This window comes from Nicotiana attenuata, chromosome 11 (genome assembly GCF_001879085.1).
Source record: "Nicotiana attenuata strain UT chromosome 11, NIATTr2, whole genome shotgun sequence".
Lineage (NCBI taxonomy): Eukaryota > Viridiplantae > Streptophyta > Magnoliopsida > Solanales > Solanaceae > Nicotiana > Nicotiana attenuata.
Genome location: NC_031999.1, coordinates 31497188 through 31559990, shown reverse-complemented (window position 1 = coordinate 31559990; position 62803 = coordinate 31497188). Strand labels below are relative to the sequence as shown.

The following is a 62803-nucleotide window of genomic DNA, read 5'->3' as shown; positions in this document are numbered from 1 at the left end:
TAAAAGGTCAAAATCACATGAAAACAAGGAAGCCCCAAACTCAATTCAGAGTCTTGAAGTTGGTCTGAAAGAATTAGAGGTTTTGAAATAAAACCCTAGTTCAATCCAATCCCACAATCAAACTTGCCGGAATCCCCAAATTCTAGGGTTTCCACCTTGAATTAAGTACAGAGATGAGAAGGCAAGTAGTAGAAACAGGCTCAGAGGTTTCAGAACTGAAACCTCTTGCATGTTCCTTTTAGCAGCAGAAACTCATAAGAGAACATGATAACAAAGTAACATGCAAACACTATATAAGCATTCAAGGAAAAATACTGATTGGAACAGTAGAAGAAACATGCTTAAAGAGGTTTTTTGGAAGAACTTTAAACAGGGCTCAGTAGAAGGAAAATAGTAAAACACTTAAGAACACAATAGCAAAAATATAGTAGGCGAGACATAACAGAACATGGTAGAAAAGCATACACGAACATAGTATAGAAAACATAGTAGAAGAACATACGAGAACATGGTAGAAGAAAAAGCACAAGAGCATAGTAAAAGCATACGAGATAATAATATAGGAAAGCACAGTAAGAGAAGCATATAAGAGCATGATACAAGAACACAGTAGAGACAAATACACACGAATGACAAAGAAAAATCATAAAACACTTAAACACTTTTCAGAAAACCCTAAATCAGAAAAGAAAGGTTTTGAAAGTGATTTTGAAAGAAAAGTTTAGGGAAATCGTTTGAAAACTCAGTGAAAGCATAGATACACCACAGATCTAAAGAAATCAGAGAAAACCTCGAAAGGTTAGAGTTTCAGAAGAACCCTAGAAATAAGAAAGGCTTTGAGAGGTCACTGATCTGCGTCGGAGAGGTCAGAACCATGCTCAAACAACCATGGTACGCCGGAGCAAGGCGGGAGATGACCCTAAGACCTCGAATCGACGGTGGTCTGGGTTCAACCCTTCATAGTCGGGCCTTGAATCTTCAGAGATCATGCACGTAGGATCCATAGGAGGTAGGTGTAAGACTCTCGTAGCCTTGGAGGCCATAGATTCCGATGGATTTCAGGGCGGAGATGGCTAGGGTTAGAGAAGGTTCGAGAGTGTTTGAGAGAGGGGAGGGTTTCAGAGGCGGCGGATAATTCAAAATGATTTAGGGTTGGGGGGTTTGGTAAATTAAAAAAGGAAAGAATGCGTGTGAGCCGTTAGATCAACGGCTGGGATTAAAAGAAGGGGTCCGGGCAGGTTATTTGAGTGGATTGGGTAATTTGGGATTGGGATTGATTGGGGAGTTGTTTTAGGCTAAAATTGAAATGGTTAGGGCTAGTATTTAAATAGCCATTTTTCCCTTTTTATTTTATAAAAGTAGCAAAATCATTTTTGGAAACAAATTAAAGGTACTAAATTAATTAATAATGTATAATATTGAATTAAAAATGCTGGAATCAATTTTACAATTATAAATGCAATTAATTCTTAAAATAGGCTAATATTGCAATTATATGCAATTTAGCTTTAAAATACAAAATAAATTTGTAAAAAATGTGCAAAATATTACCTTAGCTATATTTTGGTATAAATATGAAAATACAATAAGTGAATCATGAAAATGATCATTTGGGGAATAATTATTGATTTTTTACTGGTAAAATAGGGCAATAAAATTGTTTTAAAAATCTTTAAAAATTAAAGAAAAAATAGGGAAATTCTTGGACATAGTTATATATGCATTCCTATGCTATTTGAAAGGTATTTTGTATATAAAAATATACAGGGAAAAATTGGGTATCAACAGCTGCCCCTCTTTACCCGGGAAGGATGAAAGAGTTGTCGGGTAAAGACATGATGACCAATTTTGACCGAACGAAATATTTTGAAGAAAATCTGGCCGTGCTCCGGCTTCTGAGCTGCCTACATATCCCTGGTCTTACAGGAATCAGGCCGTATGTAGTTCAGGATCCGTCGGCGGAGTATGCCGATGGAGACCTTTCAAGAACGGACGCAATATTCAGGTTGGGATGAATGGTCAAGGTTTAGTAGGGCTGCGGGAACTGGAGCGGAATGCTCTTGCCGAGATGGCCGTTGCTCACCGGTTTACCTGCCAATAAACAATACAAGCGATAGTGTGCATAAATTTAAACGTGATGCAAGTTCCCGTTGGACCATGAATATTGTCGTTGGACGGTTAGGATGACGTCTTTAGACCATGATGTCCTGGGCCATGAAGCATGTAATAAAGGATTCACAGGCTATGAAATGATTCTCTCGGGCTATGAGAATGATGCCTCCGAACCATGATGCCTTTGAATAATGATATGCAAAATATTAAAAGAGAAGGGTCCTCAGGCCATGGCATGGAGCTCCCGGGCTATGAAAATGGTGCCTTCGAACAATGACGCCTTTGGACAGTTTGGCGATCTTTTAGCCCATGAGATGCAGTAGGTGGCGATCTTTCAGCTGATGCAAGATGTAAGGTCGGTGATCTTTCAGCAATGCAGAAGGTAAATAAGGTGGCGATCTTTCAGCCATGCAGAATGTAAATAAAGGTGGCGATCTTTCAGCCATGCAGAATGCAAAGGTGGCGATCTTTCAGCCATGCAAAATGTAAATAAGGTGGCAATTTTTCAGCCATGCGGAATGCAAAGGTGGCGATCTTTCAGCCATGCAAAATGTAAATAAGGTGGCGATCTTTCAGCCATGCAGAATGTAAATAAGGTGGCGATCTTTCAGCCATGCAAAATGCAAAGGTGGCGATCTTTCAGCCATGCAGATGCAGATGGAGACAGTGTTAAGTTTCGGAAGGCAGAATGACAGCCTTATGAAATGCAGAGAATGCAGAGGGAGACAGTGCTTAGTCTCGAAAGGCAGAATGGTAGCCTTATGCAATGCAAGAATGCAGATGGAGACAGTGCTTAGTCTCGGAAGGCAGAATGGTAGCCTTATGCAATGCAAGAATGCAGATGGAGACAGTGCTTAGTCTCGGAAGGCAGAATGGTAGCCTTATGCAATGCAGAGAATGCAGATGGAGGTAGAGCTTAACCTCGGAAGGTATAATGGTAGCCTTATGCAATGCAAGAATGCAGATGGAGGTAGAGCTTAACCTCGGAAGGCAGAATGGTAGCCTTATGCAAGAGATGAAAGGCGAATAGTAATAAAATTTTCTTAGCTGATAACTGATAGTTGATTGTGATATTGTGGCTGCTGGGGATATTGTGTGCGGATAGCAACTGTGAATAGGTGTGATGGTTCTGAGAGTTGTATTCCTGAACAGTATGAGTGTATAATATATTCTATGATTTTGCGACTTGGGGTGCCTGCATCCAAAGAAAAATCGTGAGTTTTGTAAAGGGGAAAGGTTAGTTCGTATCCCCAATGACTTTGCTTGACCTGATTGGCTCTGTTTCGGTGATACTGTGCGTATCATTGGGGTAGCGTTGCTAAACAAAGCAGTTTTGGTAACAGACATGCATGAGTTTGTAAAAAATATGACATGAGTATATATTTAAGAAATAGTTTTTAGATGAACCGACGACTGTGACGTGGTTCAGGACATTGCAACCTCTCTCGCTTCGGAATTTTGAGGGTCTTCCTCAAAATTCTGCCCCAGTATACTGGGCTACTACTTCTGACGGTTGCTTGCGATGATCGGCTGAAATTACTTCGGAATTTTGAGAGTCCTCCTCAAAATTCTGGCCCAGTTTCCAATTGCGGGGGGAAATGAAAATTTTATTGAATTGTGATCGAACCCATAAGGCTGCCTACGTATCCCCTCTTAAACGGGAATCAGGTCCGACGTAGTTATAATTACATCACATAGGAAAGCATAAAATTACACATAGTAGCGCTTGACTGCATCTGAATTGATTGGTTTTGTCCAAACTTCTCCGTCCATTTCTGCAAGTATAAGGGCTCCTCCTATTAGAACTCGGTGAACCATATATGGACCTTGCTAGTTGGGAGAGAATTTCCCTTTGGCTTCATCTTGATGCGAGAAAATTTTCTTTAACACCAGCTGCCCCGGTGTGAACTGTCTTGGCCTAACTCTTTTGTTGAAGGCTCTGGACATTCTGTTCTGGTAAAGCTGACCGTGGCAAACTACGTTCATTCTCTTTCAATCTATAAGAGCTAGCTGCTCGTAATGACTTTTCTCCCACTCTGCGTCGTCGAGCTCAGCTTCTTGTACGATCCTTAGGGATGGAATTTCTACTTCGACGGGAATGACTGCCTCTGTACCGTAAACCAGCATATAGGGAGTTGCCCCGGTTGATGTGCGAACTGTGGTGCGGTACCCCAATAAAGCAAATGGTAGCTTCTCGTGCTACTGCTTATGCTTCTCTATCATTTTCCTTAGTAACTTCTTGATATTCTTTTTGGCGGCCTCTACGGCTCCGTTCATTTGAGGTCTGTAGGCTGTAGAATTCTTCTGTTTGATCTTGAAGGTTTCACACATGGCCTTCATCAGGTCACTGTTGAGGTTGGAGCCATTATCAATAATGATTGACTCTGGAATTCCGAATCGACAAACGATGCGATCGCGGACAAAGTCTGCCACGACTTTCTTGGTTACTGCTTTGTAAGATGCTGCTTCAACCCATTTGGTGAAATAATCAATTGCCACTAGGATAAACCTGTGCACGTTGGAAGCGGCAGGTTCGATTGGTCCCATAACATCCATTCCCCAAGCGGCGAACGACCATGGTGAGCTTGTTGCGTTAAGCTCATTGGGAGGTACCTTTATCATGTCTGCATGTACCTGATAGCGGTGGCATTTCCTGACATACTGGATGCAATCCGTCTCCATAGTCATCCAGAAGTAACCAGCACGGAGTATTTTCTTTGCCAAAACAAAGCCGTTCATATGTGGACCGCAGGTCCCAGTATGGACTTCTTCTAGCAGTTTAGATGCTTCTTTTGCGTCGACACACCTTAATAGTCCCAAATCAAGAGTCCTCCTATATAGGATTCCTCCACTATGAAAGAAGTTGTTGGACAACCTTCGAAGTGTGCGCTTCTGAGTAGCGTTTGCAAGTTCAGGGTATTCTCCTTTTGCCAAGTAATCCTTGATATCATGAAACCAAGGTTTTCCGTCTGCTTCTTCCTCGACATGAGCACAGTAAGCTGGCTGATCATGGATCTTTACTGGAATGGGATCAATGAAGTTTTTGTCCGTATGTTGTATCATGGATGACAAGGTAGCCAACGCATCGGCGAACTCATTCTGGATTCTGGGAACATGTCGGAATTCTGTCTTTGTGAACCTCTTTCTCATCTCCTGTACATGATGCAGATAAGAGAGTATCTTGGAATTCTTGGTTGCCAATTCTTCTCGGACCTGGTGTATGAGCAAATCTGAATCCCCAATTACTAGCAACTCTTGAATGTTCATGTCAATAGCCATCTTGAGCCCTAAGATGCAGGCTTCGTACTCGGCCATATTGTTGGTGCATGGGAACCTGAGTTTGGCAGACACCGGATAATGTTGACCGATTTCTGATACTAGGACTGCTCCTATGCCGACTCTTTTGAAATTTGCTGCTCCATCGAAAAACATTCTCCACCGGTCACAGGATTCTGCAATATCTTCTCCTATGAATGCTACCTCTTCGTCAGGAAAATACGTTTCCAGGGGTTCGTATTCTCCATCCATGGGGTTTTCGGCAAGGTGATCTTCTAGTGCCTGTACCTTGACTGCTTTCTGAGTTACGTAGACAATGTTGAATTCACTCAACAGGATCTGCCACTTGGCTAGCTTGCAGGTGGGCATGGGCTTCTGAAAGATGTATTTCAAAGGATCCATCCTTGATATGAGATATGTAGTATAGGCACAGAAGTAGTGCCTCAGCTTCTGAGCCACCCAAGTTAGAGGGCAACAGGTGCGTTCTAGCAGAGAATACCGGGCCTCGTACGGAGTGAACTTCTTGCTGAGATAATAGATGGCCTGCTCTTTCCTCCCCGTTTCATCATGTTGCCCCAGGACGCACCCGAAGGCATCATCTAACACTGTGATATAGAGTAACAGAGGTCTTCCTGGCTCAGGCGGGACTAAGACTGGTGGTGTTGACAGGCATTCCTTGATTCTGTCGAAAGCTTTCTGGCAATCATCAATCCATTTGGTGGTGGCATCCTTCTTCAACATCTTGAAGATCGGCTCACAGATAATTGTAGATTGTGCTATGAACCGGCTGATGTAGTTAAGTCTCCCCAAGAAACTCATTACGTCCTTCTTGTTCTTTGGCGGTGGCAATTCTTGAATGGCTTTGATCTTCGAGGGATCCAGTTCTGTTCCCCGGCAACTCACAATAAACCCAAGCAATTTTCCAGCTGGAACCCCAAATGCACACTTCGCGGGATTCAGCTTTAGGTTGTACCTTCACAGTCTATTGAAAAACTTTCTCAAATCTTCCATGTGATCAGGGGCCTTCTTTGACTTAATGATGACGTCGTCTACGTACACCTCGATCTCCTTGTGTATCATATCATGGAAAATGGTAGTCATGGCTCTCATGTAGGTGGCCCCTACATTCTTTAACCCAAACGATATCATCTTGTAACAGTACATCCCCCATGGCGTAATGAAAGCCGTTTTCTCAGCATCTTCTTCATCCATCCAGATCTAATGATATCCCGCGAAACAATCTACAAATGATTGCAACTCGTGCTTGGCACAATTTTCAATGAGGATGTGTATGTTTGGCAAGGGGAAGTCATCTTTTGGACTGGCCCGGTTGAGGTCCCGGTAGTCGACACAGACGCTAACCTTCCCATCCTTCTTCGGTACTGGCACAATATTGGCTAACCATGTTGGATATTCTACTACCCTGAGAACCTTAGCTTTGACCTGCTTAGTGACTTCTTCCTTGATTTTCAGACTCATATTAGGCTTGAACTTTCTGAGCTTCTGCTTTACCGGTGGACACGTCAGATGAGTTGGTAGTTTGTGTGCCACAATAGATGTACTTAGACNGACCAGGCGAATATGTCCTCGTACTCCTTTAGGAGTTCTGTGTATTCTTCCTTTTCTGATGGTGACAAATGAACGCTGATTCGTGTTTCTTTGACATTTTCTGCATCTCCCAAGTTAACAATCTCAGTCTCGTCCAAATTGGACTTAGGTCTGTTCTCAAAATTCTCAACTTCTTTAACGATCTCTTCCGGTATATCATCTTCCTCTGAATCTATGTCCGTTTGTTGCGTTGTCTCGTTGCTTGTCACAGTCATTGGTTCATCAAGATAAGTAATAGTGATGCTGTATAAATAAAGTAATGAGATAAAATAATAAGAGTAAGATTTATAAGGAAACCGAAATGCTTTGATAAATTCCATAACTGTTTTTGAACATTGGAGCTCTTTTGCGAAATTAAAATGCGAAAGAATAAAAGATAGTGTATGATGCTTGTTCAGCCTTGCTACCCCGAGGCTCGCCAAGCTCTGGTGGTTCTGATAGTTCAGTTATTAAGGCATGCTAGAAGAACATACGAGAACATGGTAGAAGAAAAAGCACAAGAGCATAGTAAAAGCATACGAGATAATAATATAGGAAAGCACAGTAAGAGAAGCATATAAGAGCATGATACAAGAACACAGTAGAGACAAATACACACGAATGACAAAGAAAAATCATAAAACACTTAAACACTTTTCAGAAAACCCTAAATCGGAAAAGAAAGGTTTTGAAAGTGATTTTGAAAGAAAAGTTTAGGGAAATCGTTTGAAAACTCAATGAAAGCATAGATACACCACAGATCTAAAGAAATCGGAGAAAACCTCGAAAGGTTAGAGTTTCAGAAGAACCCTAGAAATGAGAAAGGGTTTGAGAGGTCACTGATCTGCGTCGGAGAGGTCAGAACCATGCTCAAACAACCATGGTACGCCAGAGCAAGGCGGGATATGACCCTAAGACCTCGAATCGACGGTGGTCTGGGTTCAACCCTTCATAGTCAGGCCTTGAATCTTCAGAGATCATGCATGTAGGAGCCATAGGAGGTAGGTGTAAGACTCTCGTAGCCTTGGAGGCCATAGATTCCGGTGGATTTCAGGGCGGAGATGGCTAGGGTTAGAGAAGGTTCGAGAGTGTTTGAGAGAGGGGAGGGTTTCAGAGGCGGCGGATAATTGAAAATGATTTAGGGTTGGGGGATTTGGTAAATTAAAAAAGGAAAGAATGCGTGTGAGCCGTTGATCTGTTGATCAACGGCTGGGATTAAAAGAAGGGGTCCGGGCGGGTTATTTGAGTGGGTCGGACAGATCAATGGCTGGGATTAAATGAAGGGGTCCGGGCGGGTTATTTGAGTAGGTCGGGTAATTTGGGATTGGGATTGATTGGGGGGTTGTTTTAGGCTAAAATTGAAATGGTTAGGGCTAGTATTTAAATAGCCATTTTTTCCCTTTTTATTTTATAAAAATAGCAAAATCATTTCTGAAAACAAATTAAAGGTACTAAATTAATTAATAATGTATAAATGTTGAATTAAAAATACTGGAATCAATTTTACAATTATAAACGCAATTAATTCTTAAAATAGGCTAATATTGCAATTATATGCAATTTAGCTTTAAAATACTAAATTTGTAAAAAATGTGCAAAAAATTACCTTAGCTATATTTTGGTATAAATATGAGAATACAATAAGTGAATCACAAAAATGATCATTTGGGGAATAATTATTAATTTTTTACTGGTAAAATAGGGCAATAAAATTGGTTTAAAAATCTTTAAAAATTAAAAAAAAAGTAGGGAAATTCTTGGACATACTTATATATGCATTCCTATGCTATTTGAAAGGTATTTTGTATATAAAACTATACAGGAAAAAATTGGGTATCAACACCCCCCCCCCCAATCAATTGCATTTTGGATTGTGACTTATTCGATTTAGGATTTTTGGGGCACAAATTCACGTGGTGTAATGATTGGGCACCAGATAGAAGGATATGGAAAAGACTGGATAGAGCTATGGTGAATCACATTTGGGTTAATAAACTCTCCAAATCATCAATCATTCACTTATCGAGGATTAACTCTAACCATGCTCCTTTACTTCTTAAAGTTGCAGCCCATAAGACACCCCCGCTAAAGTACTTTAAGTTTTGGAACATATGGACTAAGCAAGATAGTTTCAGAGAACTTATAAAAGAAGCTTGGGATACTCATATGAGGGTAATCTTTATTGGAAATTCCATCAGAAAACTAAGATTTCAAGTTCTAAACTATCTGCTTGGTCTAGAAAAGTGCTAGGGGATATATTTGCAAAAACTAAAGATATTGAGAAGAAAATTGACAACTTAGAAGAACAGTCCATAGTGAACAACACTGAGCAACACATAGCTATTCTTAATCAGAAAAAGGCAGAACTTACAAGACACTTGAAAATTCAGCAGGCCTATTGGAAACAAAAAGCCAGCATTCAATGGGCTAAAGAAGGAGATATGAATACCGGTTTCTTCCATGCTTTTGTCACCAGGAAAAGAAGAAGAATGGCTATACAAAGGATCAAGAATGAAGATGACCAATGGATGGATGATGAAGATCAAATAGCTAATGAAGTTGTTAGATTTTTTGAAAACCTATGCAAGAAACCTCAAGAACAAACTGATTTGAGTTGCCTGGATTGCTTGCTCAACATGATCACGGATCAAGACAATGAAAACCTCATTAAAGTTCCCACAAAGGAAGAAATTAGGGAAATTATCTTCTCAATGAATCCAGACTCAACATCCGGACCTGATGGACTCACAACTTCTTTCTTCCAAGAAGCATGGGAGATCATTGCACGAGATCTAACTAATTAGTTTCTTTCTTTTTTGCAAGAAATAAGCTATCCAAATACATTACACATACTTGTTTGGTCCTCATTCCAAAGATAGACCAAGTTGAAGCTATGACAGATCTCAGACCAATAAGCTTGGCAAATGTGAGTTCTAAAATTATCTCCAAGCTCTTGAATAACAGATTAGCAGAGATACTACCAAGAATTATATATCCTAATCAATCTGGTTTTGTTAAAGGCAGGGCTATCACTAAAAATATAATGCCTACTCAGGAGCTTGCATATAATATGAGCAGAGACAACAATGGAGACGATATCATAATCAAAATAGATATGCAAATGCATATGATAGAGTCTCATAGTCTTTCCTATGCCTTATGCTAAGGAAATTAGGATTCGCTAAAACTTGGATAGACCTAGTATTCAGATTAATCTCCAAGATTTGGTACTCTATTGCCATGAATGGCTCGAGGAAAGGTTTTTTCAAATCGTCAAGGGGCCTCAGACAAGGAGATCCAATTTCCCCTTCTCTTTTTGTGATATCATCTGAGCTTCTTTCTAGAATGTTGAATGGAATTACAACATGCCAAGATTTCATTGGTCCCTGCATTACTCACTTAACTTTTGCAAATGACATCATTTTATTCAGTTCAACTGATAATACATCTATCCATATTATCAACCAGCGTCTTCAAGATTATAGCAACATCTCTAGGCAAGTTATCAACTATAACAAGTCCTATTTCTACATGAATCCAAATGTTGGGTAAATACAAATTGACTCCATCAATCAACTGACTGGTTTCTCCAAGAAACAATTTCCTTTTACCTATTTGGGTGCTCCTATTTACATAGGGAGAAAAAAAGTAGAATACTTTAATGATCTTACAGCCAAAGTTGGGAAAAGAGTTGAAGGATGGAATGGCAAACTCATGTCCTTTGGAGGCAAAGCAGTTCTAGTTAAAGCAGTACTTTACTCTATTCCTATGCATATCCTTGCTGCTACCAATCCACCTAAGACAACTTTGGAGATAATTGAGAAACAATGCTCTAACTTCTTCTGGGGTAACTTTGAGGGAGATAACAAACACCATTGGTTCTCATGGGCTTCATTATGGTGGGACAAGAATGAGGGTGGTGTAGCTTTTAGATTAATTCATGACATCAACAAATCTCTTGCTTCAAAATCTTGGTGGAGTTTAAGGACTAGAGACTCACTATGGAGAGAATTTATGGAAGCCAAGTATTGTAACAAGCTCCACCCTGTTGTAGCTACATGGAAATCTTGTCACTCACAAATCTGGAGGAGGTTGATAGACATAAAAGAGGATACACAGAAACATATCACGTGGAGATTGAGAATGGGGATGCTTCATTTTGGTGGGATAAATGGTTGGATCAAGGCCCATTGGCCAATTTGATTAATGACCATAGCAAAGGAAATGAGAATGTATCATCCTTTATCTAGGAGGAATCCGGGAATATGATTGAACTAAGAGAAGTTCTCCCTGAAGATATCATTAGAAATATTATATCTTTACCTCCCCCTACACAAACTAAAAAAGACCAACCTATTTGGACCATCACTAATACTGGACCTTTTTCTTGCAGGTCGAAGCTAAACAGACCAGGAACCACACTTTTACAGCTGGCAAAATTTGGCACTAGAAGCTTCCCTTTAAAGTCTCATTCTTCATAAAGACTTTTAAATAGAACATTACCTACCGATGATATCACCAGCAAATTTGGTTTTATTGGACCTTTTAGTTGCTCATGTTGCAGAATCCCAAAGCTGAAACCATTAATCATATCTTTATGAGAAGTGATGGTGCTCTAGCTGCCTGGAATGTATTTGGAAATTCGTTTGGAGTTTCCTTCGTTGGTGATTTAAGGCAAACTCTTATTAAGTGGTGTCTCACTAAAAGTAACAATAAAATTCTAGAATTTATCTTGCAATGCTTACCGAGCATTATCTGTTGGGAGATCTGGAAAAGGAGGTGTGCAGGTAGATATGGTGAAGGAGTAGCTCCATTCAAAGCCTAATCTACCAGATTCAATCCTATATGATTACTCTTATCACCAGCAATTTTGCTACTCTTTCAGAAGCATCTATGCTTTATTCTGGAAAAGATTAAACCAGCTCTCAATGTTATCCCTGTCAAATGGCAAAAACCACATGATGGATATCTCAAACTCAACACAGATGGATGCAGTAAAGGAAATCCAGGCCTGGCAGGAGGAGGTGGTATTTTGAGAGATCAAAGAGGAGATTTGGTGATAGCTTTCTCTAGCTTTTTTGGTGTTTGCACAAGTAATATGGGTGAAGCGAAATCCATTCTCATGGGAATTAAATGGTGTCTAGACAAGGGTTACAAGGAGATTTTTGTTGAATCTGATTCACAGATTTTAATCAATGCTATCAACAACCTTTCTTCCTTTCTCATGGCAAATTTCTCACATCTGGAGCAAATTTTGGAGTTTGCACAGGAAGGCAAATTCTATTTTTTTCATTGCTTTAGAGAAGCCAATTGCACAGCTGATTATCTTGCTAATTGAAGCTTACAAAGAAGATCATCTACTTTCTTGATGGAGGCTAACATCCTACCCGGGAAGGTGAGAGCTACCTTGAAGACAGATAGGGACCAACTGATTAATTTTAGAATCAAGTCTAGAAAGAACCATTTTGTTGTATAGCTTCTGTAGATGGTTCTTAATCCTAACCTATATCGTGTGTTACATTCTCTTGTATGTACAACTAGGCAGTAATACCCCGTGCTAGCACGGGCCCAATAATGTAGAAATTGAAACTTTGTATTTTTGATAAACTTCTTTTGTTGTAGACCTTTTCATTCATATGAGTAATCTTTCTTTCTCTCTCTCTCTCACACAACACACACACACATATATATATATATATGCAGCCACCACATGTGGTTAGGCTCCTTTCTCGCCTGCCATTGACAAAAAAATTGGTACCTGTAAGGGGTTTATTTGTTAGTCTAGCCATCTCTTTCTTTCAAAATAAAAATAATAGAGAGAAAGAATAGAAGCAAGAGAACAAAATTAGTTGGTCGCAATTGACATACCTTTCAAAACATTGTCCGTCATGCATCCCTCATTTGTGCTTCGATGTAGCTTTCAAAAAAGCTATAAACTCAAATTTGGCATGCACCAAAACACTCGTGCCAGTAAAAAAAAGTCGTGAGTGCACAAGCATATCCCATATAGCTGCATAGGAAAAGGAGTGCAACAAGGCACAATAAACTCAAGGAATTGGCTAATCATGGTTGATCTCTTCCTTTTCATTTTTCAAAAAAAGATAAACGGTCTTTATGGAGCAAACATATAAATCCAGATCAGCTGCATTGTCTATTTGATATAGAATTTGCTTTTATGTTTATTTATACTTCTTCACCAGAACTCTAGCATTATTTCACTTTCTGCACCAAATTCTAGGACGCAAAATTTCATTTAAATTGGTAGCTAGATTTTTATGTTTTTATGTACAAGAATACCGAGGAAAAATGTGAGAGAAGAACATGAAATAAACTCATCCTTTTATGCTCGAACTGAACTTAAGACTCTAGGTATTGTTGGAGTCAAAATAACATGGTGCATGTGGAAACTAACAAAACTTGGTAGACGATAAATCAGACGACAAAAGAAAAATATACTATACTAAGCATAATAGTTTATAATTGTTTGGTAAATTGATCTACATATGATAAAACTAATATAAAAGAAGAAAAACTAGGGAGAGAAAAATCTCCCTCTAAAAAGAACTCTTTAATGACTACATTGTGGATATTTTTTTTTTTTGCTCTTGTGAGAAGTAGAGATCCTTAATTCATAGATGTGCAAAACTTGTTTTCCAAGAAAAGGATAAGACATATTAAGGAGATTTAATCCTTTTAGTAGTCTTTTTCCATTCCTTCAAGAAAGAGAGTGCTAATAGATTAGAAGTTCAGGGCAAAACCCTAACAATCTCCCCTTGGCCTGAATATTCTTGACAAAGTTGATTCACCGTCTTCACATAATCTCCATCACTGCTGCTTGCCATGATTAAAAAACGGTATAGGTTAAAAATCTTGGTATTGGTTAAAAGAAGCCCTAGTATGGGTTAAAAGGAGCCCACGTGTTAAGAATAAACATGGGGTAAAAGAAGCTCATGCATTAAAAAGAAGCGTGAGTTAAAACTGGCACTGGAACTCATGCGTTGCAAGTAGGCATGACTAAAACTGGCATTGGTTAAAAGTGACCAAAATATGGGTTAAAAAGAGAGATGCAGATGCAGGCGTTTTGAATACAATTGTGATTGTAAATTTATCTTCACATGTAGCATCATATTCAATTTTTTTTTTTTTGAATAGATCTTCATTGTCGTCTTGATCTAAACACGCATTGAATCCGTCTTCAACCTCATTCAACCGTTGACTCTGAACCATTGGCTCTGATACCACTTGTTGGTATCGAAATAACATGGTGCATGCGGAAACTAACAATAAAAAGCTTGACGGACGATAAATCAGACGACAAAAGAAAAATATACTAAACTAAGCATAATAGTTTATAATGGTTTGGTCAATTGACCTACATATGATAAAACTAATCTAAAAGAAGAAAAACTATCGAGAGAAAAATCTCCCCCTAAACAAAATTCTTTAATGACTACATTGTGGATATTTTTTGTCTTGTGATCTTGTGAGAAGTAGAGATCCTTAATTTATAGATGTGCAAAACTTGTCTTCCAAGAAAAGGATAAGACATATTAAGGAGATTTAATCCTTTTAGGAGTCTTTATCCATTCCTTCAAGAAAGAGAGTGCTAATAGATTAGAAGTTCAGGGCAAAACCCTAACAGGTATTACCTGGTATTTTTTCCGGGGAAGAAACACCCTGCACAAACAAATTCAAATTCAAGGTAGAAATTGATATCTCCATCAGGTAAGTTCTTGAAGAATCACTTGTCCAACAATTCAAATCAAAATTCAGAGGAAAAATTAGAATACATGCGATTTTACCAAGTTGAGTTGCATTATTAAGATAAAAGCAAAGAACAAATTTACTGAGGTTATAGGAGAAAGAATATACTGAAGCCGAGTGGAGGGGAATATGGATTTTAAAGAGTATACATGAGATTTTACCAAGCTGAGTTCTCTTGTTTCAATCCTTTCAGCTATGTATAAAACTTTCAGTTTCAGAATCAACTTCTCAAATCCATTGCCAAGATCTACAACAGTTCTATATCATACAATGTCAAGGTTTTTGCATAAACCAATGCAATATTAAAATGTCATATTAAATTAGAAAAAATAATAAGCACCATATTTTAAGTCCTCTTTATGGACTTTTTAGGATAGTAGCATCCCAGAGATGCATATCTAGAACTAAAATTTTTATATTCATATTTCAACTTCCCCACCATTGCCCATATTTTATCTGCACCTCTCTCTTCCTTGTTATCTATTTCCAGTCAACTAAAATATTTCTACTTCTAAAATTTCTATCAGTTATTTTTCATCTTTTATTATACTCATATTCATTATAGAGTAAGTTGTTATCGCTTATTTTGTTTTATCTTAATAACAATTCTCATGTTCCATAAGTGAAGTTCCAAATTGCATCTCAGGGCGACAAACTTTTCAAATAGATTATTAAAGGTCCAAAAAGAAACGCGAATAATAGGTATAGTTCTCGCAATTTACAATTCCATGCACATGCCCTGCTTCCGGAAAGACACTATCTTTTAAAGTTCACTCTCTTGCAACCTCCAAGTTTATGATCTCTCAAGTCTAGTGAGATACCATATTGAGCCCCTAGTGGAAAACCAACTTTAGACAAAAGTCTACAAGAATCCTTGTGCCAGAGCAGAAAAGACATAATTATAAAAAAGAAACCACATTACCTGGCCCTTTTGTTGATATCACACATCGATCATTGCCAGTATTTGCACATAAAATTTTTACAGCTTAGCTGTTTGATACTGTATAGGGTCAAATTAGTATCTCTACGCCAGTGGGTACGCCCAATGAGTGTACGCCGACCAACGTAGTACGACTCGGCCGTGAGGACAAAAGCGACAGCGTTTAGAACTCAGCGTCTACAGTAGGGAGACATTACCTATCTTTGTAACTTTTTGATTCTTTCGAGGAAGGTCTCCTATTATATAAAGAAGACCTCCACATTGTAAAAGGGGATTTGATCTAATACAACTCTCTCATTTTTTTGGCTTTCTCTCTCTATATCTCTACCTCTAACGAAAATATCTTATTGGTAAACATTATCACTTTGCAATATCAGATCTACAACAATATTATCATCTTTGCATCTTTAGGCTTATTATATTTGATTACGATTTACCCCCTTTCTATTTTTAATTGTTTTATCGCTTACAAAGTATATCGTTAACTTTTGAGCTAAACAGATACGTTTTAGATAGACGCGATGAGCTGCTTATAACAAGAGAACCTAGTTTACAACACTAAGATAATAATGTATAACAAACTCCATATACTACTCAAACTTCAATGTGCCAAACAGTTAACTTCCCTTTTCTTCTCTTAAGTAAATAAATTTGAAACGTACCAGACGATATCAAATTTCATATAATTAAACCAGTTAGTCAAGCAGTACCGGAAATGATCAGCTATCTACAATATAAGCTTTTAACTTCTTTTTTTGTTGCAGCTGCTACTTCTCTTATGTCTTCTTCTCCCTCTTATCGGTTCTGTTTCATCAAGAGCAACAGAAGAGCCATAGCGAGAGCGAACTCCCAATCCGGCTTTATCACGAATTTGCTGGAGAAATCGATAGCGTGGAGCAAGTAACCGATGAATATAACATGCTTCGGAAGTATGGGCATCCTTGAAGGTTGGACCAATATAATAAGTTCAGAATTGGAGTTTATGATTTATGAAGTTTGTACTCACAATTCTGAAGGATAGAGATATATATGATGTGCAAATAAGATATTGATATTTATGTACAAAACGCACCAAATATTATCCAAAAAAACACGCAATAAAGAAAGAAAAAATGGTGAAAACTCACAAAAACCTGAAAATATAGCAGTCACCAAAGATAAATTGAGACCAAATTTTGACGATAACGGAGAAATAAAGAGCAGAAATAAGAGGAAAAGAAAGAAAGCATAGAGAATGAAGAGGGAGAAAGCAGCTTCCATAAGTGAGAGAACTGGAGCTTCTAGCATGCATCATCAATTATTATAAATTATCAAGATGAAATTATCTAGTTTAACTTTATTTTTCTAATCTTAAAAAGAAAATTGAAGGTTCAATTGAAGGTTAGGATAGAAATTAGATTAACCATCTCAAGAATTGAGGTCCCATAAAAAAATTTGATCAAGGTAAGCTCATGAAATTGCATCACAATAGAAGAAGGGCGTAACTTTTAGCTACCATTAGCGAACAAGAAAACGGGGTGTAGAATTGAAATAGAAAAACACCTAGGGTAACACTTGCTTACCTTTCCTATGTGAGTAGGCCCTCCAATTCTCTGTACAAAGAAATGATATTGATTGTAATGTCATCTTCTTCACTTGAAAATTGACTGAAACCACTCTTCCTCGTCATCATAGTCCCTATTAAGTGTTGGAGGGCAGAACATCTCAGCAAGAATAGCGCATATTCAGGGGAACAATCCATCGAGAAGCATCGAAGAGGAATACAAGTATACAACTGATGCGGTGGCTGTTCAACTTTGGTTTGGAGGACACGTTGCGTTAGGTATTGAATAAAGTCCAAAATACCCTTAGATACAAATTTAATGCCAATAAGCTCGCACGTCGAAACCGGGAGCTCTTCTAATGTATAGAAAGAAAGAAAGCATGCTAGCTATAGAAAATGAAAGCCTCATATTTTGTATCGTGGGATGGGATGAGATTATAAGACCTCATCCCGCACTCTGCTGCTTCTTTTTCTTTTTGTTAATATACAGGTTGGGGTCAAGCCTAAGCGTCCCACCGCAATGGTGAGTATTGATTTGAAAAAAACAGTCTATTGATCAATGAATAAATATGAGTATGAGTTATTCAATTGTGGAAAAGTAACAAACTATTTTCTAAGATGTATTTGAAGCGATTTATTAAGTATGTAGCCCCCATCCCCTCCCCCGAGAAAAAATTATATCAATTCACATTCTCACTAGATAAGATATTATAGTGTAATTTTTTTTTTAATATCCGATGAAGAAAATATAAGGGTTGTACTAGTCGAAGTGCCCATAATTTTCTAATTTCTACTAATCCCTCTATGTAGAAACCATCTTTCTCAGGTTTTCCTTGTTTTAAAATAGTATCATACGAGAACACAAAGAAGAAGACAAAAAAAAAGGGAGACAAAAATAATAAATAAATACACATATACCATGCGTCCATTATTTGTGGATGGATGGCTACATTTCTCAAGAAAAGTATGAGAGGGTGGCCCAAAGGGGAATGGATCCGTATCCACAAGCTGCACGGATAACTCATGTGCTAATAATATCAACCGCAAGGACAACTCACACGTTGCGCGGATAACTCACGTGCCAATAATATCAATATTTAGATCCGCATGGACAACTCACATGCTAAATATAACAACCGCACAGACAATCACATGCTGCACGGACAACTCACGTGCTAATAGTCACAATTCGCCCAGCATGGTCACAGGAAAAATATCACAATCCGCCTGATGTGGTCACAGGCACAATATCACAATCCGTCCAGCGTGGTCACAGGCTACCAGTCCAAACCATATCATACATAAAGCAAATATGCAAGAATACATATACATGATCAAAGAAAACCAAATTTCATAATTCTGGACTGGTATAAGTGACATGCTAAGATGTATGCATGTGCAAGTGTGATATCATAGCTCAAAATATGTGAATACATCACAACATAGCAGCTATCACGCTAAATCGGGAGATTAACCTCTACGCAACCTCAAACATGGCTCAAATAGCTCACAACAGGGTGTACAAATAAGAGATACATCACAGTATGAGACTTATCAACCAATTCAAGACGTGTCATAGTCTAAGTGCTACCCGAGTGTGGATAAATACCCCAGGGCTCGCACGGGATCAAACGTCACATATATCCGCACCCATAGCACGTAGCTATCGCTAATAACTTAGACCACTAATGCCTCAACCTAGTTTAGATAGGATACTTACCTCAAGCAAGCCAAACAATACTCTAGACATACCATCCCACGCGAATCGACTTCCCAACGGCTCGAAACTAGCCAAGAGCAACTCAAAAATATCAAACAATGCGAAAGGGAACAAACCCAAACGATACGAATCTTTAATCAAAAACTCAAAGTCAACTTGTCACGACCCGAGTACGCCCTCCGTGAACAGTCGTGACGGCACCTAGTCTCTACGACTAGGTAAGCCTAACAAATGCGGAAAAAGAAACAAATTGCGGAAAGAAACTAATAAAAACCAAGATAACAAGATATAACAGTGTTTAAGATGCTGCCCAGCATATCACAATACAACATTTCCAACTAAACACTCCCAAAACCCGGAATCCCATGAATCACAAGCTAAAAGTACATAAAATGCTCTAACTCCAGAAATGTCTAACAACAACAAGATACAGAAGGGCTATACTACTACAGAGAATGGAAAAGGACTCCTCGGTCTGCGGACGCGGCAGATATACCTCGAAGTCTCTATAGAAAATGCCTCGTCTCAAGGGTGATAGGACTGAGTGGAAGTACCTGGATCTGTACACGCAAAAATATGTGCAGAAAAGGGCATGAGTACTCCACAGCGGTACCCAGTAAGTGCCAAGCTTAACCTTGGTCGAGTTGTGACGAGGAAGGTCAGGGCCCTACCGGTCATATACAGTAATATATAAGGAAGATGAGCAGTAGTAAAGAAATACAGATAATGAGAGAAACAACAACCACAACCAAGGCAATAAATACAGAAGGTATACAACTCAACTTAGAGATAATAACTGGGGATCTACCAAGATCTACTCCTGTAGCCCCAAAAATAAATAATCAGTGGATCTCCTAGGTACTGTCCCGTAATCCATATCGCTGTGCAGGGGGAATCTACCGGAATACCACATCCGTAGTCCTAAAAGTAAATAATTAGTAGATCTCTGGGGTGCTGTCCAGTAGTCCATATTATTGTGTAGGGGGATCTACCGGAATACCACATCCGTAGTCCCAAATAAATAGACAAGGGGGATCTACCGGGAACCGCCCGTAGTCCCAATGTAAACACGCATCAACAACACAAGAATAATCAACTCAATTCAATTTAACATCAAAATAGACAGGTAATTCTAACCTAGCATGCTGCACAGATTTCAGATAAGGCAGTTTGAGCAAGTAGGCAATTTAGTCATTTAGGCATGCTTTCCTACGCTAGCAGTAAGCTCAAAGTTCAAATAGTGTAAACAGTGAAGTAAAATACGAAATATAGATACTTAAATGTAAAATAGAATTTTCAACAATTAGCACAAGGACGCGCTCAGCACTCACGTACAAGGCATCTCAGATATCACAGTACCAAATCCTAAGGGGAGTTCCCCCACACAAGGTTAGACAAGCCACTTACCTCGAACCAGCTTAATCAATTCAATACCACGTTCTCGCCACGAGTATCCGACTCCAAATGGCCCAAATATATTCAAAGTAATTGCATAATGTAAATAACAATTCAAGTAACTAATTCAACTAATTAATTCTAAGCTAATACGCGAAATTAGGAAAAATGACCAAAACGCTCCCCCGGGCCCACGTCTCGGAATCGGATAAAATTTATAAATTCATGATCCTCACACTCTCACTAGTTCATTCATACCAAAAGTACAAAAATCGGACCTCAAATGGTCCCTCAAATCACCACTCAAAGCTCTCCAATTAACCATGCCCTAACCCCCAATTTACCACTGATTTTCCTTCAAATTTCATGCTTACAATGATAAAAATCACCATAATAACGAGCTTAAGGACCAAAGGCCTTACCTCAATGAATCCCTCTAAAAATCTCCCTTGAAAATGCTCTCCAAAGCTTCTTCCCGTTGAAATATTATGAAAAATAACCCAAATTCGCGAAGGAAATCTTTCTTATACTTTTTGACCCAGGTTTATTGCACCTGCGGTCCATTTCCGCTTCTGTGCTACCGCTTTTGCGGTCAAGGACACCGCTTCTGCGGTTTTCACTTAAGTCCCCTCCTCCGCACCTGCGACCTAGACTCCGCATCTGCAGTTCCGCAGGTGCGGCACACCTCCCGCTTCTGCGTCTTCTGCTGCCTTCACCTGCGGCCGCATCTGCGGCTTGATCTCGCTTCTGCGGTCATCGCACCTGCGGCCCCCTAACCACAGGTGCGGTTATGACAGAAAAACTCAGCAGCTTCAGCTGCAAATTTCCAACTCCAAACTTCCCGTTAACCATCCGAAATCACCCTGAGGCCCCCGGGACCTCAACCAAAAGCACGAACAAGTAATATACCACTATCCAAACTTATAAAAATCTTCGAAACACCTCAAACAACATCGAATCAACCAAATAACATCAGATTCAAGCCTAAGGTTCCAAGAATCTTCCGAGTTCCGCTTTTGATAAAAAAGTCTATCAAACCTCGTCTGAATGACCTGAAATTTTGCACACACGTCGCAAATTACACAACGGACCTACTCCAACTTTCGGAATTCCGTTCCGACCCGGATATCAAAATCTCACTATCAAACCGGAAACTTCAAAAATTTGATTTTCGGCATTTCAAGCCTAATTAAGCTACGGACCTCCAAAACACAATCCGAACACGCTCCTAAGCTCGAAATCACCCAACGGAGCTAACAGAACCGACGGAATTCCATTCCGAGTCCGTCTTCACACTGCTCCGACTACGGTCCAAATTCTAAAGCTTAAACTCTCATTTAGGGACTAAGTGTCCCAAATCTCTCCGGAACTCCGAATAAATCCTCCCGGCAACTCACAATAGCAGAAACAAACATGGGAAAAGCAGTTAATAGGGGATCGGGGCGTAAATTCTTAAAACGACCGGCCGGGTCGTTACATCCTCCCACACTTAAACATTCGTTCGTCCTCAAACGAGCATAGAGACATACCTGAAGTAGTGAAAAGATGAGGGCAACGGCTATGCATATCCTGCTCGGTCTCCCAAGTCGCCTCCTCGACCGGCTGACCCCGCCACTGAACCTTCACTGATGCAATGTTCTCTGACCTCAGCTTTCGAACCTGCCTGTCCAGTATAGCCACTGGCTCCTTAGCATAAGATAGATCCTTGTCCAACTGGACTGAACTGAAATCCAACACGTGCGACTGTTGACACCCAATTTTTCCCTATATATTTTCAATATGCAAAATAACTTCAAAATGGTATATGTATGCATATATGCATATATCAAAGTGCTTCATTACTTTTCCTTAATTTTTAAAAAAATTTTAAATCTATTTATTCTCCTATTTTTATCCATAAAAATCCAGTAATTGTTTCCAAAAATTACCATTTTGGTGATCCACTTATTGCACTTTTATATCTATGCTAAAATATAGCCAAGGGAATTTTTGCATATTTTTACAAATTTATTTAATATTTTTAAAGCTAAATTGCATATAATTGTAATATTAGCCTCTTTTAAGATTTAACTGCGTTTATATTCATAAAATTAAGTCCTGTATTTTTATATAGTTAATTATGCGCTATAATCATTTTAGCACCTTTAATATATTTCCAGAAATTAATTTATTATTTTTTATAAATTAAATAGGGAAAATTGGCTATTTAAATGTTAGCCCAATTTCATTTCAATTATAGCCCGATTCTGACCTCAATTGAACCCAATTTAACCCGACCCAATTTCAATTTAACCCGACCCAAACCCAGTTTCATTAAACCACCCACTTACCCGTTTTAATCCAGGCCGTTGATCATTCAGATCAACGGCCAACAATTACCCTTGCCTAATTCCAAACTACCCCCCAGACCCTTTCATTTGTCACCATACGCCGCCTCTAAATCCCTCCTCTCCCAAATCCTCTCTACAAACCCTCAAACCCTAGCCGCCGCCACCCTAATCCACCCTAATCCATGGCTTTCCGAGGTCATCGGAGACCTATACCAGCCTTCCATGGTCTCCATGTGTTTGGTTCTGTGGTCTCATGACCAGACTTTGAAGGGATTTGGTCCAGTCCTTGCTCGATGACCTTTCTCCGATCATCTCTGACTTTTCTCCGGCCAGCCATGGCCATTCGAGTCAGACCTTTGACTCTCCTGTTTAGATCGGTAACTTTCAAGGCCTTTCTCGTTGCTTTTGGGTTCTTCTGAAACCCTAATCTCTGAGACCTTTTCGACTTCTTTCAGATTTACCTTAGATCCATGCTTTCCATGAGTTTTTAAACGCCTTCTCGAAGTTTCTTTAACTTTGCTTTCAAAAAGACTCTTCATATTTTCCGATTAGGGTTTTCCTTCAAGTTCTTCTTTTCAAAATCTTTTCTCTGATTTTAATGTGTCTGTGATTCTGCTATGTTTGTTCATGTTATTCTCCTATCTGAGTTTAGCATGTTAAAAACCCTAATTTCTTTTGGGTTCATTCGAGTTTCTGAAGCTGTTTGCTAAGTGTTTGTTTAATTTATTTGTTTATCATCTTTAAACTCGATTGATATGGAAAGCCCTAATTTCTTTTGGGTTCATTCGAGTTTCTGAAGCTGTTTGCTTAGTATTTGTTTGATTTATTTGTTTGTCATCTTTAAACTCGATTGATGTGGAAAACCCTAATTTCTTTTGGGTTCATTCGAGTTTCTGAAGTTGTTTGCTAAGTATTTGTTTGATTTATTTGTTTATCATCTTTTAAGCTTGAATATTGGTGAAGAAACCTATGTCTTTGGGTTTGAAACTATTCGTTTGAATGCCTGACTCGATTCGAAAGTTCCTTGTTTTAGAACCTCTTTTCTTTGTGTGAATCCTCTGATTCTGGGTTTTACTATCTTTAAAATTGGACTATGCTTGAAACCATAACTTTTCAAAAGGTCTCTCATCTGTTACTGTGAGACCCTTTGCATGCTTCTGATACTCCATTTTTCTTTACTATTGATTCAATGAGACTTGACCTACTTGATTATCATGCTTCGAATGTTTGCTATCTACTGAACTTTATGCTACTATTGCATGCTGTTTCTTTTTCCAATAGGTTTGGCCTTGCATGTCTATTGTTTGTGCACTCTATTTATATGCTGAGGTTCCTTCTTTGATCGATTTTCAATCTTGGGACTGATTTCAAAACTTCTCTTTTTGTGAACTCTAATTTCACTCGCCTGTTAAAGAAATTGATCCCTTTCCTTATTTTGCCCTACTGAATCTTTTTTCCCAAAATAAGTGTATCTCTGTACTTGGACTCGATTGCTTACTTAATGCTTTTACTACTTCTTTTATGGAAATAATCAGGCTCTCTCTAAATTGATTTCCTTCCTTATTTTGAATCCGTTAGACATTGATTCCTTAATTAAAGGGAGTCACTTGTATAATTGATTCTGACTGATTGTTTCCATATTTGCACTGAAATTTTACTTATTACCTTTCCTTCACTCGTTTTCAAAAGGCTATAAACCCGGCACTCCTTTTCTTTCAAAGACACGTAAGACGAACACAAGGAATAAAATACTTGAGTTCAGACACACACTCCACTAAAATCTCTCTCTTTTCTCTGTTGCTACTTGTATTGCTGCCTTACCTAGCCGACTGAAAGCCCAGGCTAGGCTGTGGGAAGCTTGCTTACTTTTTCTCTGCATTTGTATCTTTACTGGTATGTTCTAACTAATTTTCAGCATCAACAACAACATGTTTCTTTACTATTTCCTGCACCCTTGTTTGTTTCCTGTTTGTATTTAACCAAGTTCCATTGTTAAGCATGCTATAATCTGCCCTTTCTATTCTGAATTGATGCTTTCTTATGAATTTTGTCAGTCACTTATTATGGCTTATGAATCCTAAACCCCCATCCCCAATGTGTTTGGTATCTGTGGTTGGTTTGGGGTATGACAGCATTGGACATTGTTGTGCATGACCCAAACCCGATCCCCCTGGGATCATAACCTCCATGTCCCCTCTATATGTTGTGTGTTCTGATTGGTTTATAGGCATGCCAACACCTTCAATTGCTGTGCATGCCCAAATCTGATCCCTGCCTAAGGATATATACTAGCTTGCAATGTATTCCCAAACCCCTGACCCCCTTTGTATGAAATTATTAACTCTGTGCTTTACTATTACTGTTTTCCCATCATCCTTTACCCCTTCCTTTCTCTCCTCAATTTTTAAATCTCTATTCCCTCACTTCCACCATATTCTTAGACTTAAGTTCTGCCCCTCTTGTGTGAGCCTTGCCTTGGGATCCATGAGCTCCCTCTGAACTTGGACAGATAAGGGTTGGCCCATCCACACTGCACTCATCTCTATCTGGTTCTATGAACCTGGGTGTAAGCACTGCCCGGGGTCCCTTAAGACCCTTACAGAACTTTGACACGCCCAGATCTGAGAAAGGCTTTGAAACAAGTGGTATTTGAGGCGTTTTGTTCTAATACTCAGAGAGGAAGTCAACATCAGGCTTCCTATGATTGTATTTTCCTATTTTACATATTTTCTTGATGTAATTCAGCAACTGGTCTGTAATAATTTATAATAAACATTTGGGGTTGGTTAGTGAAAAGGGGATGGGTAACTATGCATGTTTAATTCTGTATTTAGACCCCATGTCTATAGGACTCATTTTAAATTCTGCATGTTTAATTCTTCATTTAGACGCCATGTCTATAGGACTCATTTTAAATTCTGCATGTTCAATTCTGCATTTAGACACCATGTCTATAGGATTTACCTTAAATTCTGCATGTTTGTTACCACACTTAGACACCAAGCTTTTAGGATCTAAACGGCTATAAGCAGATATCATGTTCATAATGTTAAAATCAGTATTTTATAGAGATCATGCCTATAGGAATTCTTAAGTAAAATCCTGCTTGTTTCCATTTCGCGTAGATATCACGTCCATAGGAATTAAAAATCAGCAATAGTAGAGATCGTCTATAAAATCTGAAACCAGTTTAGCTTGTAATCAGCTTAACTCATACTGTTCTGAACCAGTTTTAAACAACTTACCCTACTTTTATTAACACGGTTTAGCAAGCATGCCTATAGGATCTCGAATCGCTCGTTTTAAATCTATTATTGCTTTGCCACACTTTAAATCAGTAATAGGTACTATGCTCATAAGATCTCACCCAAACATTTAGGCAAACCTCAGGTAATAACAACAAATAAAACTGAGCCCGCTTCTGTTAACTAGTAATTGCTACAACCAGCAGGCAGGCCTGATTCAGACTTCTTATCTGAGTTATGTAATAAATTGGTCTGCTTCAACAACTTAAACTCCCCTTTGCATTAGTATTTTTTTTAGATTCAGACCTTTGATTGTTGTTTGAGTCATGCTATTTTGGTTGCTTTGCTTGAGGAGGTATACATGAGCCTTCAGTGTTTACGTGCTTCCCTTTTAATGTGCTGTCCTATGTGTTTTGTATGTCGCCTTAGCTTATTCACCTTTGAAACCTCAAAGTCAGCCTAATATCTCTCCTCTTTAGGACTAGTAGTCTTAAGTGCCCCCGGGACTGATAGGAATGGGGCGGGTAATAGCATGCAATAGTGGTCGAGATCAATCCGCACTTTAGTACCTTGGGAAGGGTAGATATGGATATGATGACTGGTGCGCTAATACCACGTGTAGCCCCTCTTTTGAGGAGTGATTACCGGGTATTGCATTGATGTGATCCATATTATAAATAAACCTAGGACCCCCTCCCCTCTCTTTCTTTGCCTTTAAAGCATTATGACTTCTTTTCAAAAATCAGCTTTTTTAATGATTGCTCTATTTTACTTCCAAAGCGTTTGTGTATTAAAATCCCCTCTTACTTGAGCCTTTTCTGCTTACATGTTAATTGCACCAAATTCACAAAGAACAATCTAGCCGGGAACCACACTAGTGGATCCTGAGGGGTGCCTAACACCTTCCCCTTAGGATAATTTCAAGCCCTTACCCTATCTCTGATTATCAAACAAATTCAGAAGTGAACCTTGTAGGTGTCCTAATGCACCATAAATCATTAGGTGGCGACTCTTCAAAAAATGCAAAACCCAGTTCCCAAAAGGAAATGAGTTGTCCCATACCCAAATGTCATAAACCCGCTCTCCCGATGCAAAGAGGGAAAAAAGAGGGCGCGACAGCATGGCGACTTTGCTGGGGATTTTTAGGCTTTTACCATTTCAGATTATTCTTGTGAATTTGTACCTCTCTCTATGCGCAATTATCTATTTAATTTCCTCTAGCATTTAATTTCTTCTTTAAAAACAAAACTGACATGTCTCCCTTGTTTTCTTTCCTTTATTGCTTTAAATTATGAAACTGTTGTATGTATCGCTTCTTTAATGTGCAAATACATGTCAACATGATTTCTTTTTAATTATTGCATAATCATGCTCAACATCATACTCCACTTGTGCCAAAACAAATAATATAGCAACGCTTATAATGAGTGGTTGCGCTCTTCCTATATCATTACCACCTAAATTCGGAAAGGCATATTTGCGGTAAAACCAGTAGATCAATGATGTAGTCGATGGTTCCGTGTCTTCCCCCTTTGAGTTGTCCGCTCAAGGGTACCAGTCTAAAACCCCATAGAAACCTTACTTTGTTTAAATTGTGCATGCATCATGGTCAAACCTAGTCGGGTCAGTTATTTTGTCCACTTTAAGATAGCCCTGTCCAAAGTCCACTAGGTTTCCCTAAACCCAAAACGGACATCATCACGTTCTGTGCATTTATTTGGAGAAATAAATGCCTAATGTTAATTGTTGATGTTAAATAGTCGAGTCTGGTGGGGGTAGGGTCTAACCCTTCTATTTTGCAGATAATGAGGCACGAAATTCCCAAATTCGGCATGGTTACCAACATCCATCCAAGACTGCTAAGCTGGTGGGAAGATCTCCACTCTAGTGATCAAACTGTCGTCCGAAAATATCTAGGAAATCTACCTTCCCTCCTGGAGATCCAACCCAATAACAAGATCATAGAAGTTGCCACACTATTTTGGGATTGTGAAAGGGTTGTGTTCCGCTTTGGGGACATCGAAATGACACCCTTGCTAGAGGAAATAGGAGGATTGGCCGGTTTGGTGTGGGAAACTCCGGGTTTGCTCATGCCTGAGAACCGCAAAGGTAGGGGCTTCCTTAAAATGATGGGTTTGAAGAAGAATCCAGAGTTAACATGCTTGAAGGATTCATACATTCGTTTTGATTACTTGTATTAAAGGTACGGTCACAGCAAATCTTACCGTACCTACTCTGGCGAATTTGCCATCACATCTTTAGGACACATCCATTGCAGAGTTTTCGTCTTCATGTTCTGTTTCCTGGGGCTGGTCGTGTTTCCAATGAAGAAAGCAAGGATCCACACCAGGCTGGCTATGGTAACCAAAACCCTAATGGAAGGGATTGATGGGCAGGCATTCAACATTGTACCCATGATTATCGCAAACATATACCGAGCTTTGGAGAAGTGTCAGCAAGGAGCAAAACACTTTGAAGGTTGCAATCTATTACTCTAACTTTGGCTCATGGAACATCTCCAGAGAGGCGAATATCGACAAGAAATCCGGCGTAGGGACTGGGATGATCACATCGCTTTCCATCATCCAAAGCGAATGAATTACATCCCCGACATGTTTGCTCAGCCAGAGGATGCTAAAAGATGGGTCGAACTATTTGATAATTTAACCGAGGAGCAAATTCAGTGGATGTTCGAATGGTTTCCAACGGAGGAATTCATTGCCCGATCAAGAAATGCACCTTTCCTAATATTGACTGGTCTCACGGGGACACACCCTTACGTCCCGCTTCGGGTTATGAGGCAAGCTGGTAGGAAGCATGTTATACCCAGGGTCGACAAGATGAGTCATTTTCGAGCTAACTTCCAAGAGGTTGATAGTCCTTACAAGTGCCAAGCACAACATATGTGGCACTGCAAGATCATAATAGGGAGAGATACCATCGAGTCAGACAGGTATCATGCTGGTTGTGCTCCTTTCTACTCAGTTTGGTTGGAAGACAACCATGATGGTCTGGGCCAGCCAGGGTTTGCTCGAGGTCACGGGATTATAGATGAAAGGGCCGAGGCACAGGTCAAATACAACCAATTACGCAAGAGAATCCGGGAGTACGAAAGCGAGCACCGCGAGAAATAAGAATCTAACCAGAAGTTAATTGAGGAATGGAAGGACATGGCTGTCAGTGCCAACAAGCGATTGGGATACTTGGAGCGAGGCATAGTGGAGTTAGAAAGAAAGTTTCTCAAGAGGGTCGAAGACTGCCAAAATGCTGAAGGAACCGAAGGCGGATATCTGGCAAGGGCCTACCTATTGCTGGGACTTTGCGAGTTGGGGAAGTTGTTCGACGGAGCAAAGGATGCCGAATCTGGGGAGGGTCCTTCTGGGACCAAATAGATAGGAGTTTATCTTTCCGCTTTATAAAATGTAATAAGGGCAATGGCCATTAGTGATTTCATTTCTTGTTTATTTAGTGTCGTTTTGGGATCCGTCTATTTTTCATCAATAAAATAAAGCATTTAGCATTCTAAGTTCTCCAAATCAACTTGTCGCTAGGCCTACCTCGGGCACAAAGAGGTCCCCAAATTAGGACACGATTTACATTGCCGCACTATGTGTTTAAATATTGCAATACTTCCTATAATCCTCACTAACTTGGTTACCTTTTTGTTTTTTTACTTTTTGTTTTTATTCCCCTCCCCAAAGGTTAGTTCGTGCACTCAGGCAACATCATCCTATTCTACGAGATCCAGGGGCCCTCCACCCACTCCTCCTCTTAGTCCTATCAAAAACAAGAGCAAAGGCAAGATGGAAGATTTGAACAACGTCAGAAAGGAGAATTCAACTGAATGGGTAGATGTGTCTAATGGTCATAGTACTCAGGAAAATGTATCCCATCTTGAACAGAAATTGCTGAAGTTCCAGGAATAGCTCGACCAGGTTCGGAATCTGGCAAGCTTGTCATTCTCGCTCAGCACCCCAGATATCACCTTTCCCAATACTCAAAACCCTACACCACCTCAAAACATCCCGAAGCAACAGAATCATCCCACTCCTCATACTGTTCCGCCAAGAACCCAATATAACACTTGCTGATAATAGGCGAAATCTAGGTGATTTAGCTATTGTTTATGCTTCCGCTTGATTATATTCCAACGTAATAATATGGTTAATTGATGAAAAATAGGCTCTAATTGTGATTTGTATACATTGCAGGATGAGGAGCTTATATGATGCTTTTAAGAGGTTATTGGAATGATTTATGAGCAAGAACGACCCCTCGGAGCTGAGTGCGCGCAAGAACGAGACAAAGAATGGAAGAAAGCATGGCCCAGGCGTGCCAGCAGACGCACAAGTTAGCGCAGTAGTTCGCGTGCGTTAAGGGCTGAGGCAAAATGACGCCTACGCGCGAGCTCGCGCGAGGCTGGTCCGGAAAAGAGTTATTTAGGGGTAAAATTGGAAATCTGGAGAGAAACCCACTTAACCTATATAAAGTCAAGCTCGCCCAAGGTTAAATTATCAAGGTTTTCATAGGGTAAAACTTACTTTTGAGAGTACTTTGGCAAGAGAAACAAGTGTGAGAGATCACCAAAAACATCATCTTCTTATTCTCTTTTATTTTCTTGCAATCTTCGATTATGAATCTTCTAGTAGTTTATTCCTCCATTGTTATGAGTAGCTAAATACCTTAATCTAAGGTTTTGGTGGAACCCGTTGGGGATGACTTGGTTGTTTTATTAATATAGTTGGATTTGGTTGTTAATCTATATTTGTTCATCTATATTTTGATTGTGGTTAGTTGAAAGGACCCTCAATTATCCGTTCCTATTTATTATGTATCTACTAGAGAGAGAGTGCATATTTAGGTGATTGTATGACCAACATCACTCCTGAAGTATAGACGAGAGTCATAACCGAGGGTTTAGAGGTTGGATTAGAGATAATGATACCTCGGGTGCAATCTAAGTGAACCATATTGTGAATCTAGCTAGCGTAGCTTGAGAGAGTGCGTCTAGTAAATTATCATAATTGCTTGAGAAAGATTTATGATAGCTGGAGCGTTCATGATTGATAGAGACAACTAAATCATAGTTATAAGACATATACAACCAAGGAAATTACCAACGGGGGAAACCATAGCCTTAGACCTTATTCCAACTGTTTACACATCAAGCATAGTTAATTTCCAGCTGTTACTTATTTTCAATCTTTAGTTAGAAAAATCAACCATTGTGAATCAAAAAGTTTGGGGGAAACAGATTGTGTGAATTTAGTAAATCTGACAATAGTAACTGATAGGTTAATTCTCTGTGGTTCGACTCTGGGCATAAATACTCAGATTATATTTGCAACGCCCGCGTAGTCTTTTGTGAGACTTAGTTGAGCGTGATCAAATTTTGGCGCCGTTGCCGGTGAATTAACGGTGTTATCAATTACAATTGAAAGAAGTACAAAAATTCTAAGTGTAGTCAGTTTTCTCTATACCAATCTTTTCATTGAAATTCTAACGTTTGAAATCTTGTGGAAAGCAGGTGTATGCCTAGAAGTTCCTCGAGGAGTGGAGAACTGCTAGAAGGACTTTCAGACCCCGAGAAAACATTCAGGGCATTGAACCGTGCTAACAAGAAGCTCCAACAATCACATCAGTCACACCAGCTCGAATTTAACATGGGTGACGCAGAAAACAACATTGGAAACATTGGGGATCTACTGGCAAACCCCAACGTAAGAGTAGTGGCACCCCTTGTGCCCGAAGCTGCACTTTATGACAGGGCACAGCCCACAGCTGATAACTTGGCCACTGCCATAGTTGTGCCCGCAATTCAAGCGGAGACCTTCCAGATAACCAACAACATGCTGCATCTACTGCAGAATAAAGGATTGTTCTCCGGATCACACATTGAAGACCCTCAGCAGCACCTGAAAAATTTTCTGTCAATTTGTGTGACCTAAAGGCAGCCAAATGTGACCCCGAAAGCTATCAAGCTGCTACTGTTCCCATTCTCTATGACCGGGGAAGCTCATACTTGGTTAAATTCGCTCCCTATCAATTCCATTTCCACCTGGGAGGAATTAGTCAAGCAATTTCTAAACAAGTTCTATCAACCAAACAAGACTGCAATACAGATTGATGAAATATTGCAGTTTAAGCAGCATCCGACTGAGTCCTTGCAAGAAACTTGGGAAAGATTTAAAGGAATGCTAGTGAAGTGTCCTCACCATGGCATTCCAGACCAGATGCTCGTTTAGAGATTCTACATGGGGCTAGCTGACCATTTAAAAGCAAATGTGGATGCTTCAGCTGGAGGTGCATTATTGAGTAAGACATTCACCGAGTGCAAAATCCTTCTTGACAAGATGTCACAAAATTCGGGGTGGATGACTAGAGCTACAACACTGGCACCCATAGTGCATTCAGTTCCTCTTGACCCAAACAATTCACATGCAGAGAATATGGTCACACTCATGACCCAGATGAGCATATTGACGAAGAAGATTGATGAGATGGGCACAAAACAGGTGCACATCGTTGATACAACGAATGGAGGACTATGTACACCGTGTATTAATCAGTCCTATGTGTGTTCATAGAACGGAGAAGGTGAAAATCAAGGGGCACGGGAAGATATGAATTATGTCAACAACTACGGGGGGTCAGAGACAAGGAGCACAGCAGTGGAGACCGCAACAAAATCAGCAGTACAGGCCTAATATGCAGCAGCCTGGGGATATGCACCCTCAAAACCAATTAGTGCCAATACCTTATCAGAAACCACAGGGTTATCCACAGCAAAATCAGCAGCAATTAGCTTATCAACCACCCCCTCAGCAACAAGATAACAACATGGTGGAAATCAGGGGTATGCTTCAGTAACTCATTGGGACAAATAATAAAGTGCAGGAAAAATTGGCAGTGCTTGATTCAGCCATAAAGAATATTGAAACGCAGCTGGGTCAGCTGTCCATGGCTTTGAACAATCGTCCTCCGGGAACTTTACCTGCAGACACAAACATAAACCCCAAGGAGCAAAACCCGAATCAACTGATGGCATTCAGTCTCCGGAATGGTAGAGATTTAGATAGAGAGCAGGAAATTGCACAAGCCAGCAAGAACACTACACCAGCCACTCCAGTTCAATTAGAGGTAGAAGAACCAACCGAACTTACTGAAGTGGTGGTTGAGCAGAGTCAGGAGGAAAAAGGCAAAGAAAAGGAGAACGAGCAAGTTGCAGAACAGGTGGCACCTCTTGTGCCAGAAAATCCTAACAGAGAGAAGCCAACAAGCAATGCACAAAGGGTGATACCTGCACCCTTCCCTCAGAGACTGGTCAAACAAAAGAAGGCAGACCAATACAAAAAGTTCATGGAGATGCTGCGTCAAATTCAATTGAATATTCCTCTGATGGATGCCTTGAGGGAGATGCCCGGTTATGCCAAGATGATGAAAAATCTAATGTCACAGAAGTTTGATTTTCAGGATCTATCCACCGTAACTCTGACACAGACCTGTAGCGCAGTGGTGGCAAAACCGATGGCTCAAAAGATATCCGATCCAGGTAGCTTCACTATTCCATGCACAATTGGAAGTTATGCCTTTGCAAAGGCGTTGTGTGATTTGGGAGCCAGCATAAATCTGATGCCGCTGGCAGTGTACACTAAACTGCGCATCAGCAGAGCTAGACCGACTTCTATGCTGCTACAGCTGGCTGATTGCACTGTGAAAAGACCAACTGGTATTCTTGATGATGTGCTGGTGCAAGTGGAGAAGTTCGTGTTCCCTGCAGACTTTGTGATTCTGGATTGTCAGGTGGATGAGGAGATACCCCTTATTTTAGGGAGACCATTTTTAGCCACTGGAAGAGCACTGATAGACTGTGAGACTGGGGTACTTAAAATGAGATTGAACAATGAAGAAGTCATATTCAATGTTCAGCAATCAATGAGGAGACCCAGTGAATATGCTAATTGCTCTCTAGTGGAGGTAGTGGATGTAATCCTGCAAGAAGATGATAGGACCCTAACTGTGAAAGATCCATTCGAGGCATGTATGACGAGTTTAGAAGAAATAGATGGTGAAGGGTTAGCTGAATGGGTTATGGCACTGGAAGGCCGAGGGTTTTGGTCAAGGGAACCTTAGTTCGAGTCCCTTGAGATGGAAAAAAGGGCCACTCCGCTAGCAAAGCCATCAATAGAGGAACCACCCAAGCTGGAGCTGAAGCCACTCCCAGATCACCTCAGGTATGTATTCTTAGGCCCTGATTCGACCTTGCCTGTTATTATATCATCCTGTTTGCTAGATGTGCAGGTAGAACGGCTCTTACAGGTACTGCAGGATAACAAGACTGCTATTGGTTGGACCATGGCAGACATAAAGGGTATCACCCCAGCCTTCTATATGCATAAGATTCTCCTGGAGGAGGAGCACAGACCTTCCAGGGAACATCAGCGAAGGCTGAACCCTAATATGAAAGAGGTTGTAAAGAAAGAGGTGATCAAATGGTTAGATGCGGGAATCATTTTCCCCATCTCTGATAGTAATTGGGTCAGCCCTGTCCAATGTGTTCCGAAAAAAGGGGGAATGACTGTTGTGAAAAATGACAACAATGAGTTGATCTCAACTCGTACAATCACAGGGTGGCGAATCTGCATGGATTACCGGAAATTGAACACCCCACCCGAAAGGACCACTTTCCCTCTCCTTTCATTGACCAAATGTTGGACAGGCTGGCCGAAAGATTGCACTTTTGTTTCTTGGATGGATATTCGGGGTACAATCAGATATCAATAGCCCCCGAAGATAGAGAGAAGACATCCTTCACCTGTCCGTATGGCATCTTTGCCTTTCGAAGAATGCCCTTTGGGCTTTGCAACGCACCAGCGACTTTTCAACGGTGTATGCTAGCCATCTTCACAGATATTGTGGAGGACATTATGGATGTCTTTATGGATGATTTCTCCGTGGTGGGAGATTCATTCGAAGACTGTCTTCACAACTTAAGCAGAGTGCTCAAAAGATGTGTGGAGACAAACTTAGTGCTAAACTGGGAGAAGTGCCATTTTATGGTACAAATAGGGATAGTCCTAGGACATCGAGTGTCCAGAAAAGGAATTGAGGTTGACCATGCTAAGGTTGACGTGATTGAGAAGTTACCACCGCCCACTTCAGTCAAGGCGGTGAGAAGTTTTCTTTGACACGCCGGATTCTACCGAGGTTTCATAAAAGACTTCTCCAAAATTGCTAACCCATTATGCAAACTCCTTGAAAAGGATCAGCCCTTTGTGTTTTCTAAAGATTGCAGGTTGGCATTTGAGGAACTAAAGAAGAAGTTGATAACTGTACCCATCATTGTTGTACCCAATTGGGAGCAACCATTTGAGCTCATGTGTGATGCTTGCGACTATGCTATAGGAGCAGTCTTGGGGCAGCGAAAAGATAAGCTGATGCACCCAATTTACTACGCAAGCAGAACGCTAAGCGGTGCACAACTCAACTACACGGTGACGGAGAAGGAGATGTTGGCAGTTGTGTTCGCTTTTGACAAGTTCCGATCATATCTGATTGGTTCCAAGGTAATTGTGTATACTGACCATGCAAATCTCAGATACCTAATTGAGAAAAAGGAGTCTAAGCCGCGCCTGATTCGTTGGGTACTGCTGTTGCAAGAATTCGACCTCGAAATTCGTGACCATAAGGGCACAGAAAATCAAGTCGCTGATCATCTATCACGACTTGAAGGAGCTGAAAAATCAGTAGAGGTCGAAGAGATACTGGCAACCTTTCCAGACGAGCAGCTGCTCGCTACCAGTCTTGAGGATGCGCCATGGTATGCAGATTTTGCAAACTACCTGGCCTGCGGTATAGTTCCATATGACCTTTCATCTATCCAAAAGAAAAAGTTCTTTCGTGATTGCCGTATTTATTATTGGGATGAACCTCATTTGTTTCGAATATGTGTTGATAACATTATCCGGAGGTGTGTCCCCGAGATAGAACAATCTTCGATTTTGCAGGCTTGTCACGCATCAGTATATGGAGGACATTTTAGAGGGGTCAGAACAGCTACGAAAGTGCTCGAGGCCGGATTCTTTTGGCCAACTGTGCTTAGAGATGTGCACCTCTGGGTAAAGGGCTGCAATGAATGCCAGAGGACGGGAAACATTTCCCGTCGCCATGAGATGCCAATGAAACCAATTCAAGAGGTAGATGTGTTTGATGTGTGGGGGATTGACTTTATGGGTTCGTTTGCCAGCTTATTTGGCAATAAGTATATCCTTGTTACTGTGGACTACGTGTCTAAATGGGTAGAGGCTACAGCATTGTCCACAAATGATGCAAGAGTGGTGGTCGGATTTCTGAAAAAGAACATATTCACCCGGTTTGGGACACCAAGAGCGATCATCAGTGACGGAGGCACTCACTTCTGCAATAGAGCCTTCGAGAAATTACTTGCTAAGTATGATGTACGCCACAAGGTGGCTACTCCTTACCATCCGCAGACCAGTGGGCAGGTTGAAGTGTCCAACAGGGAGATAAAGAGAGTACTAACGAAGACTATGAATGCCACACGAACTGATTGGGCAAAGAAGCTTGATGACGCACTCTGGGCCTATAGAACTGTGTTCAAAACACCAATAGGTATGTCACCATACAAGTTGGTATTTGGGAAGGCCTGTCACCTAACCTGTGGAGCTAGAACATCGAGCTTGGTGGGCACTGAAGCAATTGAACATGGATCTTGAAGCAGCTGGACAAAATCGGCTGACAGAGTTGCATGAGCTGGAAGAATTTAGATACCAAGCCTTTGAAAGCATGAGGCTCTACAAGGAAAGAATGAAGAAGATGCATGACAAGCACATCGTGGACAGAGACTTTAAACCCGGTGACAAGGTATTATTGTACAATTCACGGTTGAGATTGTTTCCGGGTAAGTTAAAGTCCCGATGGTCAGGACCATTTAGAGTGGTGCAAATGTTTGCAAGTGGAGCTGTTGAGATCGAGTCAGAAGATGGGACAAACAAGTTCTCAGTCAATGGGCAAAGGTTGAAAAATTACCTTGGAATAGCTGAAGAAAAAGGGGATACAATGGTGACTAATTTAAAAGAACCCCAGTACGCGAAATAGGAGTAAGGGCTCCACTACTTGCGTCGTGCCGCGACGTTAAATCAGGCGCTGCGTGGGAGGCAACCCATTGAATTGTTGTAATCGTCGTGCCATGACGTTAAATAAGGCACTGGTTGGGAGGCAACCCAACGATAGTAGTAGTGTTTGATTTTGAGTTTTGACATTCTAACTAATGCAGATGATGAAGGGCGGGTGAAAAGACCATCGAACAAGAGCAACACAGGTGAAGAAGTACAAAAATGAGTGCCCAGGAGCGCGACTTCGCGCAACTGGGCAAACATTCTGCCTAACCAGCTCAATAGCATGCGAAGGGACGCGCGAGCTCGCGCACAAGTTCGCGCACCACACTGCCTGGGCCGCGCGAAGGACGCGCGAGTTAGCACATTAGTTCGCGCCCCGCCCGTAAATTTCCGGCATTTTTTTAGTGTGTTTTGTTTTCATTTTTTCTTTTTTATTTTTCATCTGTTTAATAATAGACTAAATTGACCCATCCCATCTTGAACAGAAATTTGCTGAAGTTCCAGGAATAGCTCGACCAGGTTTCGGAATCTGGCAAGCTTGTTCATTCTCGCTCAGCACCCCAGATATCACCTTTCCCAATACTAAAACCCTACACCACCTCAAAACATCCCGAAGCAACAGAATCATCCCACTCCTCATACTGTTCCGCCAAGAACCCCAATATAACACTTGCTGATAAATAGGCGAAATCTAGGTGATTTAGCTATTGTTTATGCTTCCCGCTTGATTATATTCCAACGTAATAATATGGTTAATTGATGAAAAATAGGCTCTAATTGTGATTTGTATACATTGCGAAATGAGGAGCTTTAAATTAAATGATGCTTTTAAGAGTTTATTGGAATGATTTATGAGCAAGAACGACCCTCGGAGCTGAGTGCGCGCAAAGAAACGAGACAAAGAATGGAAGAAAGCAATGGCCCAGGCGTGCAGCAGACGCACAAGTTAGCGCAGTAGTTCGCGTGCGTTAAGGGCTGAGGCAAAATGACGCCTAACGCGCGAGCTCGCGCGAGGCTGGTCCGGAAAAGAGTTTATTTAGGGGTAAAATTGGAAATCTGGAGAGAAACCCACTTAACCTATATTAAAGTCAAGCTCGCCAAGGTTAAATTATCAGGTTTTCATAGGGTAAAACTTACTTTTGAGAGTACTTTGGCAAGAGAAACAAAAGTGTGAGAGATCACCAAAAACCATCATCTTCTTATTCTCTTTTTATTTCTTGCAATCTTCGATTATGAATCTTCTAGTAGTTTTAGTTCCTCATGTTATGAAGTAGCTAAATACCTTAATCTAAGGTTTTGGTGGGAACCCGTTGGGGATGACTTGGTTGTTTTTATTAATATAGTTGGATTTGGTTGTTAATCTATATTTGTTCATCTATATTTTGATTGTGGTTAGTTGAAAGGACCCTCAATTATCCCGTTCCTATTTATTATGTATCACTAGAGAGAGAGTGCAATATTTAGGTGATTGTATGACCAAACATCACTCCTGAAGTATAGACGAGAGTCATAACCGAGGGTTTAGAGGTTGGATTAGAGATAATGATAACCTCGGGTGCAAATCTAAGTGAACCATATTGTGATCCTAGCTAGCGTAGCTTGAGAGAGTGCGTCTAGTAAATTATCATAATTGCTTGAGAAAGATTTATGATAGCTGGAGCGTTCATGTTGATAGAGACAACTAAATCATAGTTATAAGACAATATACAACACCAAGGAAATTACCAAACGGGGGAAACCATAGCACTAGACCTTATTACCAACTGTTTACACATCAAAGCATAGTTAATTTCCAGCTGTTACTTATTTTCAATCTTTAGTTAGAAAAATCAACCATTGTGAATCAAAAAAGTTTGTGGGGAAACAGATTGTGTGAATTTAGTAAATCTGACAATAGTAACTGATAGGTTAATTCTCTGTGTTCGACTCTGGCATAAATACTCAGATTATATTATGCAACGCCCGCGTAGTCCTTTTGTGAGACTTAAGTTAGCGTGAATCAAATTTTGGCGCAGTTGCCGGGGGAATTAACGGTGTTATCAATTACAATTGAAAGAAGTACAAAAATTCTAAGTGTAGTCAGTTTTCTCTATACCCCAATCTTTTCATTGAAATTCTAAACGTTTGAAATCTTGTGGAAAGCAGGTGTATGCTTAGAAGTCCTCGAGAACTGGAAAACTGCTAGAAGGGACTTTCAGACCCCGAGAAAACATTCAGGGCATTGAACCGTGCTAACAAGAGGCTCCAAAATCACATCAGTCTCCACCAGCTCGAAATTTAACATGGGTGACCGCAGAAAACAACATTGGAAATGTTTGGGGATCTGCCGGCAAAACCCCAACGTAAGAGTAGTGGTACCCCTTGTGCCCGAAGCTGCAACTTTAATGACTGGGCACAGCCCACAGCTGATAACTTGGCCACTGCCATAAGTTGTGCCCAGCAATTCAATCGGAGAACCTTCCAAATAACCAACAACAATGCTGCATCTACTGCAGAATAAAGGATTGTTCCGGATCACACATTGAAGACCCTCAACAGCACCTGAAAAATTTTCTATCAATTTGTGTGACCAAGGCAGCCAATGTGACCCCGAAAGCCTATCAAGCTGCTACTATTTCCCATTCTCTGTGACCGGGGAAGCTCAGACTTGGTTGAATTCGCTCCTTATCAATTCCATTGCCACCTGGGAGGAATTAGTCAAGCAGTTTCTGAACAATTCTATTCCACCAAACAAGATCTGCAAGACAGATTGATGAAATATTGCAATTTAAGCAGCAGCCGACTGAGTACTTGCAAGAAACTTGGGAAAGATTTAAAGAATGCTAGTGAAGTGTCCTCACCATGGCATTCCACACCAGATGCTCGGTCAGAGATTATACATGGGCTAGCTGAACCATTTAAAAGCAAATGTGATTGCTTCAGCTGGAGGTGCATTTATTGAGTAAGGCATTTACCGAGTGCAAAATCCTTCTTGACAAGATGTCACAAAATTCGGGGTGGAATGACTAGAGAACTACACACACTGACACCCATAGTGCAATTCAGTTCCTCTTGACCCAAACAACCCAAACAATTCACATGCAGAGAATATGGCCACACTCATGACTCAGATGAGCATATTGAGAGAGAAGAATGATGAGATGGGCACAAAATAGTGCCACATTGTTGAATACAAACAAATGGAGGGCTGTGTACACCTTGTATTAATCAGTTCCTATGTGTGCTCATAGAGCGGAGAAGGCAAAAATCAACGGCCACGGGAAGAATATGAATTATGTCAAAAACTAATGGGGCCAAGAACAAGGAGCACAGTAGTGGAGAACCGCAGGCAAAATCAACAAGTACATGCCTAATATCAGCAGCCTGGGGGTATGCACCCTCAAAACCAATTAGTGCCAGTACCTTGATCAGAAACCACAGGGTTTATCCCAGCAAAAATTAAGCAGCAATTAAGCTTATCAACCACCCCTCAGCAGCAAGATAACAACATGGGGAAATCAGTGGTATGCTTCAGCAACTCATTGGGTTCAAATAATAAAGTGCAGGAAAAAATTGGCAGTGCATGATTCACCCATAAAAGAATATTGAAACGCAGCTGGGTCAGCTGTCCATGGCTTTGAACAATCGTCCTCCGGGAACTTTACCTGCAGAGACAACAAACATAAACCCCAAGGAGCAAAAACCCAAATCAGCTGATGGCAGTCAGTCTCCGGAATGGTAGAGATTTAGATAGAGAGCAGAAAGATTGCACAAAGCCAAGCAAAGAGCACTACACCAGCCACTCCAGTTCAATTAGAGGTAGAAGAAACAACCGAACTTACTGAAGTGGTGGTTGACCAGAGTTCAGGAAGGAAAAAGGCAAAAGAAAAGGAGAAACGAGCAAGTTGCAGAACAGGTGGCACCTCTTGTGCAGAAAATCCTAACAGAGAGAAGCCAGCAAGCAATGCACAAAGGGTGAACCTGCACCCTTCGCCTCAGAGACTGGTCAAACAACAAGAAGGCAGACCAAACAAAAAGTATCATGGAGATATGCTGCGTCAAATTCATTTGAATATTCCTCTGATGGATGCCTTGAGGGAGATGCCGATTCATGCCAAGAGTTATGATGGAAAGATCTACATCGTCACGGAAGTTTATGTATTTCGAGGATCAACATCACATCCTTTTCGGTAACCCACTAGACATCATGCACAGACGTGCAAGCGCAGTTGTGGCAAAACTGATGGCCTCAAAAGATGTCCGATGCCAGGTAGCTTCACTATTCCATGCACAAATTGGAAGTTATGCCTTTGCAAAGGCGTTGTGTGATTTGGGAGCCAGCATAAATCTGATGCCACTAGCAGTATACACTAAACTGGGCATCGACAGAGCTAGACCGACTTCTATGCTGCTACAAGCTGGGCTGATCCGCAACTGTGAAAAAGAACATGGTATTTCTTGATGATGTGCTGGTGCCTGTGGGGAAGTTCGTGTTCCCTGCAGACTTTGTGAATTCTGGATTGTCAGGTGGATGAGGAATACCCCTTATTTTAGGGAGACCATTTTAGCCAACTGGAAAGAGCACTGATAGACCTGTGAGACTGGGGTACTTAAAATGAGATTGAACAATGGAAGTCATATTCAATGTTCAGCAATCAATGAGAGACCCAGTGGAAATATGTAATTGCTCTCTAGTGGAGGTAGTGGATGTAATCCTGCAAAGAGATGATAGGACCCTAACGTGAAAGATCCATTCGAGGCATGCTATGACGAGTTTAGAAGAAATAGATGGTGAAGGTTAGCTGAATGGGTTTATGGCACTGGAAAGGCCGAGGGTTTTTTGGTCAAGGGAACCTTAGTTCGAGTCCCTTGAGATGGAAAAAAAGGGCCACTCCGCTAAGCAAAGGCCACTCAATAGAGGAACCACCCAAGCTGGAGCTGAAGCCACTCCCAGATCAACCTCAGGTATGTATTCTTAGGCCCTGATTCGACCTTTGCCTGTTATTATATCATCCTGTTTGCTAGATGTGCAGGTAGAACGGCTTCTTACAGGTACTGCAGGATAACAAGACTGCTATTGGTTTGACCATGGCAGACATAAAGGGTATCACCCCAGCCTTCTAATAGCATAAGATTCCTCCTGAGGAGGAGCACAGACCTTCCAGGGAACATCAGCGAAGGCTGAACCCTAATATGAAAGAGGTTTGTAAAGAAAAGAGGTGATCAAATGGTTAGATGCGGGAATCATTTCCCCATCTCTGATAGTAATTGGGTCACCCTGTCCAATTGTGTTCCGAAAAAAAGGGGGAATGACTGTTGTGAAAAATGAACAACAATGAGTTGATCTCAAAACTCGTACAATCACAGGGTGGCGAATCTGCATGGATTACCGGAAATTGAACACCCCCACCCGAAAGGACCACTTTCCCTCTCCTTCCATTGACCAAATGTTGGACAGGCTGGCCGAAAGATTGCACTTTTGTTTCTTGGATGGATATTCGGGGTAACAATCAGATATCAATAGCCCCCGAAGATAGAGAGAAGACATCCTTCACCTGTCGTATGGCATCTTTGCCTTTTCGAAAATGCCCTTTGGGCTTTGCAACGCACCAGCGACTTTTCAACGGTGTATGCAGCCATCTTCACAGATTATTGTGGAGGACATTATGGATGTCTTTATGATGATTTTCTCCGTGGTGGGAGATTCATTCGATGACTGTCTTCACAAACTTAAGCAGAGTGCTCAAAGAAAAAGATGTGTGGAGACAAAACTTAGTGCTAAACTGGGAGAAAGTGCCATTTTATGGTACAAAGAAGGATAGTCCTAGGACATCGAGTGTCCAGAAAAGGAATTCACTCCTCCTCTTAGTCCTATCAAAAACAAGAACAAAGGCAAGATGGAAGATTTGAACAATGTCAGAAAGGAGAATTCAACTGAACGGGTAGAGGTCACTAATGGTCATGGTACTCAGGAAAATGTATCCCAGCTTGTTACTTATTTTCAATCTTTAGTTGTTAGAAAAATCAACCATTGTGAATAATTGGGCTATGTATGAGATTTTGTGGGGGACCCTTGTTGCAAGACACTTAGAAAAGAGTTGTGAGAGCCTACTGCCCACAAGGTGTTTGTGGAAAGGTCTCAATGAGCGTGATTATGTAGTTGTGATCAATTTTGCGTGTGAAGTCTGAGTAACCGCATTAAGTCACAATATTTTTGCTGGGCTGAGCTAATGTGTTCACGTTTTGCAGTTATTATGGCACCATCGCAAAAGCGCCAAGCCACAGGTCCATCATTAAGCCGCCAAGCTGGCACATCTCGGACTCAACGGGCAGCCCCTGCACGTCCCTATGACAGCAGCAAATTTGTCTCACCTGAGGCTCGGACCCGTTTTACGGAGAAGGCTGCAAGAAAGCCAATTCCGGAGAGGGGCATTGACATCAAAAAGGTCAAGGAATGATGCCCCCACATGTATTCGGAGTTGGGTTTGCAGGCCTTCATTGATGAGCCAGGGGAGGCTAATGTAATGGTTGTGCGCGAATTCTATGCTAATCTGCCAGAGCATGTCAACAATGTGGTCACGGTGGGCCGCAAGGCGGTGGATGCCTCCATTGAGGCGATACGCACAGCATATCAATTGCCCGACCCTCTGCCTGAGAATACGGACTTTTATGAGTATGGGCAAAAGCCAATAGATGCCAAGTGGGAGCGCTTCTTTGATGAAATTTATGCACCCGGAAAAATGGTGGAGTGGCTGGAACACGGAGAGAAGTTCCACTCCTCCGTCTTAACTCCAGAGGCGAAAAGCTGGTTGTATGTGATTAACAATCGCCTTATTCCCTCCAAAAATACTACGGAGGTGAATGGACCCCGAGCTGCATTGATTTGTTTCATCAAGGGTCTTCCCTTCGACATGGCCAAAGTGATCCACGACGAAATGTTTATCCGGTGCCCCAACGCACGTATGGGTTGTTTTTCCCCTCTTTGGTGACTAAGCTTTGCAGGCAAGTGCAGGTGCCCGAAAATACTCGTGTGAACGGGCTGGTAAAGAAAAACCACAAGATCCGACCTGGCAAGAACACCACGGGGTCAGCCCCAGCGGCAGCGGCAGGTGGAGAGGATGAGAGTGGTTCTGATGCACCGGAGGAGGAAGAGGATGAACAAATGGACGTGGAGCCAGCCCCAGCGGCACCGTCAGGAGCAGCGTCCTCTTAAGGAACTGCCAGAGTGTCCCGGTACACCGCATTGGAGCAGGAGGTGGCTGGTCTACGCACCTCCATGACTGAGTTAGGCACTCGTGTGGACGCGATAGCTGATCGACAAGTAAAGTCAGAAAAGAAGTTCATGGGTTGGCTGCGAGCTCTGGGGCGTGCGTGCAACGTGAACCCCGAAACCGTTTTCGACCAGGGTGGGGTGGGGATTCCTTCATTGTATGTTGTATGTAGTTGTATAAATTAACTGTTTGTTTTGTTTGTTTCATGTTGACTTGATAGTTTTTGTTGAGTAGGAGTCGTTTGTTAATTTGAATCTCACAAGTGCCTTATTGTATGCTGAATTCGTAACAGAGGTCTTGCGTAGCCATGGGGGTGAGATTTTAGGCTTTCTTTGATCTTTTTTAGCTTAATTGCTTATCACAAATAAAATTTGTCCCTAGTTAACCCTTTTGAGCCTTTAGACTTTTGTTTGGCACCCGCATTACAAGCCTATACCCTTTTGTTCTTAATTGACATTGTTTTGATCCTTTTACCTTTTAAAGCACTTTAATTGTGAGGGGAGCGCTAAAAGAAGTAAGAAGGAAATAAGTGTGGGGTGGTTTTTGAGTGGAACCAATAAAAGGAAGAAAGGTGCACTTGTTTTGTGAGACACCACTAGCAGAAATTGAGTGACAAGAAGAATAAACTGGAAAAAAAGAGATGAATACATTGTGTCTTGTTCCAGCTAGTGGGTATGAGTTAATAGAGTGCTTAAAGAAGAAGGGAATATTTGTGTGATGATATTGTTTGTGAAGGAGAAGTGGGTTGAAAAATTTGCGCTAAAAATTGCTCATGTGATGTGTTAAAGTGCATAGGAGGGTTAGTCACTATTCCTAAATGTATCCTACCCGTCCCTTAGCCCACATTACAACCATGAAAAAGTCCTAATTAATTTTGGGTCGAGCAAGCCTACATTAGTAGAGATTTACATTAAGGGCAAGCTTATGGTACCAATTGCATGCATGTGACTTCGTTTGTGAGAGTGAGTAATTTCTTTTGATATATGTAAGTATATGATTCAAATGTGTGGAGTGAATTCAGTTTTTGTTGATGTGATTGTGAGGGCATATGATTCGTGATGGAAAAGCAAGTCTTGACTTCTGTGTAGAGTACTTTGAGGAAGTGTGAATATTGCATGGTACTTGAGAGTCGGCTTTGAGGCTAGGATTGTTCACTGCTAGGCGTAATGTATGTACATTGTTCTAGGTGTAATGCGTTAGGGGAAATGGTTAAGTGAAGGATTCTCTCGAGAGTATAGTTTGATTGCTCGAGGACTAGCAATGAATTAAGTGTGGGTGTTGATAATAGGCGAAATCTAGGTGATTTAGCTATTGTTTATGCTTCCGCTTGATTATATTCCAACGTAATAATATGGTTAATTGATGAAAAATAGGCTCTAATTGTCATTTGCAGGATGATGAGCTTATATGATGCTTTTAAGAGGTTATTGGAATGATTTATGAGCAAGAACGACCCCTCGGAGCTGAGTGCGCGCAAGAACGAGACAAGAATAGAAGAAAGCATCTCCCAGGCGCGCGAGCAGACGCGCGAGTTAGCGCAGTAGTTCGCGCGCGTTAAGGGCTGAGGCAGAATGACGCGCGAAGTGACGCGCGAGTTCGCGCGAGGCCGGTCCGGAAAAGAGTTATTAGGGGTAAAATTGGAAATCTCGAGAGAAACTCACTTAACCTATATAAAGTCAAGCTCGCCCAAGGTTAAATTATCAAGGTTTTCATAGGGTAAAACTTACTTTTGAGAGTACTTTGGCAAGAGAAACAAGTGTGAGAGATCACCAAAAACATCATTATTCTTATTCTCTTTTATTTTTCTTGCAATCTTCGATTATGAATCTTCTAGTAGTTTATTCCTCCATTGTTATGAGTAGCTAAATACCTTAATCTAAGGTTTTGGTGGAATCCGTTGGGGATGACTTGGTTGTTTTATTAATATAGTTGGATTTGGTTGTTAATCTCTATTTGTTCATCTATGTTTTGATTGTGGTTAGTTGAAAGGGCCCTCAATTATCTGTTCCTATTTATTATGTATCTACTTGAGAGAGAGTGCATATTTAGGTGATTGTATGAACAACATCACTCCCGGAGTATAGACGAGAATCATAACCGAGGGTTTATCAAAAAGTTTGGGAGAAACATATTGTGTGAATTTAGTAAATCTGACAATAGTAACTGATAGGTTAATTCTCTGTGGGTCGACTCTGTGCATAAATACTCAGATTATATTTGCAACGCCCGCATAGTCTTTTGCGAGACTCAGTTGAGCGTGATCACCTGCCATAACTCAAACAACACCCCGTTACTTCTCCCAGAACTCCAAAACTCCACAAATGACCACTTCCACACCCACCATAACACCCCCATCTACATGGAGACCATGCCACTCTCCACCCAACCCATCTCAGGCACACCCGAGTCTGATGATAAAGACTTGCTCATCAGGAACCTGGCTGAAGAACTTAAGAAATTAACTAGCCGGATTCAGGGCGTTGAAGGAAACAAGGGAATTGAGGGGCTGAATTATGAAGATCTCTGCATACAGCCTGTTGTCGAACTGCCCGAGGGGTACAAACCTCTAAAGTTCGAGATGTTTGACGGTACAGGCGATCCAAGGGTCCATTTGAGGACGTATTATGACAAGCTGGTTGGGGTAGGGAAAGACAAGAGAATCCGCATGAAGATGTTCATGAGGAGCCTAAAAGGAGATGCGCTGTCTTGGTACATCAGCCAAGATCCGAAGAATTGGTCAAGCTGGGTAGGCATGGCGTCCGACTTCATGGACAGGTTCAGGTTTAACACAGAGCATGCGCCGGATGTGTTCTATATTCAGAATCCAAAGAAGAAGCCTACAGAAACATTTCGCAAGTATGCTACTCGCTGGAGATCCGAAGCTGCTAAGGTCAGACCTGCCTTAGAGGAGGAACAGATGAATAAATTCTTTGTCCGGGCCCAAGACCCGCAATACTATGAACGACTAATGATGATCGAGAGCCACAAATTTTCTGACATTATCAAACTGGGGGAACGAATCAAAGGAGGCATTAAGAGCGGTATGGTTACAAACTTTGAGGCCTTGCAAGCTACAAATAAGGCCTTGCAGTCCGGTGTTGTGTCCAAAAAGAGGGACGTAGGAGCCGTGATGGTTGCACAAAGGACCAAATCTCCCATCAAGTACCAAACCTACCTAACACCTCCACTCACATATCAGCCCACTCCGAACTACCAAGCACCCTCACCACCCCCTATCAACCATCTCCGCCTCCCATATATCAGCCTGTTTCGCCCAGATATTCCCAACCCGCACATGTCTACCAAACTTACAATGCTCAACCATCCCACTATCAGTCACCTCCTGCCCGTCAGAACTTCCCTAGACCCCAACCAAGTTTTGACCGCAGGCCTGCCAAATAATATACAGCCATTGTTGAACCCATTGACCAACTATATGAGAGACTCAAAGCCGCCGGTTACGTCACCCCCATCCCTGCTACAACCCCTGATAACCCTTCTCAGTGGGTTAACCCAAACAAATCCTATGCATACCACTCCGGCATGACAGGGCACACCATCGACGAATGTCATTCCTTGAAAGACAAGATCCAGTCTCTGATCAATAATAAGGTTATTATGGCAAAGGAACCCACCCCAAATGTCTGCAACAACCCTCTACTAGACCATAAGGGCGGGGGTATTCACATGATTGATGTGGAGGATGATTGGGATCCCGAGGAATCCATCGGGTTGATCCCATAGGGAGATGATCCAAAGAAGCCAGCAGTTACTCTCAACCCTATCATAGTCCAGATCTGCCATCCGAGGTCACTGAGGTAGATGTGTCTATCCCTCTTGAGCTCGAAGTAGCGTCATCAGCAAAGGCACCAGCACCATTTGAAGTTGCAGTCTTGCCACCCAAAGAACATGTCCCATTCAAAGTAAAGGTGGCCGCACCAATCCCAGTGGCGATGTCCGTCATGCCGTCATTCCACACAAAAGCTATACCCTGGGATTACACAGCCGAGGCTAGGAGGAAATGCAAGGTCAGGTTCGAAGAGACTGTTGCAGCACAGGGAATGACAAGAACAGGGAGAGTCTATACCCCTGAGTACCTAGCTGAGTCCAGCAAGCAGGCCTCCAACCGGCCACACATCATTGAGACTGGTCCAGACGACCTTTGGAGAAAAATACAGGCCAAAGAGTACTCGGTCATCGACCAGCTGAACAAAACACCAGCACAGATATCCATCCTCTCACTGCTGCAGAATTCCAAGGCACACAAAAATGCTCAGTTGAAGGTGCTGAGTGAAGCCTACATGCCAAGCAACATCACTGGCGGGGAAATGGCCAATATGGTGGGACAGGTATTAGAGAGCCATAAAATCACCTTCTATGAGGACGAGCTGCCACCTGAAGGGTTGGGTCACAACAGAACCCTGCACATCACCGTGCAATAGAAGGATTATTTCATCACTAGGATCATGGTCGATGGGGGTTCCAGCCTTAACATCTGTCCTCTGGTAACACTCAAGAAGTTGGGCAAAGGGCTGCACGAGATAAAAGAAGGAGCAATCAACGTGAAAGCCTTTGATGGGTCTCAGAGGTCCACCATCGGTGAGATTAGCTTGTGTCTGCAGATGGGACTAACCTGGTTCGATATTGATTTTCAAGTAATAGATGTGCCCACATCCTACAACTTGCTGCTTGGACGGCCATGGATTCACGCTGCTGGGGCCGTAGTATCAACACTACACCAGGCGGTAAAATTCGAATGGAATCACCAGGAGGTGATCATTCACAGCGACGGTAGCAACCCCATATACAGTCGTCAGACCATTCCAGCAATCGGAGGGAGAAGAAAGCTAGGCGGAGAGACCTACCACTACATCGAGCGGGTCAATGCTGTCGACAAAGACAAGTGGTGGGATAACAAGATCGAGAGTATATTGAATTGGAGTGGGTACGAGCCTGGCAAAGGACTTGGCAAAAACCTCCAAGGAATCGCTAAACCCATAACCCTCAAGAAGCATGGCACCACTTTCGGCTTGGGGTACAAATACACTTGGGAAGAGTTCAACAATTGGTCGTCGGCATGGTGTGGTCCTTACTACCCACTAGAGCAGCCGATACCGCACTTAGAACAGACTTTCCAACAGGCTGAAGTCGTCTATGGGACTGACGAAGAAGAAGCGCTCGCAGCAGTGAAAAACTTATTTTAAGAGGACAATAATATGGATTGCTGTGTTATCCTTGAGGAGGAGGGGGAGGAAGGCCCTTCCATACAGGTTGTAAGCAGAGGAGCACGCCTCAATAACTGGACTATTATGACAACCAGAGCCCGGCGAGCCTCGGGGTAGCAAGGCTAAAACAAGCATCATGCACTGTTTTTTATTTACTAGATGATTTTCTTTTCGCATTTTAACCCGCAATAAGATCTTCAATGTTCAAAACAGTTATGAAATTTATCAAAGCATTTTGACTTTTCTTGTGAATCAACACTCATTATTATTTTTCTCTCATTACTTTACTTATACAGCATTACTATTACTTATCTTGATGAACCAATGACTGTGACATGCAATGAGACAACGCAACAAGCAGACATTGATCCAGAAGAATATGACATACTAGACGAAATTGCCAAGGAAGTGGAGAACTTTGAAAATAGACCTAAGTCCAACCTGGACGAGACAGAAATTGTTTACCTGGGAGATGCAGAAAATGTCAAGGAAACACGAATCAGCGTTCACTTATCGCCATTAGATAAGGAGCAATACACGAAATTTCTAAGGGAATATGAGGACATATTCGCCTGGTCATATGACTGGTCTGAGTACGTCTATTGTGGCTCACAAATTGCCAACCGATCCGACATGTCCGTCGATAAAGAAAAAGCTCAGAAAATTCAAGCCTGATATGAGTTTGAAAATCAAGGAAGAAGTCACTAAGCAAGTCAAAGCTAAGGTTCTCAGGGTAGTAGAATACCCGACAAGGTTAGCCAACATAGTGCCAGTGCCAAAGAAGGACGGGAAGGTCAGAGTCTGTGTCGACTACCGGGATCTCAACCGGGCCAGTCCAAAAGACGACTTCCCTTTTCCAAACATTCACATCCTGATTGACATTGCGCCAAGCATAAACTGCAGTCATTCGTGCATTGTTTCGCCGGTTACCATCAGATCTGGATGGATGAAGAAGATGCTGAGAAAACGGCTTTCATTACACCGTGGGGAATGTATTGTTACAAAATGATGTTGTTCGGCTTGAAGAATGCAGGGGCCACCTACATGAGGGCCATGACTACCATTTTTCATGATATGATACACAAGGAGATAGAGGTGTATGTGGATGATGTTATTGTCAAATCCAAGAAAGCCGCTGACCACATAAAAGATCTGGGGAAGTTTTTCAACAGATTACGGAGGTACAACCTGAAACTAAATCCAGCAAAATGTGCATTTGGGGTTCCTGCCGAGAAGTTGATCGGGTTTATTGTGAGCCGTCGAGGAATAGAACTGGATCCATCAAAAGTCAAAGCTATTCAAGAACTACCACCGCCAAAGAACAAGAAGGACGTGATGAGTTTTTTAGGAAGACTCAACTACATTATCCGGTTCATAGCGCAATCCACGGTCATCTGCGAGCCAATTTTTAAGATATTGAAGAAGGACGCCGCTACCAAATGGACCGACAACTGTCAAAAGGCCTTCGACAGAATTAAGGAGTACTTGTCAACACCACTAGTCTTGGTCCCGCCTGAGCCAGGTAGACCCCGATTACTCTACCTTGCGGTATTGGACGGAGCTTTCGGTTGCGTTCTGGGGCAACATGATGAAACGGGAAGAAAGGAACAGGCCATCTATTATCTCAGCAAGAAGTTCACTCCGTACGAGGCCCGGTATTCTCTTTTGGAGCGCACCTGCTGTGCTTTGACTTGGGTGGCTCAGAAGCTAAGGCATTACTTCTGTGCCTATACTACATATCTCATATCAGGGATGGATCCTTTAAAGTACATCTTTTAGAAGCCCATGCCCACTGGTAAGCTAGCCAAGTGGCAAATTCTATTGAGTGAGTTCGACATTGTCTAAGTAACTCAGAAAGTGGTGAAGGGACAGGCACTGGCAGATCACCTCGCTGAGAATCCCGTGAATGGTGAATACGAACCCCTGAAAACGTATTTTCCTGATGAAGATGTATCATTCGTAGGAGAAGATATTGCAGAGTCCTATGATGGTTGGAGAATGTTCTTCGATGGAGCAGCTAACTTCAAAGGAGTTGGAATAGGAGCAATCTTGGTATCAGAAACCGGTCAGCATTATCCAGTGTCCGCCAAGCTCAGGTTTCCCTGCACCAACAACATGGCAGAATACGAAGCTTGCATCTTAGGGCTAAAAATGGCCATTGACATGAACATTCAAGAGCTGCCAATAATTGGAGATTCAGATTTACTCATACATCAGGTACGAGAGGAATGGGCAACTAAGAACTCCAAGATACTCCCGTATCTGCATCATGTACAGGAGTTGAGAAAGAGGTTCACGAATACAGAATTCCGACATATTCCCAGAATCCAGAATGAATTCGCCGATGCATTGGCTACCCTGTCATCCATGATACAGCATCCCGATAAGAATTTCAATGATCCCATTCCGGTGAAAATTCATAATCAGCCAGCTTATTGTGCCCATGTTGAAGAGGAAGCGGACGGAAAACCTTGGTTCCATGATATCAAGGAATATTTGGCGAAAGAAGAGTACCCGGAGCTTGCCAATCATACTCAAAAGCGCACACTTCGGAGGTTGTCTAATAATTTCTTTCACAGCGGAGGAATCCTGTATAGGAGGACTCCGGATTTGGGATTTTTAAGGTGTGTCGACGCAAAGGAAGCCTCTAAGCTGCTAGAGGAAATTCTTGCTGGGACCTGCGGCCCACATATGAATGGTTTTGTTTTAGCAAAGAAGATACTTCGGGCTGGTTACTTTTGGATGACTACGGAGACAGATTGCATCCAGTATGTCCGAAAATGCCATCGCTGTCAGATTCATGCAGGCATGATCAGAGTGCCTCCGAGTGAGCTCCACACAACAAGCTCACCATGGCTATTCGCCGCCTGGGGAATGGACGTCATTGGACCAGTCGAGCCTGCTGCTTCCAACGGACACAGGTTTATCCTAGTAGCCATCGACTACTTCACCAAATGGGTCGAAGCAGCACCTTACATAGCAGTAACTAAGAAAGTCATGGCAGACTTCGTCCGCGACCGTATTGTTTGTCGATTTGGTATCCCAGAGTCGATCATCACTGATAATGGCTCCAATCTCAATAGTGACCTAATGAAAGGTATGTGTGAAACCTTCAGGATTATCCACAAGAATTCCACAGCCTACAGGCCTCAAATGAATGGAGCTGTGGAAGCCGCCAACAGGAATATCAAGAAGATATTGAGGAAAATGATAGAAAAGCATAAACAGTGGCACGAGAAGTTAGCATTTGCTCTATTGGGGTATCGCACCACAGTCCGCACATCAACTGGGGCAACCCCTTATATGCTAGTTTATGGTACAGAAGCCGTCATTCCCGCCGAAGTAGAAATTACTTCCTTAAAGATCATACAGGAAGCTGAGCTCGACGACGCAGAATGGGTGAAAAGTCGTTATGAGCAGCTAGCTCTTATAGATGGAAAGAGGATGAATGCAGTCTGCCATGGTCAACTCTATCAGAACAGAATGTCCAGAGCCTTCAACAAAAGAGTCAAGCCAAGACAGTTCACACCGGGGCAGCTAGTATTGAAGAAAATTTTTCCGCATAAAGATGAAGCCAAAGGGAAGTTCTCTCCTAACTGGTAGGGTCCATACATGGTCCTTTGGGTTTTGACAGGAGGAGCCCTCATACTTGCAGAAATGGACGGAGAAGTTTGGCCAAAGCCGATTAATTCAGATGCAGTCAAGCGCTACTATGTGTAATCTTTATGTTTTCCCTGCATGATGTAAATTGAACTACGCCTGACCTGATTCCCATTTAAGAGGGTATACGTAGGCAACCTTATGGGTTCGGTCACAATTAGATAAAATGTTCATTCTCCCTCCCCCCCCCCTGAAATTGGAAACTGGGGCAGAATTTTGAGGAGGACCGTCAAAATTCCGAAGCAATTTCAGCCGAATCATCGCAAGCAACAGTCAGAAGCACCAACCCATTAAACTGGGGCAGTGTTTTGAGGAGGGCCCTCAAAATTCCGCAGCAAGAGAGGTTGCAATGTCCTGAAGCACGTCACAGTCATCAGTTCGTCTAAAAAAGTTATTCTTAATTATATACTTATGTCATATTTTTACGAAATCATGCATGTTTGTTACTGAAATTGCCTTGTTTAGCAACGCTACCCCAGTGATACATGCAGTATCACCAGATCGATGCCACAGGTCAAGCAGAGCCAGCAGGGATATGAACAAACCTTCCCCCTTTTACAAAACTCACGATTTTTCTTTGGATGCAGGCACTCGGATTGTGAAATCATCAACATACTATACACTCACGAGAAAAACATTGTTCAGGAATACAACTCTCAAGACCGTTTCACTTACCCACATTTGCTATCCACACACACCAGCGACATTCCGTGTGTCACAATGTCCCCAGCAGTCACAATATCGCAATCCTCTATCAGCTAAGAAAGCTCCATTACCATTTGCCGTTTTAGTTCTTGCATAAGGCCACCATTCTGCCTTCCGAGACTAAACGCTGTCTCCATCTGCATTTTCTGCATTGCATAAGGCTACTATTCTGCCTTCCGAGACTAAACACTGTCTCCATCTGCATTTTCTGCACTGCATAAGGCTACTAGTCTGCCTTCCGAGACAAAATGTTGTCTCCATCTGCATTTTCTGCATTGCATAAGGCTACTATTCTGCCTTCCGAGACTAAACGATGTCTCCATCTGCATTTTCTGCATTGCATAGGGCTGCTATTCTGCCTTCCGAGACTAAACGCTGTCTCCATCTACATTTCTGCATTGCATATGGCTACTATTCTGCTTTCCGAGACTAAACACTATCTCCATCTGCATTTTTTGCATTGCATAAGGCTACCATCCTGCCTTCCGAGACTAAATGTTGTCTCCATCTGCATCTTCTGCATCTGCATTGCTGAAAGATTGCCTCATACTGCACTTGCATGGCTGAAAGATCGCCTCATACTGCATCTGCATGGCTGAAAGATCGCCTCATATTGCATCTGCATGGCTGAAAGATCGCCATATACTGCATGTCTGAAATATCGCCTCATATTGCATCTGCATGGCTGAAAGATCGCCATATACTGCATGGCTGAAAGATCGCCCCATACTGCATCTGCACGGCTGAAAGATCGCCTCATACTGCATCTGCACGGCTGAAAGATCGCCTCATACTGCATCTGCATGGCTGAAAGATCGCCTCATACTGCATTGCACGGCTGAAAGATCGCCACATGCTACCGCATCCTTCATAGGCTGAAATATCGCCAACTTATCCAAAGGCGTCATCGTTTGGAGGCACCATCCTCATAGCCCGAGAACACCATGTCATGGCCTGAGGATCCCTTTCAATCTTTTGCATATTATTATTCAAAGGCTTCATGGTTCGGAGGCATCATTTTCATAGCCCGAGAGCATTATTTCATAGCTTGCGAATCCTTTATTACACGCTTCATGGCCCAGGACGTCATGGTCTACGGACGTCATCCTAACCGTTCGAAGACAGCATTCATGGTCTAACAGGAACTTGTATCATGTCTAATTTTATGCACAATATACGTTTGTATTGTTTCTATTTGCAGGTAAAACTGACATGCAACGACCGTCCCGACAGGTGCCCGCTCCAGTGTCCGCAGCCACATCGAACCTAACCATTCCAGTAAGCCACTCACTCGACCAGCCCAAAATATTGCATCCGTTCTTAGAAAATACCCCTCGGCATACTCCATCGACGGATTCTGAACTACATATGGCCTGATTCCTATAAAACCAGGGATATGTGGGCAGCTCAGAAGCCAGGGTGCGGCCTTAACCTCTCCAAACCGTTTCGCTCGATCAAAATTGGCCATCATATCTTTACCCGAAAACTCTTTCATCATTCCCGGGTAAAGAGGGCAGATGTTGACACCCAATTTTTCCCTATATATTTTCAATATGCAAAATAACTTCAAAATGGTATATGTATGCATATATGCATATCCATGTGCTTCATTACTTTTCCTTAATTTTAAAAAGATTTTTAAATCTATTTATTCTCCTATTTTTATCCATAAAAATCCAGTAATTGTTTCCAAAAATTACCATTTTGGTGATCCACTTATTGCACTTTTATATCTATGCTAAAATATAGCCAAGGGAATTTTTGTATATTTTTACAAATTTATTTAGTATTTTTAATGCTAAATTGCATATAATTGCAATATTAGCCTCTTTTAAGATTTAACTGCGTTTATATTCATAAAATTAAGTCCTATATTTTTAAATAGTTAATTATGCGCTATAAATTATTTTAACACCTTTAATTTATGTCCAGAAATTAATTTATTATTTTTTATAAATTAAATAGGAAAAAGTAGCTATTCAAATATTAGCCCAATTTTATTTCAATTATAGCCCGATTATGACTTGAATTGAACCCAATTGAACCCTAACCCAATTTTAATTTAACCCGACCCAAACCCAGTTTCATTAAACCACCCACTTATCCGTTTTAATCCAGGCCGTTGATCATTTAGAATAACGGCCAACAATCACCCTTACCTTAATTAATTCCAAACTACCCCCCCCAAACCCTTTCATTTGTCACCATACGCCGCCTCTAAATCCCTCCTCTCCCAAATCCTCTCTACAACACCCTCAAACCCTAGCCTCCACCACCCTAATCCATGGCTTTCCGAGGTCATCGGAGACCTATACCAGCCTTCCGTGGCCTCTATGTGTTTGGTTCTGTGGTCTCATGACCAGACTTTGAAGGGATTTGGTCCAATCCTTGCTCGATGACCTTTCTCCGGTCATCTTTGACTTTTCTCCGGCCAGCCATGGCCATTTGAGTCACACTTTTGACTCTCCTGTTTAGATCGGTAACTTTCAAGGCCTTTCTCGTTGCTTTTGGGTTCTTCTGAAACCCTAACCTCTGAGACCTTTTCGACTTCTTTCAGATTTACCTTAGATCCATGCTTGCAATGAGTTTTTAAACGCCTTCTCGAAGTTTCTTTAACTTTGCTTTCAAAAAGACTCTTCATTTTTTCCGATTAGGGTTTTCCTTCAATTTCTTCTTTTCAAAATCTTTTCCCTGATTTTAATGTGTCTGTGATTCCGCTATGTTTGTTCATGTTATTCTCCTATCTGAGTTTAGCATGCTAAAAACCCTAATTGATTTATTTGTTTATCATCTTTAAACTCGATTGATGTGGAAAACCCTAATTTCTTCTTGGTTCATTCGAGTTTCTGAAGCTGTTTGCTAAGTATTTGTTTGATTTATTTGTTTATCATCTTTTAAGCTTGAATATTGGTGAATAAACCTATGTCTTTGGGTTTGAAACTATTCATTTGAATGCCTGAATCGATTTGAAAGTTCCTTGTTTCAGAACTTCTTTTTTTGTGTGAATCCTCTGATTCTGAGTTTTATTATCTTTAAATTGGATTATGCTTGAAACCCTAACTTTTCAAAAGGTCTCTCATCTGTTACTGTGAGACCCTTTGCATGCTTCTGATACTCCATTTTTCTTTACTATTGATTCAATGAGACTTGACCTACTTTATTATCATGCTTCGAATGTTTGCTATCTACTGAACTTTGTGCTACTATTGCATGTTGTTTCTTTTGCCAATAGGTTTGGCCTCGCATGTCTATTGTTTGTACACTCTATTTATATGCTGAGGTTCCTTCTTTGATTGATTTTAAATCTTGGGACAGATTTCAAAACTTCTCTTTTTGTGAACTCTAATTTCACTCGCTTGTTAAAGTAATTGATCCCTTTCCTTATTTTGCCTTACTGAATCTTTTTCCCAAAATAAGTGTATCTCTGTACTTGGACTCGATTGCTTACTTAATGTTTTTACTACTTCTTTTATGGCAATAATCAGGCTGTCTCTAAATTGATTTCCTTCCTTATTTTGAATCCGTTAGACAATGATTCCTTAATTAAAGGGAGTCACTTGTATAATTGATTCAGACTGATTGTTTCCATATTTGCACTAAAATTTTACTTATTACCTTTCCTCCACTCGTTTTCAAAAGGATATAAATACCCGACACTCCTTTTCTTTCAAAGACACGGAAGACGAACACAAGAAATAAAATACTTGAGTTCAGACACACACTCCACTAAAATCTCTCTCTTTTCTCTGTTGCTACTTGTATTGCTGCCTTACCTAGCCGGCTGAAAGCCCAGGCTAGGCTGTGGGAAGCTTCCTTACTTTTTCTCTGCATTTGTATCTTTACTGGTACGTTCTAACTAATTTTCAGCATCAACAACAACATGATTCTTTACTATTTCCTGCACCCTTGTTTGTTTCCTATTTGTATTTAATCAAGTTCCATTGTTAAGCATGCTGTAATCTGCCCTTTCTATTCTGAATTGATGCTTTCTTATGAATTCTGTCAGTCACTTATTATGGCTTATGAATCCTAAACCCCCATCTCCAATGTGTTTGGTATCTGTGGTTGGTTTGGGGCATGACAGCATTGGACATTGCTGTGCATGACCCAAACCCGATCCCCCTGGGATCATAACCTCCATGTCCCCTCTATATGTTGTGTGTTCTGATTGGTTTATAGGCATGCCAGCACCTTCCATTGCTGTGCATGACCAAATCTGATCCCTGCCTAAGGATATATACTATCTTGCAATGTTTCCCAAACCCCTGACCCCCTTTGTATGAAATTATTAACTCTGTGCATTACTATTACTGTTTTCCCATCATCCTTTACCCCTTCCTTTCTCCCCTCAGTTTTTAAATCTCTATTCCTGCACTTCCACCATATTCTTAGACTTATGTTCTGCCCCTCTTGTGTGAGCCTTGCCTTGGGATCCATGAGCTCCCTCTAAACTTGGACACATAAGGGCTGGCCCTTCCACACTGCACTCATCTCTATCTGGTTCTATGAACCTGGGTGTAAGCATTGCCCGGGGTCCCTTAAGACCCTTAGGGAACTTTGACACGCCCAGATCTGAGAAAGGCTTTGAAACAAGTGGTATCTGAGGCGTTTTGTTCCAATACTCAGAGAGGAAGTCAGCATCAGGATTCCTATGATTGTATTTTCCTATTTTACATATTTTCTTGATGTAATTCAGCAACTGGTCTGTAATAATTTATAATAAACATTTGTGGTTGGTTAGTGAAAAGGGGATGGGTAACTATGCATGTTTAATTCTGTATTTAGACCCCATGTCTATAGGACTCATTTTAAATTCTGCATGTTCAATTCTGCATTTAGACGCCATGTCTATAGGACTCATTTTAAATTCTGCATGTTCAATTCTGCATTTAGACACCATGTCTATAGGATTTACCTTAAATTCTGCATGTTCAATTCTGCATTTAGACACCATGTCTATAGGATTTACCTTAAATTCTGCATGTTTGTTACCACACTTAGACACCAAGCTTTTAGGATCTAAACGGCTATAAGCAGATATCATGTTCATAATGTTAAAATTAGTATTTTATAGAGATCATGCCTATAGGAATTCTTAAGTAAAATCCTGCTTGTTTCCATTTCGCGTAGATATCATGTCCATAGGAATTAAAAATCAGCAATAGTAGAGATCGTCTATAAAATCTGAAACCAGTTTAGCTTGTAATCAGCTTAACTCATACTGTTCTGAACCAGTTTTAAACAACTTACCCTCCTTTTATTAACACGGTTTAGCAAGCATGCCTATAGGATCTCGAATCGCTCGTTTTAAATCTGTTATTGCTTTGCCACACTTTAAATCAGTAATAGGTACTATGCTCATAAGATCTCACCCAAACATTTAGGCAAACCTTAGGTAATAACAACAAATAAAACTGAGCCCGCTTCTGTTAACTAGTAATTGCTACAACCAGCAGGCAGGCCTGATTCAGACTTCTTATCTGAGTTATGTAATAAATTGGTCTGCTTCAACAACTTAAACTCCCCTTTGCATTAGTATTTTTTTTAGATTCAGACCTTTGATTGTTGTTTGAGTCATGCTATTTTGGTTGCTTTGCTTTTGGAGATATACATGAGCCTTCAGTGTTTACGTGCTTCCCTTTTAATGTGCTGTCCTATGTGTTTTGTATGCCGCCTTAGCTTTTTCACCTTTGAAACCTCAAAGTCAGCCTAATACCCTCCCCTTTAGGACTAGTAGTCCTAAGTGCCTCCGAACTGATATGAATGGGACGGGTAATAGCATGCAATAATGGTCGAGACCAATCCGCGCTTTAGTACCTTAACGGGGTGGGAAGGGTAAATATGGATATGATGACCGGTGCGCTAATACCATGTGTAGCCCCTCTTTTGAGGAGTGATTACCGGGTATCGCATTGATGTGATCCATATTATAAATAAACCTAAGACCCCCTCCCCTCTCTTTCTTTGCCTTTAAAGCATTATGACTTCTTTTCAAAAATCAACTTTTTTAATGATTGCTCTATTTTACTTCCAAAGCGTTTGTGTATTAAAATCCCCTCTTACTTGAGCCTTATCTGCTTACATGTTAATTGCACCAAATTCACAAAGAACAATCTGGCCAGGAACCACACTAGTGGATCCTGAGGGGTAGGATAATTTCAAGCCTTTACCTATCTCTAGTTATCAAACAAATCAGAAGTGAACCTTGTAGGTGTCCTAATGCACCATAAATCATTAGGTGGCGACTCTTCAAAAAATGCAAAAACCAGCTCCCAAAAGGAATGAGTTGTCCCATACCCAAATGTCATAAGCCCGATCTCCCGATGCAAAGAGGGAAAAAGGGGGCGCGATAGCGACGGATCACCGTGATACCTCCGGAGCATCGAAACATGAAATACCGGATGAACTCCTGCCAAGCTGGGAGGTAAGGCAAGCTCATATGCAACCTCCCCAACACGCCGCAATATCTCAAAAGGGCCAATATACCTTGGACTCAATTTTCCTTTCTTCCCAAATCTCATAACGCCTTTCATAGGCAAAACCCGCAGTAATACCCGCTCCCCAACCATATAGGAAACATCATGAACCTTCCGGTCCGCATAACTATTCTGTCTGGACTGGGCTTATCGCGCCCCCTTTTTCCTCTGCGGAAATCGGGTTTATGACATTTGGGAAGACAACTCGTTCCCTTTTGGGAATTGGGTTTTGGATTGAAGAGTCGCCACCTAATGATTTAACTACATTAGGACAATAAGAAGGTTTTGAGTCAAGTAACCAGAGATAGGGCAAGGACTTGAAATTATTCCAAGGGGAAGGTGTTAGGCACCCCTCAGAATCCACTAGTGTGGTTCCCGGCCAAGCTATTGTTGTGACTTAAGTGCAAAATAACACATAGGCAAGTAAGAGTTACAAATAAGAGGGGGTTTTCATGTAATGGTCACAAATAAACAAAGTTAGAAAGAACGAGAGGGATATTGATTTTCCTTAGAGAAATAGTTTAAATTTTTGAAAAGGAAGCAAAGAATCAAAGAAACAAAGGGAAGGGGGGGGGGGGGTTCTAGGTTTACAAATAATATGGATCACCCCATACAACACCCGGTAATCACTCCTCAGTGAGGGGCTACACGTGATGTTATCGCATGGTCATCATATCCATATTTACCATTTCTCACCCCGTTAAGGTATTAAAGCGCGGAATGATCTCACTTACTTATTGCATGCTATTACTCGCCCCAGTCTTATCGGTCCCGGAGGTACTTGGGACTACTAATCCTAAAGGGAGGAGATGTTGGGCTTATTTGTGGTTTCAAAAGGTAAAAATACTAAGGCGACAAACAAAACACATATAGCAAGTTTGGGGAAGCATATAAACAAATAAAAGGCTCAGACAGACCTCCTTTAAACCAAAGAAAGCACATAGTTTAGCATGTCTTGCACGTACTATTTAAGAAGCCCGAAGCAGGCCTACCTATTGGTTGTAGCTGAGAAGATCTGATTCAGTTTATAAGTTATTCTATGGCTGGCCTAAGTGATAGACGAAAACCTATGGGCATGATATCTACAGATTTCAGAAATAATGAATTAAACTGAATGCGTGCTGAATTAAGAAAGCTATCAGTTATTAAAAGAAGGGAGAGTTTTAGCAGAAGATCATAAGTTCTGCCATTGGTAATACATTATTACTGCTAGTTTTAGACTTATAAACGAGTGAGGTGATTCAGATTCAGTTAAAGCTCCTATTGGCATGCTTTCTATGTGTTTGTTGACTTTAGAACACATTTTATAGACATAGTAAAAATGCAGAAACCCTATAGGCATGACATCTAAATGCTGGGTTTTATATGAACATGACATCTGATTGCGTTTGGTTATTAAGACCTATAAACACGTTTGCCTAGTGAGAAGTGGATATGCAAGAATCAGAAAGGACCAATAGGCATATTCTCTACATGCATGTGCATCCTATAGACATGGTATCTATACATGAGAGTGCATAAATCCTATAGACATGTTATCTACGTATGAGAATGCTGAAATTAGAAAATCCTACAGGCATGTTATCTACATGAAAGAATGCAGGATTCTTATAGGCATGGTATCTATGTGAAAGAATGTAGAAATTCCTATAGACATGGTATCTATGTGAAAGAATGCAGAAATTCCTGTAGACATGGTATCTATGTGAAAGAATTCAAAAATTTCTGTAGACATGGTATCTATATGAGAATGCTGAAATTAGAGATCCTATAGGCAGGTTATCTACGTATGGAAGTGCAGAAAATCAGAAACTCCTATAGGCAGGTTATCTACCCTTTGCATACATGGTTACCCTCCACTTTTTCACTAGCCAACCCTGAAAGTTTTATTACAAAGTTATTATAGCCCAGAAAAGTAAAATAAAGAAAAATACATCATAAATTAAAAATTACAACCAAGGAGAACCTGATTCAGACTTCCTGTCTGAAGTATGAAGTAAACCAACTCCAAAATCAGATTCCAAAGCCTTTCTCTCATTTGGGGTGTGTCAGAGTTCCCTAAAAGCCTCACATGAACTCCAGGCAGTGCTTACACCCCAAATACATTACCAGACTAGGACAACGTGCAGTGTGAAGGGCCAGCCCTCAAGTGTCCAAGTTTAGAGGGAACTCAAGGTCCCAAGGCAAGGCTCACAAGAGGGGGGCAGAACTTAGGAACTAAGAGAGAGTGCAAGTGCAAAAGTGGAATTCTGAAAGGGGAAAAGGAAGAGGGAAGCAATTCACATTAACACATATAGGGGATAGGGAATGGGGGGAATTTGCAAGAGCAAAAGAAAAGCAGGCTGAGGGGCACACCCAGCAATGGGATATGCTGGCACACCCTCCAACCTGTTTATGTAGAGGTTAAGACCCCATTCGGGTCAAACTTAATTCATGG

General features: G+C 41.2%; 1 long non-coding RNA gene across 1 annotated transcript; it reads right to left on the bottom strand.

Moving 5' to 3' along the window:
• Window positions 10433-17738, bottom strand: LOC109234312. Its single transcript, XR_002069174.1, has 5 exons — window positions 17242-17738; window positions 16390-16619; window positions 14625-14652; window positions 12844-12985; window positions 10433-12733 (listed from the first exon to the last, which is right to left on the bottom strand). It is a non-coding gene; the product is annotated as an uncharacterized LOC109234312 (long non-coding RNA).